Raw genomic sequence first — 72089 nt, 5'->3', positions numbered from 1 at the left:
TATAATAATGTCTGTTTACTCATTAGGATTGCAAAATCTCACCCACCTCATTTTCAAATATTTCAGGCCTGTGGTAGCTTGTAGATACCCGATTTTGTCGAGGATTCTAGTTGACCCCTCTATTTCACAGACAGTAGGTTACTATCACCAACACTTGGTGTATTTATGGGCCACTTGTCATTGTAATTATTATTGTACATTATAACTTTATAAATTATTGTATGTATGAATTTATTTTAATTCCACGTTACAAAAGATTACTTACACGTGTTTCTATAAATATTGTTTTATATAAAAATGCTATATTTTAATCAATATTTTGAATAGTAATATTTGTCTATAAATTATTTTAATAAAAAAATAAAATAAAATAATTTTTGTCTTTTGATTTACTTGAGCCATAAACAACTGGTAATTGTTTAAAACGGAATGTTTAACAACGATTGCTCATAGGAAAGGTAAAAAACTGATACGTAAGCCTTGCGGGGTTTCGATTAGCATTCCGGGTAATGAGTGTCAATCGGGACGTCGCGGCGGTTGTCATGGGCCTGAGGGAGGATCCGGGTCGTGACAATTCGGTTGGTATCAGAGCTTTCGATTTAAAAGCTTATGGTTTTGAAAGAAGTTTTTGATTTTTAAAGTTTTTAGATTTAAAGTTATTTTAAAATAATTTACAGGGTTAGTGTGGCCTAGTTAAGATTAGTTAGTTGCATGTAGTTGCATATAAAGTCTTAAGTCGTCTAAACTAATTCCGTTCTTTTTGTAGATCATTATGCCTCCTCAACGTGAGCTACCACCTATCACTAGATCTATAGGTAGGGAAAAGGTTACCCCAGACAGAGTCGGTCAGATTCCATAAAAGAGGAGTTGACTGCGTCTTCTTTTAGAGCAGCTCCTATTACTGAGTCTACTGACATTCCTGTACCTCCTCCACCACCTGTTGCTGCTCTTGACGTACCTGCCATGTCACCCGAGGCAGCTCAGGCATTAGCGGCTTTTCTCGCTGCTCTTATGGGCCAAGCTCAGGCTAGTCCAGTTCCACCTGCTGTTTCCCCTGTAACAGCCCCAATACCACCACCTCCTATTTCACCCTAGACACCGGACGTCTCCATTTCTAAGAAATTGAAAGAAGCTAGACAATTAGGTTACGTCTCGTTTACTGGTGAGGTAGATGCGATCGTAGCTAGGGATTGGGTTATTCAGGTATCGGAGACACTAACAGATATGAGATTAGATGATGAGATGAAATTGAAGGTGGCTACACGGTTATTTGAGAAGAGAGCCCGTACCTGATGGAGTTCAGTAAAGTCTCACTCTCCTATACCGCTGACTTGGACAGATTTCCTCAAAGAGTTCGATGGTCAATACTACACCTATTTCCATCAGAAAGAGAAAAAGAGAGAATTTCTGAGCTTGAAACAAGAGAACATGACCATTGAGGATTATGAAATTCATTTTAACGAGCTGATGTTTTATGTACCTGAGTTGGTGAGATTAAAGTAAGACCAGGTAAACTACTTTGAGGAGGGACTCCATAATGAGATACAGGAGCGTATGATAGTGACTGGCAAGGAGTCGTATAAGGAAGTTGTGCAGATGGTCTTACGGGCTGAGAAGCTCGCCACTGAGAATAGACGGATCCGAGCTGAGTTTGCAAAAAGAAGGAATCCACCTACGTTCCTGAGTCAGTCTTCAAAGAGAGGCAAAGATTCGACATCTACTGCAGGAAGTACTACCTCAACGTCTATGGCATCCACTAGACCTCCATCTCAGTAGTCACAGTCGAGATCTTCTAGATTTGATCGGCCAGTGATGAGTAGTTAGGGGGGGGACTTCAAGAGGATTGGATAGATGTCGTAATTGCGGAGGATTTCATGTTGGGTCATGTAGAAAGCTTGTAAAGTGTTTTCAATGATGCCAATAGGGGCATATCAAGAGAGATTGTCCTCAGTTGAGACTGGGCACAGTAGCTACTTCTGCTCCTCCGACTCGTCCTAGTATACCACAGAGAGACACTTTAGGATCACAGTTCAGACAGGGCCCAGTGATACAGTCAAGCATGGGAAATAATACCCTAGAGCAGCCATCTTCTAAACTGTAGCCCCAGATTTCTACTAGAGTTTTTGTAGTGACTGAGGATGAAGCTCGAGTTTGACCTAGCACAGTAACAGGTACTATGATTGTGTTTGATAAAGATGCACATGTTTTGATAATTTCGGGCTCTGATAGATCATATGTGAGTATATCATTTGCATCATTCTCAGATAGGAACCTGTCACCATTAGAGGAAAAGATTGTAGTGCATACTCCTCTGGGTGAGCGTTAGTAAGAAATACATATTATAGAGCCTATGGTATTAAAGTTAGGGAAGAAGAATTTATGGGTGATTTAATCCCTTTGGAGATTCGGGACTTTGATTTGATCTTGGGTATGGATTGGTTGTCCACTCATCGAGTAAAGGTGGATTGTTTTAAGAAAGAAGTGATTCTCCAAAGTTCAGAGGGAGCAAAAGTTATATTTACGGGGGAGCGTCGAGTATTACCGTTTTGTGTAATCTCAACCCTCAAAGCTTTGAAATTGGTGTGAAAGGGATATCCGGCATACTTGGCTCACATGATTGATATATCGAGGAAGGAACCTAAGTTAGAGAATGTCCCCGAAGTAAGTGAGTTCCCTGATGTATTTCCTGATGAATTATCAGGACTTCCTTTCGGTCGTGAGTTCGAATTCACCATTGACTTACTTTCAGGTACTACCCCTATCTGTATTCCTCCATATAGAATGGCTCCGGCAGAGTTGAAAGTACAATTGAAAGAGTTAGTGGACAAGGGTTTTATACGCCCTAGTACATCTTTGTGGGGAGCACCAGTTTTATTTGTGAAAAAGAAAGACGGTACACTTCGATTATGTATAGATTACTGACAGCTTAATAGAATGACCATTAAGAACAAGTATCCGTTGCTGAGGATTGATGATCTTTTCGATCAATTACAGGGAGCTACAGTGTTTTCTAAGGTTGATCTGAGGTCTGGGTATCATTAGTTAAGGATTAAAGAACAGGATGTACCCAAGACAACGTTCAAGACTCGGTACGGTCATTATGAGTTCTTGGTCATGCCTTTCGGGTTAACTAACGCACCGACAGTTTTTATGGATCTCATGGATAGGGTGTTCCACCCTTACTTGGACAAGTTTGTTATTATATTCATTAATGACATCTTGGTTTGCTCGAGAGATAATGATGAGCACGATACCCACTTGCGTATAGAATTACAGACTTTGCGGGAAAGACAGTTGTATACAAAGTTTTCAAACTGTGAGTTTTGGTTATAGGAAGTGGTATTCTTGGGACACGTAGTATCGGGAGCTGGAATATATGTTGATCCCAAGAAGATAGAGGCAATTTTACAATGGGAGCAACCTAAGACAGTGACGGAGATTCGTAGTTTCCTAGGATTAACCAGTTATTATTGGAGGTTTGGTCAGGGGTTTTCCTTAATAGCAGCTCCTTTGACCCATCTAACTCGTAAGGGAGTTAAGTTTAAGTGGGACGATGTGTGTGAAAGTCGATTTTAGGAGCTGAAGAACCAATTAACATCTACTCCAGTATTGACACTTCCTATGAGTGGTAAGGGATTTGTAGTATGTAATGATGCCTCAAAGTTGGGGTTGGGGTGCGTACTGATGCAGGATGAAAAAGTTGTGGCTTATGCTTCTAGACAGCTAAAGAGGCATGAAGCAAATTACCCTACCCATGATTTAGAGTTAGCAGCAGTGGTGTTTGCTTTAAAAATCTGGAGGCATTACTTGTATGGCGAGCATTGTCGGATATTTACGAATCACAAGAGTTTAAAATATTTGCTCACTCAGAAGGAGCTTAATTTGAGGCAAAGGCGATGGTTGGAGTTGATAAAAGATTATGACTTGGTGATAGACTATCATCCGGGAAAGGCGAACGTTGTAGCTGATGCCTTAAGTCGTAAGTCTTCATCGTCTTTAGCCACACTTCAGAGTTGTTATTTTCCAGCATTATTAGAGATGAAATCTCTTGGGATCCAGTTGAGAAATGGTGAGGATGGATCCTTATTGGCAAGCTTCATTGTACGACCTTCGTTACTTAATCAGATTAAGGACATTCAGAGGTCTAATGATGAGTTAAGAAAAAAAATTAAAAAATTGGCCGATGAAGGAGTCAGTGAGTTCAGATTTAGAGAGGATAACGTCTTGATGTTTAGAGACCAAGTTTGTGTTCCTGAGGGAAACCAACTGAGATAGGCGATCATGGAAGAAGCCCAGTCATCTGCCTATGCATTACATCCCGGAAGCACCAAGATGTATAGGACTATCAGGGAGAATTATTAGTGGCCAGGTATAAAGCGAGACGTAGCAGAATTCGTAGCAAAGTGTCTCGTATGTCAGCAAGTTAAGGCAGAGCATCAGAGGCCAGCAGGTACACTTCAGTCTTTACCTATTCCCGAGTGAAAATGGGAGCATGTAACTATGGATTTTGTTTTAGGACTGCCGTGGACATAGAGGGGAAAGGATGCGATCTGGGTGATCGTAGATCGGTTGACTAAGTCCGCTCATTTTTTAGTTGTCCATAGTACATACTCTATTGAGAAGCTGGCTCAGCTCTATATAGATGAGATTGTGAGGCTACATGGAGTTCCTGTTTCTATAGTGTCAGACTAAGATCCTCGATTCACTTCTCAACTCTGGCCAAAATTTCAAGAAGCTATTAGAACCAAATTGAAATTTAGCACTGCTTTTCACCCACAGACGGATGGTTAGTCAGAGAGGACTATCCAAACTATGGAGGATATGTTGAGGGCTTGTGTCATGGATTTTCTTGGGAGTTAGGATAGACACTTGCCATTAGCGGAATTTGCTTACAACAACAGCTTTCAGTCTAGCATTGGTATGGCACCGTACGAAGCTTTATATAGAAGAAAATGTCGTACTCCTCTTTGTTGGGATAAAGTGGGTGAAAGAAAGTTAGATAGTGTGGAATTGATCAATCTAACTAATGACAAGATCAAGGTTATACGAGAGAGGCTAAAGGTAGCTTAGGATAGACAGAAGAGCTATGCAGATAAACGGAGAAAAGACTTGGAGTTTGAGATCGATGATAGAGTTTTTCTTAAGGTTTCTCCGTGGAAAGGTGTGATTCGATTTGCGAAGCGGGGAAAGCTTAACTCGAGGTATATTGGACCATTCCGAATCATTGAGAGAATTGGACCAGTGGCTTATCAGTTAGAACTACCTCCGGAGTTAGATCGGATCCACAACGTTTTCCATGTCTCCATGCTTAAGAAATATGTACCCGATCCCTCTCACATCCTCAAAGCACCTCCGATCGAGTTGCATGACGATTTGAAGTTTGAGGTGCAACCTGTGAGTATCTTGGATCGAAAGGATCAAGTATTGAGGAACAAGAGTATTTCAATGGTCAAAGTGTTGTGGAAAAGTGCTCGAATGGAGGAAATGACATGGAAAGTAGAGCATCAGATGAGGAACCAATACCCGTATCTATTTGTAGAATCTGGTAAGTGAAATTTTGAGGTCAAAATTTTATTTTAAGGGGGGTAGAATTGTAAAACCCGACCCTATAAACACATGTCATGACATACATGCACTAAGTAGCATGTTATTACGTTAGGAAAGCTCCTAAGAATAGACGAAACTCAGTATTGTACCTAACGGTACACTTGAGTTGATTTAACTTCAAACTAGTTCAAATAGGAATCGTAGGATGAAATTTAATATTTTACAGTCCAGGAATGACTAAAAATGATTGTTCAGAGTTTGAGGGTTCATTTGGGGAAAAATTGAAAATTTTGATGTTCAAGGGTAAAATCGTCATTTTGCCACCTAAGATAATAATTTGATCATGGAGTGAAATTTTTGACCAAGATTAACTATTTGGAGTATAATTTAATGATAGGAAGTTAAAAATTTCAATTTCGGCAATTTTTGGAACATTGGGGCAAAACGGTAATTTTCTCACCTCGGGGTAAAACCGTAATTTTCACCACCCAAAACTTGTCAAAATCATAGGATTTATTTATTTATGGTATGAATAACTATGGTATTTTAAGTGGTGAAAAAATTGAAGTTTAAAGGACGAAATTTTAAAAACGGGCCAATAGAAAAGTGACACATGGCACTTTTAATGATTTAATATTATTTTAAAGGAAAATCAGCCCATTTAAACCCCACATCAGGTGATGGTCAGCCATAAGGAGAAAATAAGAGAGAAAATAGAGAGGAAAGGAAGAAAAGAGAAAAACCAAAGGAAAACTAGAAAATTCAAAGGGGAATTCACGTTTTTCATCATTTTATGCGTCTAACGGTAAGATTTTTTTACTTTAGCTTGATTTCTACCTTTTCTATGCCTTTGTTTCCATTTAGTATGCTTGAGGAGAGAGATCAAAAAGTGATACCAAGGGCTGGCCGAATTTCAAGGGGAAGGATTTTGAAAATTTTATGTTTTGATTCTTAGTTAAATTGGTAGTTTTAGTTAGTTAAATGTGTATAGAAATCAAATAGGGCAAGAAAGCATGAAATTCTCACAATACCCAACCTTGGCCGAATATTCAATGATGTACAATGATGATGAACTGATTTTTATTCTAAGAGAAATGAAGAGAAAATGATGAAAAATGGTTAAATGTGATAGAAAAACAGAGTGAAAAATTAACCAAGTTAATGTCCCATTTTTGACCGAATTTTCCAATGAGGAAAGTGAGCTAATTTTGGTGATTTTAGAGGGTTATTGGCTGATATTTAATGGTTAGAAATGTTGGAGAGAAAATGGGATAATTTAGAGTTAAAATAGAGCGCGTTAGCAATTTATCGGGTAAAGTGCCAAAAATAAGTTAATATCGCATTTAAGCCGTTTTAGGCTATTGCATTTCATACCATGCATTAGTATAGGATTTAAGTCAATTATATAGTGATTTAGCATCAATGTGGTGAATTGTGTAATTTTTGCAATGTGTCTAAGAGGAGAGCCTTCCGGTAAAGGCAAGGAAGTCGTACCCAACGAACAGTGATCAGGGTACCTAGAAAGCATTTAATTTGTACAAACTGTGAGTAAACCTATTATTATTGTAAATTATCTAGAGTTTATTTTTAAATGCTTTTTATGTATTTTATGAAACGAAAATGAGATTAAAATGGGACTTTTGATGTTTTAGAAATAAATGTGACAAATAAATATATTGTGTTGATTATCTGAAATAAGAAACCTTTGATCATGAAATTGAGTAATTGGAGGCTACCAATTGTCTTGAAAAATATATTTTCCTATGAATGGCTTATGATATTGAGTATATGTTGCTATATTTTATAATTGTATTGAAAATTTATGTAAGCTGTCTTTTACTATGCAGACTGGATAAATAAATAAAAGCCACGTTATACTGTCGAAATTTTATTAAAATTGGTGGGTTTAGTCACTGTAGTGACGGGTTTTCATGGACTGCCTATTAGAGGGGTACGGTAAACCCGGTTGCATAGTTACTCCGATTGTAGAGGCGATGAGGGTAACTCCCGGGGTAGTGTTAGAGCTCACTTCACGTCGAACCCCCACGTGAATGTGTAACTCGGCCAACGCCAAGGAACGGCTTGTTTTCAAAACTAACATGTGTTTAACATGTAAATATCTTAACAACCTTGGTGGACTCGGTTAGATGCCTCGGCCAAGGTATCCCCGAGGACTAGTTTTTGGCTTGAGCCCTGTTTCTAATAAAAGTCATAAGCCTTAACAACTGTTTTGGTAAATTACAAATATTTTATGGTTCAAGAAATAAATTGAAAACCTTATGAAATGGTTTGTGATTTGTTGTTTAATTTTGCCTCCATTTTACTCGCCTTTAGATATTTATAATAATGTCTGTTTACTCATTGGGATTGCAAAATCTCACCCACCTCCTTTCCAAATATTTCAGGCTTGTGGTAGCTTGTAGATACCCGATTTTGTCGAGAATTCCAGTTGACCCCTCTATTTCATAGACAATAGGTTACTATCACCAACACTTAGTGTATTTATGGGCCACTTGTCATTGTAATTATTATTGTACATTATAACTTTGTAAATTATTGTATGTATGAATTTATTTTACTTCCACTTTACAAAAGATTACTTACACGTGTTTCTATAAATATTGTTTTATATAAAAATGCTATATTTTAATCAATATTTTGAATAGTAAATTTGTCTATAAATCTTTTTAATAAAAGAATAAAATAAAATAATTTTTTTGTCTTTTGATTTACTTGAGCTAGAAACGACTGGTAATTGTTTAAAACGGAATGTTTAACAACGATTGCTCACAGGAAAGGCAAGAAATTTATACGTAAGCCTTGCAGGGTTCTGATTGGTATTTCGGGTAATGAGTGTCAATCGGGACGTCGCGACGGTTGTCATAGGCCCAAGGGAGGTTCCGAATCGTGACATGATACTCTAAAGGTTGAATGACCTTTTCCTTGGAATTGATCAGAATGGCTTGTCGACCATGTATTCTTCCTTAATTGTTGACAGATGCAAATGGATTTTGAGGAATCATGGGTCTTTTTTATGTATAATTTTCATCTCTATATTATTCTAGTTTGATTTGTAAATATAAATGCACCTTCTGGATGCAAAATTCGGTCCATCTCCCATAAAATGTCCTCTAGATTACATTTGTCCAACCTTAATCATCCAACACCAACCCAAAGGCTTGTGTGGCTATTTTTTTTCTTTTTCCCTTTTAATTCTACGTACCTAAAGAAAACAATGGCTTTTTAGTATTCCAAGTCTCAAATGTATGTTTCAGCAAAAAAACAAATGGTAATCAAGAAAGTAAATTATGACAATATACCCTTAAAACCCAAAAAAAATCTCCCCAAATTTCCATCTCCACAAAGAGGAGAGAAAATCACATGTGTATTTATATGTACGTATAACTATATTCTAATCTAGATACGCAGAATTGATGTCAATGTATAAAGAGCGAAGGGGTGATTGACATGTTTTTATGAGAGTTGAAAGAAGAGAACATGTACGAGTGTCGGGTGTGAACAAATCCACTAGGGAAAAGTCTCAATCTAGAGTTATCTCAAAGTTGGAGCCAATGCCTCTACTTAAAATAGATGTTTAGGGATGGGAATATTATGTATTGAAAGTGTTAGGAATTTTGAGAATATGGTGCCTTGGAAAACAAGTATATTTTCATCCTTAATTTCATTAAATTTATTTGTAATGAAAGTACATTTTGATAATAAGACAAAGAGTTATTTTAAGTAACATTCTTGAAGAATAAGTGGTAAACTTGTTTGGTCAAGAAATCATTCATTGGTGTGGTGGTGTCCAAAAATAAAAATCTCAAAATAAAATGTATGTTTTTCTTTACTTAATAGATTCTTAGTTTTTTAGGATGTGATTATGTTACTTGAAATAAGAATGATGTGTGTTTCCGCTTGTGTAATTGGATTGTTTGTTTCCTTTATTAAAAAATTTTTTTGAAATCCATGCTTAACAAAATCACATCAATCCACTAAGATCCTACTCCAACAAAAAGTAGCCAAAAAGTTATTACCCAAGAAAAAAAGGTGAAGGCCCATATCTAATTAATAAGGAAGATGAATGACTGTTGCAAGCAAGTGCCCATCCTATGCCATATAAGCAAAAGCCATGTCATCATTTTTCATCATGTCAGTTAGTAGCACATAAGTTTAGAAGTTGTTATCAGTCTAATTAAGGCCACGTCAATGTGAAACCTCGACCTTCATAGATGTGTAACGGAGGTAGACAATGACGTAGATTAGGGGTAATTTTATCATTTTCCTTGGTGAACTCCTAGAAGTGGGTTTTCTAATATTATTAAGGCCTAAGGAATAAATGAATGATATACATAATAATGAAATAATCGAAGAAAATAGAAATAATGATAATTTTCACGATTGGGGCAAAATGGTCATTTTGGGTCTTGGATCTAAGTTTTTAAGTTTTCATGAACCCGAGTACCTCTAATCTATTGTGGACCTTTTCTCAGTGTCAAAAGAGTAAAAAGTTTGAGCCAAAGGGAAGAAAAGGCAAAGTCAACTATGCAACGACATTTTTGTAAATAAGTGGAACTTTAGTCAACTATAGGATAAATATCAAAATTTTCTAGCATTTTCTCCTCACTTCCAGCAGCTTTATCTTCTTCCCATTTCTCCTCCCCATTTCACATTTTCCATCTTCCATGGAAGCTTCCCTTGAAACCTCAATGACTTTCTCATGGTAACCCCAAATCTTATGTTTTATGTACCTCATCATAGGGTTTTTCATACTCTTTCACTTCTACACCTCAAGAACCATCAAAAGTCTTTCCTCAATACTTTCTCTCACTAGCTGGACATTTTAGAGAGAGAGGTTTTCCAAATAGCTTGAAGAAAACTCTTGAAAAGAAATTCAACTACAAATTCACCAAGGTGAGTATTGAGTTAGGGTTGATTTTTAGGTTGTTAATGATGGTCAATAATTAAATTGTAGACTGTTTTATTTCTGAAGGCTATTTATTTATTTCTAGTGTGACTAGAGTAGTGTGAATAAATAGCTAATCAAATGGTAATTAGGAGCTAGTAAGGAATAACTAGCAAAACTTGATTTAGGAAAATAGCTTTTAGAATAATATTCATGTCAATTGAGTTGCTGTGATGCTATTGTGTGTGATAGGTTCCAACGAGACCCTACATCTCCACTTGGAGCATTAGTGGAAGTTGGAGTTGATTAAAGAACCAACGAAGACAAGTGAGTGAACTTGCATTAAAATGTTTTGAAATAAATGATTATATGCTTGATTAAACCACTTGAAATATTTTATTGGTTTTTCTTTAAAATTTGCATGGGAACAAGCCTTTGATGAAACGTTTTTATGTTGTGAAATATGAATGTGATGAATTCATGTGTTTCTACATTATGTTGATGTGTATGTTATGCATTAAATGGCATTATTGGGTGACAATTATAACCATGCATGTGTGGTGTGGGAGTGCACATGATGGCTATAGTTGTGTGCTATGTGAGTGCACACACTGATGATATCTGCCATGTGTGGTGTGGGAGTGCACATGACGGTGATAATGGTGTGTTGTGTGAGTGCACACACTGATGATATTGATTTGTACGGTGTGGGAGTGCACAAGATGATTCTGGCTATGTGCGGTGTGGGAGTGCACATGAACTGGTGAGATGGGAGTTGTATACATGTATACACATACATAGAGAGGTTAGGGAAAGTATTATGCGTTTGCATTGAATATTGAATGTTAAAATTTGACAAATGCTTTCCAATTGATTTTCACTGTAGCAAAAATAGATTTTTGTTGTGACGAGAATTCTTTTAATTTAATTGCCCTGTTTCTCACTATAGCAAAATTCATTCTCGCTGTAGAGAGAAACTCTCGGGTGCTGGAAGCTTGACTAGCCCAGATTTTCACTACAACGAAAATGCATTCTCGCTACAGCGAGGAACTCTCAGCTGGCTGGGTAAAAAGCTTGCTCGGGTTTTAGCTGCAACGAAATTCATTCTCAATGCGGCGATAAACTCTCGGGTGGTTGGTTCAAAATTTTGCCCTGAATTTCGCTGCAACGAAAATTCATTCTCAATGCCTTTTCGTTGCAACGAGATTCGCTTTGCTATGCTTGCCTTGCTTGAACTCTACTGTAGTTTTCACTCTTTAACTTCATTATTGATCATGGATCTTTCAATACTAAGGCGCTAAATAATCAAGAGTTGAATTAAGGGGTTTTAACAAGAAATTGAGCTAAATTGCATTGTTTTCAACATAAGTGCATGATGTTTTCTAAAACTTCCCATATTGATTCTTGTTCCCTTCCTATGTTCACTCATTGGGTTTATACTCACCCTTTTCAACTTCATGTTTTCAAATTCAGAGGCAGTTGGGGCCTAAGTTGAGGTGTCCACGTATATCCGTCTTTTTGGTAGATACCATGGCATTCAGTAGCTGGACCTTCACCCAAGGTCACTCCGCTAGAAGTCAATGAGCCTTTTTACCTGTGTATACATACATGTGATGTAAATCACTAAGATACATGCCATAAACAATATATGTTTATTTTGATTAATGTTGCCACTATGAGTTGGCAATGGGTGACATTATTTTGGATAATATAAATGTAAGTTGTTGGCTACCATGTTATATTGTTGAAATAGTCATGCTTGAGAATTACGAAATATGGCATTTAAAGTGATGGATAGAATGATGAACAAGATCATGTAAAAAGGCTTGCTTGGGCTTAATGGGCTATGCTTATTGGGCCCATGCATCGATTATGGCTCGAAAATTTGGGTTGTGATAGTCAACATGTTCAATGCAATGTTAGCTTGATCAAACACCACATAAGTACATTTAATAGTTGAATTTTCACCGTCTTAAGGTTTAGATTGACATTAACAATTTTTAAAAGTATAAGGATTGAATTTATACGTTTTATTGTACAAAGGTTAAATCCACATTTTTTATATGGAGTACAAAGACTAAAAGCATAATTTAACTTACCTCAAAACCTATTTAGTTATACCTAAACATCTTGAACTACTAGATACTCCTAGATTGTGGGTTAAGGGTTGACCTACATCGGGGTCAAGTCAACTATGACCGACTTCTCCTCTTCTTTTTTCCTTCACCTAAATGATGTCATTTTAGGGCCTTCCTTAAGCCATGTAAAACCTTTACTATAAAAGCCACATATTTTCAATTTTCGCTTCTAGTTTTCATCTCTATGTCTCTTTTTCTCTACCTACCTTCTTCTCTATTCAGAAACCATTGCCACGTAATCTAGATTCCAATTGTTATCCATTGTTTCCCGTTGTCAAGGCGAAGGTATAACCTCTTTATCTTTTTAAGGCTTATATAGGACCTCTTTATCTTTTCAAGGCTTAGATAAAATCTCTTTATCTTTTAAAGGCTTAAACAAAACTCTTTATCTTTTCAAGGTTTAGATCGAACCTTTCTTTCTTTTCAAGGTTAAGATAAAACCTTTAACCACTACTTTTTAAAGGTTAATGTAGAACCTCTCCTATCTTTCAAGGTTCGAGTGTTTGTGAAAAGTATACAAGCATGTATACCTTTAGTAAGTGGACATGCTTGATAAATACAAATTTGGAAGAGATAAAGTCATTTCAAAATTAGGATCAATTTAAAGCTAATAAATGAGCAAGACATCTGAATGCTTGTCTAGTATAGTTTACAAGAGAAAAGGGTTCAATTATAATGGTAGTGTTTTGCTAGCTCATACGGAGGTTATCACCTCATGAGAGCATAGGTACTTTACTCCCTCCTAAAAGGGACGAAAGCTATGTATAGAGCTCATGCATGAAAATGAATGTGCCATGTGTGTTTGAAGGAACATACAAACCTTTGATCACTAATCTTACAACCTTTATGTATAATTAATTTATAATAATCCAAGATACCATAGCAAAATTTAGAACACAAAAACATATTTGATTCTCGATACATGATTTAATAGTAGAAATAATACTGACTAGATTAACTGTTAGCGTCAAGCCCGACTTTATAAATATTGGCCATGTCATTCATGTGATTAACAAAATGCTTGCATACTTGGAAAGCCCCGAAAAATCGTCAAAAGTCAGTAGTGTACCTAGTGGTGCAACTAAGTTGAATTAAGCCTCGAACTAGTCCAAATAGAGATTTTAAGATGAAATTGAAAATTATAAAACCCTAGATTGACTTAAAATGGTGATTCAGAGTTCGAGGACCAATTTGGAGTCAAATTGAAATTTTCATGACCTAGGGGCAAAATGGTCATTTTACCACCCAAGGTTAAGATGTGAGTGTTGGATGAAATTTTTTACTAAGATTGATCACTTGGAGTATAATTTGAGTTTGAGAAGTGAAGAATTTTAATTCTGACATTTTTTCGAGCATAAAGGTAAAATAGTCATTTTGCCATCCTAGGGGCAAAATTGTAATTTTTCACCACCCAACACTTGTCCAGCACATGGATTTTACCTAATATTATCATGGATAATTGAGAAAATTTAAGTGGTGGAGAGAGATTGCTTAATTGTCAAGTTTGAAAATGGCCAATGGAATGGTGACAAGTGGCAAGCTTAGATTTGTTTATAATTTACATTAAAAACCAGCACAAACCTCTCTTATTTCACTCTTTATGTTCGGCCACACCAAGAACAAAGGGAAAAAGGAAGAGAACAAACCCTAGGTGGAAAAATTCAAGGGAAAATTGGTGAAAATTCAAAGAAACAAGTGAAAAAGGTAAGATTTTTTCAATAAAGCTTGAGATCTACCTTTCCCATGCATCATTTTTCATTTTCCATGGTTGAATCACATGATTTCATGATGGGTCTCTTGCTGGCCGGACAGGGGGGGAGGGGTTTTGATGCTTGATTTGGTTAGATTTCAATGAATTTTAGTGGTTTTAGTTAGTTAGTAATGCGTAGCATGAAAAGCCAACAAGAAAAATTCACTTCCTCCCATCACCCATCATTGGCCGAATTTTCCATGTAAAGTGTGGATGGTGGATTTGATTTTTTTTTCAAGTGAATTGGTTAGGAAATGATGAATTATGGTGAGAAAATCAAGTAGGAAAAATCATAATGTTGATGCACCCATCATGGCTGAAATTCCCATGAGAAAATGTGAAGATGATTCTGCTAAATTTTATGCTATTTGACTTGTGTTTGATGGTTTAGAGAATTGGAAGAAAAATGGAGTTAATGGGAGTTGAATTGGACATATTGGCCAATTAAGCAAGTGATAGATCCAATTAGGCCAATGCCGTTTTATTTAGGTACACAATTGAATTTGTGTAGAACACCGTGTTTAGACGATAATCCGAACAATTTGCATTCCATTTCATGCATCCATATAGTTTGATAACGGTTTCGCACCAATGTGGTAAATTGCTTGATTGTGCATTATGTCTAGGTGGTGAATCCTCCGATAAAGGCAAATAAATTGTACCCGAGGATCGATAGTCAGAGTACTCTAAAAATTCGACTCCCAAAATAGTGAGTAACTTTATCATCATTTTAATTATCTAAAGTAGTCTTTGTATTCGATTTTGTGAATTTTATGGAAAATGAGTTTAAATGGTTAATGTTTAGGTTTTATGAACAAAATATGTTTAAATGAAATGATTTTATAAATTGTCTTGAAATTGAATGATGGCTTTGAAAATATGAGTAATTGGAGACCATTTGATGTATTGTGAATTTATGGTTCTAATTGATTGGCTTATGGCAATATTGGCATGAATGGTTGAATTGGTAAATGTGCTAAAAATGTATGAACTGTTGATTTGCCTTGAGAGGCTGCAAAATAAAATAATTGCCATGTCATGCTATCGCAAATTTTATTATATGGTGGGTTTAGCTTGCTGCAGTGGGCGGGTTTTGTGGACCAGCCTATTAGAGGGGCACGAAATTCGGTTATATATATGTACCTTAGTTGGAGAGGCGCGTAAGGTATCTCCTGAGGTATGGTTAGAGTTCACGTCACGCTGAACCACCTCGTGATGATGAACTCCGCTAACGTCAAGGAACGACTGTGTTTTTCAAACTAAAAATATGTTTACATGTATACGAAAATTTTAACAGCGTTGGCGGACTCGGTTAGATGCCTCGGCCAAGGTATCACCGAGAATGATTTTGGCAGGAGCCAAGCTTTTAAGATACTCATAAGCCATGTTGATTATTTAAATGAAATGAATATTTATGTTATGAAATACATATTGAGATGGAATATTTTAATCGTCTCCATTTACTCTACTGTAGATATTTTGGATGATGTTTGTTTACTCACTGGGATTATATAATCTCACCACCCTCCTTTCCACCCATTTCAAGATCAGAATAGGCTGTAGATAGCTAGTTTCATCGAGGCTATCATTGGATTTGCATCCTCCAAACTGTAGGTTCATAGTCTTCCTTACTTTTGGTTATTCGAGGGCCCACTGGTTATTGTAAATTAAATTAAATACTCTGGCTTACTGTATTACAGTATGTATGAATTTATTTTGCTTTTACGCTGCAAAAATTATTTACATATAACTCTAAAAATATTGTTTTATAAGAAAATAGAATATTTTATTGAATATTTCTTTTATATTTTTTTATTATATCCAAATAATCATAATTTCATTTTAAATTAAGGTTTTAGATGTTTAAACTTATTTTTGATTATGAATTATGTGTATTGTACTCGCATACTACATTTTTAGCTGGTTTCAAAATTTTTAGGAAAAAATGACCAAAATGCCCCTGTGAGACAGAAATCATTTTTTTATTGTTTTAAGTTGGAAATAGCTTAAAATCTATTAGTACATGATATATGGCAACGGTTACTCACAAGAGAAATGAGAAACTGATATTAAAGCCTTGCGGGGTTCCGATTGGCATTTTGGGTAATGAGTGTCTATCGAGACACCGCGACGGTTGTCACGGGCTCAAGGGGAGTACCGGGTCGTGACTGTTAGGATTCAGTGCATTAGGATTTTTCACATCCTTTTCAACATAACTTCTTAATGGGTGAGATATTAATGTTGTTGTGTAGATATGAGAGGGGACCTAATCTTACCATTGTATAGTGAATTCGTAGTCCCACCCATGATAGGATTTAGGGTTTCCTACATAAGTCTACATTTTTAAGCTGTCATTTTATATTGGAGTTTAGTCCATTTTATTAGATCATATTATGGATTATAATATTATCTATTTATTAAGACCAAATTAACTTAGCCTGATTTTGATAAAATACAAAAAGTAAATAATGTAAGTCTATACTTTGATTTTGCAGGAAAATTTAACAGCATGCGGTTCATAAATTTCATGGCGTGTATTCTCAAAATAAAAGGTTATGTCACATAATGAAAAGCTATCTTAGTGCAAAGGTTATGCCACAAAAAGTGACATAGTGTGACTATTAGATTGCAGGTGAATTTTTCATGTGAATAGGTATGTCCTTTGGTAAAGTGACATTGGAAAAACACCTTTGAATATAAAGGATATGAAATAATTGGAAAAATATCATAGCTCAAAAGTTTGGATACGAAAAAGTTATCTTTCCATATTATAGCTTAAAGATTATGTCTTATGGAACGAATGGTTGTCATTTCATAAGGTGATTATTGAAACAATACCTTAATCCAAGGATTATGTCTTACAAAATGCAAAGGTATCTCTAAGATAAAGAGATGCCTTGATGAAAAGGTTGTGTCCTTGAAAAAGAGACACTTGCAAACCTATATAAAGGACTTGTTGCCAACCGTTTTAATACATAAAAACAAATAAGATATTAACAGAAAAATCAAGAGCAATACAAGTGTTATGTTCTGAAATTAGACATAAACACTTGAGTTCTCATCATCTATCAAATGAATCCAAATTCCTTATAATTTACTTGCTATAGAAAGTAGACTCTTAGGTCGAACAACTTTGCAAACCCTCAAGTGTATCTAGCATCTACTCTCATAAAGTGCCAGACGAAGTTAGATGTTGACTTAATTGTATCCCTAAGGCTATTCACATTACTCCCCTTTATGTACCGAGTGGTGGGGCAAAATAAGTCTTAAAGAGAGTGTCTATTGAAAGGCTCGCCTTGAAGTCAATTTTACTGGTTCCTTCAATTCCATCTAAACCTCATTTGCACCAATAATTTTAAGACTTATTTTCATGGTGTTGGAATTCAAAATGACTTCACTTAAAGAGATGGCTACCAACATTGTCAAGTGAGATCGCTTTGAAGGAGGAAACTTTACTCGTTGGTAGAAAAAGATACGCTTCCTTCTTACAACTCTTAGTGTTGCTTATGTTCTAGATACACCAAGACCAGATGAAGAAGGTGATGAAGAATCTGTGAATCGAACTCATTTGAGGCAAAAATGGGATAATGATGACTATATATGCATGGGACACATTCTTAATGGAATGGATGCGTTGTTCGAAGCGTACCAGAATAAAGCTAGTGCGAAACAACTTTAGGACAACTTGGAAGCAAGATACATGGCCAAAGATGCAAGTAGCAAGAAATTTTTGGTTAGTCATTTCAATAATGGTTGATAATCATTTTATTATGGAGTAATTACATGAGCTTGAACGTATTCTAAATAACTTAAGCAATATGGTCTTAAAATGGATAAAGCTATTGTGGTATTTTTTATAATTGATAAGGTTCCCCCCCTCATGGAGAGATAATAAGAAAACTGTAAAACATAAAAAAAAAAAAGTAAATGTCTTTTGAGGACCTTGGTAATCATCTTCAAATAGAAAAAGATTATAGCAAACAAGAAGAAGTCATGCAAGATGAAAAAGAAAAGGATTCTAATGAAAAAGAATCTTAAAACTTTAAAAGTCCACGTGATGGAATACAAACCATCAAACAAGCTGGTCTCATGCAACAAAAGAAAACATTTTGATGGTATGAATGATAAAAATCATAAGATCAAAAAGAACAAAAAAAAAAAGCCATATTTCCATTGTAACAAACTTGGACACTGCAAGACTAAATACAAACTTTTGAACAACAAAACACAAGGTGTGAACAACAACAAGTTTGTGGCTATGGTTTTTGAGATCAATCTTCTCCAAGATGATGGAGCATGGTGGATTGACATTGGTGTAACTAATCATGTATGTAAGAACAAGAGTTTAGTCAAGACTTTGGAAGTGGTTAATGATGAACAATGTTGCATATGGGAAATTCCTCCACTACACAATTGAAAGGAAAGGCACCATGGAACTCATGTTTACTTCTAGAAAAATACTTGTATTAAATGATGTCTATTATGTACCAAAGTTAGAAAGAATCTTGTGCTTGGTGGTTTATTAAATAAGTATTGCTTCAAATTAGTATTTGAAGCAGATAAGTTCGTCTTTACAAAAAGTGGACAATATATGAGAAGTGGATACTTATGTGAAAATATGTTTAAGCTTAATTTTAATAAAAATGCTACTAGTTCTACTTATATTGATACCTCATTTAATGTTCATGATACTAAAGCAACATTGTTTAATTTATGGCATAATAGTTTAGGTCATGTTCATTATAAAAGAATGCATGTATGGCTAATTAGAGTTGATACCTAATATTGATGGAAATAATGATATATGCAAACATGCATGGTTACTAAAATCACAAGAAACTCATTTCTTAAGGTAGAAAGATACTCCGAATTGCTTGCATTAATACATTTCAATGTTTGGGATATGCATAGTACTTCATCTATTGGTAGAAAGAAATACTTCATAACATTTATAGATGACTTTTCTTAATATTTTTATGTTTACTTATTGCATGCTAAAGATGAAGTAATGGAGAAATTTGAAATCTACACAAATGAAATTGAATTACATTGTGAATTGCTTGCCAAATGTTTACGAAGTGATCGAGGAGGTGAATATTATGATCCCAAGTATTTCAAGTCCACTGGTATTATTCATGAGATTATCGCTCCATTTGCACTAAAAGAAAATGGTGTAGTGGAATGTAAGAATTGAGTTCTTACGAAAATGGTCAAATCATTGCTTTCTAATTCAAGTTTGGGAAAACGATTTTAAGGTGAAGCCTTATTAACAGCTTGCCATATACTAAATAGAATCCAAAACAAAAAGAGTAAAACTACTTATTATGAGCTATGGAAAGGAAGAAAGCCAAACCTTAATTATTTAAGAGTTTGGGGATGTTGAGCCATAATAAGAGTTTTAGAACCAAAGAAAAGGAAATTAGGTGAAAGAGGAATTGAATCTATATTTATAGGATATGCTAAACACAATAAAGCATATTATTTCAAGGTCATAAAGCCCAATGATTCATATTTCGTTAATACAATCATAAAATCAAGAGATGCTATTTTTGACGAAACAAGGTTCAATTCAATTCCAAGGCTCAAAGAATTAGTAATGGAAAGTGAAAAACTTTCAAAAAATGGTGAGGAAACTACTGAGCTTCAAAGAAGTAAAGGAATTAGGAAAGCAAAGACATATGGGTCCGATTTCCTCATGTACTTAGTAGAACGTACAAGAGAAGAAACATGTGAATACTTACCTTACCGGTTTCATGTAAAAGGTGAAGGTGATCCTCAAACTTATGAGGAGGCAATGAAGTCTCGAGATCCTTTATTTTGGAGACAAGAATACAAGATGAAATGGACTCAACAATGGGAAACAAAACTTGGAAGTTGGTAGACCTTCCACCAAGTTCTAAGCCAATAGGCTGTAAATGGATTTTCAAAAAGAAAACGAAAGTTGATGGGATTGTAGATAAGTTTAAAGCAAGGTTAGTGGCAAAGGGCTTTAAACAAAAGGAAGGTGTTGATTATTTTGATACATATGCATAAGTAGCAAGAATAGCTACAATTAGAGTGTTTATGGCATTTGCATTTATACATAAGATGGTAGTTCACCAAATGGATGTTAAAACATCATTCCTAAATGGTGAATTAGATGAAAATGTGTACATGGAACGACTTAAAGGGTTTAACTTTCCTGGTTAAGAAAGGAAAGTGTGTAAGCTTGTAAAGTCCTTGTATGGATTAAAACAAGAACCTAAACAATGACATCAAAAGTTTGATGAAGTTGTGCTAACTAACAGTTACAAGATCAATCAATCTGACAAATATGTCTATTGTAAGTTCCATAATGATAAAGGTGTCATCATTTGTCTATATGTGGATGACATGTTAATCTTCGGTATTGATTTGGAACAAGTGGAGGACATACAAAAGATTCTTGTCAAAGAATTTTGAAATGAAATATATGGGTGTAGTGGATATTATTCTTGGTATAAGAACAATGAGAGACAATAATAGCCTAACGTTGTCTCAATCTCATTACATTGAAAAGATTATAATGAAGTATGTTAAGTTTGATTATATGCCAATATCTACTCCTTATGATTGTAATCTAAGACTAGTACCTAATAAAGACAAGCCGATAGCATAAAATGAATATGCAAGGGTGATTAGATGTCTAATGTATGTTATGGTGTGTACAAGGCTGAACATTGCTTTTGCAGTTAGGATGCTAAGTTGATACACAAGTAATCCAAGTAAAGAACATTGGTATGATATTCATAAAGTTTTAAGATACTTAAAGAGTACAATGAAATATCACATTTTTTATTCAAGTTTTCGTTTGGTTTTAGAAAGGTATACAGATATTAGTTGAAACTCAAATAGAATAGATGATACTTCTACAACTAGTTGGATTTTTACAATTGGTGGGGGTGCTGTTTCTTGGGATTCTAAGAAACAATCTTGTTGAACGGACTCCACCATGGCAATTGAATTTATAGCTTTAGCATCTACCACCCAAGAAGTAGAATGGTTGAAAGATTTACTCTATAAAATTTCGTCACGGTCTAAACTAATGGCACCAATCTTGATACATTGTGACAAAGAAGCAATGGTATCAAAGCCATATAATCAAGCATACAATGGAAAGTGTTGATACACTAGACTTTGACATAACATTGTAAAACAAAGAATTAGTGATGGTATAGTCATTATAAGTTATGTGAGGACTTGTGAAAATTTAGCGAATCCATTTACCAAAGGTCTGAAAATGGACTTGGTGATAAATACCTCAAAAGGGATGGATCTCAACCCTATCAACTAAATCTCTAATGGTGGGACTTTACCTCGACGCTTGTAGCCAACCTGCAAGTTTTGGGTACGGACCATTCTATCACATGGATGATTGTAAGCATTAATTTATATTTTTCATCCCAAGGTGTATAGTGCTTGGTTCTCGTAATGTGTAAGGTAAGGTTGAGCAAAAGTTCTTAATAGACCCATAACATGTATATGTTGAAGTCTTATAATTATGGGTACTTCCGATAAGGCCTACCTATGTGAGTGGAAGTGTGGCCTCTTCTAAGAGCTAAAGGCTTAACTTTTACAGCACTCATGAATGGATGCAAAACACAAGGCCATAAAAAATGTGTTGGCAAAACTAGATACAAAATGAGCGAAGAAGCTTGTGTGTGTTTAGTGGCCTAACTAGTTAAATAAAAAATCGATGGTTCAATGCTTGGTTAACCACTCAATTTAGTCTAGAACCAACCACACTCACTAAGTGAAGGTTCAAATCTGCAAGATATCTTTATTTATGCACAAGATTCCCAAAGTTGTTACTATTTGGAAATTTTGAAAATGATAGGGGATTGTTGGTTTATTTTCAAAATGAAAGGTTATGTCACATAATGAAAAGCTATCTTAGCTCAAAGGTTATACCACAAAGAGTGACATAGTGTGACTATTGGATTGTAGATAGGTTTTATATATGAATAGCTACATCTTTTGGTAAAGTGACATATTGGAAAATACCTTTGAATCCAAAGGATATGAAATAATTGGAAAAACACCATACCTCAAAAGTTTGGATACAAAAAGTTATCTTTTCATATTATAGTATAAAGATTATATCTTATGGAATGAATTGTTGTCCTTTCATAAGGTGATTATTGAAATAATACCTTTATCCAAGGATTATGTCTTACAAAATGCAAAGGTATCTTTAAGATAAATGCGTGCCTTGATGAAAAGGTTGTGTCCTTGAAAAAGAGACACTTGCAAGCCTATATAAAGGACTTATTGCCAACCATTTTAATACACCAAAAACAAGTAAGATATTAACAGAAAAATCAAGAGCAATACAAGTGTTATGTTCTAAAATTAAACATACACACTTGAGTTCCCATCATCTATCAAAGGAATCCAAATTACTTATAATCTACTTCTTACAAAAAGTAGGCTCCAAGGCTGAACAACTTTGCAAACCCATGGGTATATCTAGTAGTCTACTCTCATAAAGTGCAAGATAAAGTTAGACGTTGGCTTCGTTGTATCCCTAAAGTTATTCACATTATTTTCTTTTGCATACCGAGTGGTGGGAATGAAATAAGTTTTAAAAATAACATCTATTGAAAGACTCACATTGAAGTCAATTTTCATCTAAACCCCATTTGCACCAACGATTTGTTGATCCAATATTGAGTCTAATTCAACTACTTTTTCCTTTCCAATTAGTTTTCAGAAAACCTTCCAAAGTGAATTTAATAGCAAACTCTTAAAGATTTGTGATAAAAGAGCCTTCACTTCTTTATTCCAAGGTAGTTTTTATTTGCCTATTTTACTAGAAATTACATTGTTTAACTATTTAATGACTTGTAATTGAACGTGAGAGAGTAATTGTATGCAAAAATAATTAAGAAAGTTCTCCCAAGTCATTGCAAGAATGTGGAAGTGCTATTACTTTGTAGAAGTATTCACAAGTCAAGACCTGTAAGGGAATTAAAAAGCACAAAGAGCTATTAAAATTTGTTAAAATTGTTTGATAATTTTTCTTACCTCTCCATGATTTTCTTATAGTTTTACACTTTTCTTCGTTTTTCTTCTCTTTTATTAACATTTTTTATTTAAATATTTATATTAAATCATAGCAACCTTTTTTAATAATATTTAGAAAGAAGAAAGAAAGAACAAAAAAGCATATAAACTTTTCTTAAAAATGTTTTTCTACGTAAATTTTATTTATTTTTTGCCTCTCCATTCTTTTTATGAATTTATCAATTGTGAGATTTTCAATATTTATTTTTATTTAAAAGTTTTATACCTTGTGTAATGACGGCTCCTCAATCGCTACCGGCGTTCAAGTTTTGTGGAGGAAACCATCAAGTCCCGAACAAGCCTTGATTGAAACTTGAGTTAATATGCCATCAATCCATGAAATTACTTTGAACCATATACCTCTTTGTAATAAGAATTGAACATAAATCATATTAAACCATCTTATCCTTTATTCACCATAATCGTAAGAATACATTAAAGTCTATAGTATCTAACTGCAGATTTACATTGACACTATTTACAAATACATCAAGCTATAAATGACTTGACCTCTAGTAGTGGAGCGACTCAGAATAAAGTGTTATGAGATGCCTTTACCTATCCGTGGTAAACCATAAGCGTCGATGATTGAACGCATGGCTGATCACTATCTGCAAAAGGGGAAATAAAGGGGTGAGCTCACAAACTCAGTGATCATCGGCTCCGTGAGCAGGGCGTAGATGGGAAACAAGCATAAAGCAGATAAGTTGAATAATAAAACCGGAATAAAATGTAATAATCTTAAGAACCCAAATCACATGTAGGGAATTTTGTGCCTTATAGAAATGATGCTGTAAAATCACAATGCAATATTTCACTTGGCAAAACGATGCCGAAAACAAGTGTAGCAAAAAAAAGTTCAATCATCGAAAACATCACATGCCATCAACATAAGAATAATAGTATAAAAGTATGCACATTCCCAAAATATGTGGCATGTAAAGAAATCAATGTGTTCAACCACATAAGCCAACTCATGTTCGTCAAGTAAGCACTGAACACTTTTATTTAAACAAGGGAAGCTGCACAAAAGCCTTAACTCTCCACCATGCAAAAGAGTACGTGTCAAAAAACTCACAAGGCTCTCGAGTAGGTAAGCATAGTAATCACCCGTGGACCCACTTTCGTGTAATAACAATCTAGGAGCCTCGCTCTACCGGATTCCCATAGCCATGGCAGTCTCAACGATGTTGGCTGACATCGGAGAAATCAATCAGTTGCAACCTCATATATCACTTGTGGGCTAGCCACATATAACAACCTGTGGCCTTGCCACGTATAATCACAGACCATGGCCCCAGCCACGTCTAGCAACTCGTTGGCAACCCAAAGGTTCTCTAGCTAGAGCTCACTTGTGCACAAGGGTCACACTATCTTGATGTGACATTCGACATACTCTCGACGTTCTCAATTTGTCAAAACCACTTTCAAAACCAAATCAAGTTTTCCAAGGCTTTTTCTTCAAAAAATTTGAAATCAAGGTTCAATAACCCTTCAAATTGCTTTTCACATTAAATGGCATGGTGTAAACACTTGGTACAAAGATCAGAATAAAACCGATGCTCAAAATTTGCATTTTAAATCATTTAACAGATGCATTTAGCTATGCATATCACATAAAAATGCAAGGCACGAATTTTGATGCAAACATCGCAAAAAGGCTAGTTTCCCGATTTCTAAAACTCTTTTCATATATGCTCGTATACATATAGTATACACAAACAATTTTTCAAATCACCTTACATCCACAATCTCCTATGAGTTCTACCAGCTCATGCTTTTCACAATAACAGTGTATAAATCATTGTAAATCTATTTAGAAATCGCCTATCGAGGCTAACAGCTCATACTTTCCATAATTGCATTTAATGAAATCCGACAACGTTTATAAAATGTATAACATTATATAGCTATGAAAATTTTGAAATAAGCACCCCCTGCTCACCTTACAATGGTGGGATATTACGTCGCTATTGATTCAAGTGCGTATCTAACTAATTTTACTTGCCGATCACCCTTCACTTCCTCCGGCACGCGACCACTGCACACTTTCCTCATTTACACACTTCCTAGCAACAATGCAAACCCAATATACTTATTTATTCATATGCATGGTAGCATATCAACGAATAAATCCTCAACCAATTTCATAGTTTTCATCAACCTTATTCACAATCATATAACACACAACCCACATACTTCCAACCAACCAAAGCCAACACAATATACTATACTCACATTGCATGCTCACCTTTCAGTTTTAGCTTGAGTTCCATACACATAGTTCACAATTTATTCACACTCTCGGCCACCATTGCTACCACAAGTTTAAACAATCAATGCATATCTCATTTCTCTTGTTTACTTGTGATTTTAAGACTAAAACACTTACCCATTGTCAATTTAGCTCCAAAATCACCATGTATTCCAAGATCTATCTACATGCATGCCTCGGGTTCCTTGAATCCTTGAAGGTTCTTGCTACCACAAGCAAAATCTCACATTATAATTGGTTCAAAGACATGCATTTCAAACAAAATGATAGTTTCTAGCTTCCTTTCCTTGGAATTTCTAAACCGAACCACCAAATCTCTCTAAACTTCAACAATGGCATGTGGGTGGGGAAGAAAACCTCTCGATTTTTTCTAGTCCCTCCAAAGCTGAGCCTTTTGCAAGCCTTTCCTCCTTTCTCCTTTTTTCCTTTTGTCACGACCTGGTACTCTCCTCGAGCCCGTTACAACCGTCGCGATGTCTCGATAGACATTCATTACCCTGAATGCCAACCGAAACCCCGCAAGACTTTAATATCAGTTTTCTCACCTCCCTTGCGAGCAATAGTTGCTAATATCATATTTTAAAAGATTATAAGCTATTTCCAAACCAAAACAATAAAAAGATAATTTTCGTCTCATAGGGGTGTTTTGGTCATTTTTTCTCAAAAATTTCGAAACCCTCTAAAAATGTAGTATATGAGTGAAAGATACATATTTCATAACCAAAAATAAGTTTAAATGTCTAAACATTTATTTAAAGTGAAATGATAGCTACTAGAATAAAATAAAAATATTAAATAAAATATTTCATTTTCTTATGAAACAATATTTATAGAGATATCCGTAAATAAGTTTTGTAACGTAAAAGCAAAACAAATCCGTACATACAGTAACACAGTGAGCTAGAGTGTGTAATTTAATTTACAATGACATGTGGGCCCCCGAATGACCGAAGGTAACAAAGGCTGTGGACTTACAATTTTTGAGGATGCAAATCTAACTGTAGCCCTCAATGAAATTAGCTATCTATAAACTATCCTGAGCTTGAAATGGGTGGAAAGAAGGGTGGTGAGTTTATATAAACTTAGTGAGTAAACAAATATCATCTAAAATATCTAAAGCCGAGTAAATGGAGACAACTTAAAATAGTTCATCGTACTATGATTCATAACGTTTCAAACTCATTTCAACTAAACAAAATAAATTAATTTCACTCAAATAATCAACATGGCTTATGAATTTCTTAAAAATTTGGCTCGTGCCAAAACTCATTCTCGAGGATACCTTGGCCGAGGCATCTAACAGAGTCCACCAAGGCTGTTAAAGAAAAGTTCATATACGCATAAAACAAATTTTTACGTTCAAAAGCATAGTCGTTCCTTGGCATTGGCTGAGTTCACTCTCACGAGGTGGTTTAGCGTGTAGTGAACTCTAAAGCTTTACCTCAAGAGATACCCTCTGCGCCCCTCGTACCGAGGTAAAATATAACCGGGTTTACCGTGCCCTTCTCTAATAGGCTGGTCCACCAAAACCCGCCACTGCAGTAAGCTAATCAATATCCCACCAAATCAATAAAAGTTTCGACAACATGACATGGAAATTATATTACTACCCAACCTATCAAGGAAAAACAAATAGTTCATACAATTTCAACACAATTTCCAATTCAGCCATTCATGCCAATATCATCATAAGCTATTCAATTCAAACCATAAATTTACAACACAAACAAACAGTTTTCAATTACTCCATTTCTAAAATCATCATTCAATTTCAAAATGATTTATAAAACTCATTTCATTTAATCACATTTTACTTCTAAAACATAAGGATTTACCATTTAAACTCAATTTTCTATAAAATCACAAAAACGAATAAAAACTACTTTAGATAATTAAGACGATAATAAGGTTACTCACAATATCAAGAGTCGAAGTACTCCTAGTCCTGGTCTTCGGGTACAATCTCCTTATCCTTATCGAAAGTTTCACCACCTATACACAATACACGACAAATAATTCAATATATTGTGTCATGTCATTATAAATCTATTTCAGGCTCTATATGAATGCATGAGGTTGTTTGGATAGTCACTTAAAGACGGTGTTACACATTGGTTCAATTGTGATTAGAATGGATCGATTTTTGACCTAATTCAAACTTTCCACCTTTGATTTAACCAAAACATCCAAATTGACTCCAATTATATTCATCACACTTCCAATGTCCCAAAATACACCAAAGCGCCTTAATGAGCTTGACTTTCTCATTGTTATTCAACTTATTTACTAAAAGAACTTTACTTTAAAATTACCATTTTCAATTTCCATGACCACCATTCATTAAATTCTAACTAAATAACACAAGATATCACAAAAATCATCATCACTAAGTTCCTTATGAAATTCGGCCATGGTGGGTACATAAACACTATGGTTTTTCATACTTGATTTTTTTACACCATAAATCATTAGTTCCTAACCAAATCACTTGAAATAAAATCAAATCCACCATCAACATACCATAAGGAAGATTCGGCCAATGAGGGTGATGGAAGAACATGAATTTTTCTTGTTTGCTTTTCAGCTACACCTCACCAACCAACTAAAAACACTAGAATAACATGTTTTCCAACTAAATTCATCATCAAATCTTCTCCCCCTAGGTTCGGCCAACAAGGGATCCATCATGAAATCATGAATTTCAACCATGAAAAATGAGAAAGAATGCTTAGGAAAGATAAATCTCAAGCTAAAATTGAAAAATCTTACCTTTTGTCACTTGATTCCTTGAAATTCCACAATTTTCCCTTGAATTTTCTAACTAGGGTTTTGTTCTTTCTTTCTTTCCTCTTTTCCTTGGTGAGGCCGAACATATGGGAGTGAAATGGGAAAGTCATGTGCTGATTTTTAATGTAAATTATAAAGAAATGAAAGCTTGCCACTTGTCACCCTTCCATTGGTTCATGTTTAACACTTAACAACTAAGCTTTCTTTCACCACCACATAAAATATCTCAATTATCCATAATATAAAATGTTAATGGATGAAATCCTTAGGCATAACAAGTGTTGGGTGGTGTAAAATTCTAATTTTGCCCTTGGGTGGCAAAATGACCATTTTGCCCCTACGTCATAAAAATTCCAATTTGACTCCAAATCAATCCTTGAACTCTGAATCACCATATTAAGTCATTCTGGGTTTTTAAAATTCTCAATTTCATCTCAAAATCTCTATTTGGACTAGTTCGAGGCTTAATTCATCTTAGTTGTACCACTAGGTTCACTACTGACTTTTAACGATTTTTCAGGGCTTTCCAAGTATGCAAACATATTATCAAGCACATGAATGACATGGCAAATATTTTATAGAGTTGGGCTTGACACCTTTCTTCTTTCTCCTTTTTTTCTTATTCTCTTTGCTTCTAAGCCGATTCTCCCTTTTTTGTCTCAATGGTGCAGTTTTCTCAAAGTAAAGTCAAATTGTTTGTTTTCTTTTCATTTCTTTGGTGTGGGCAGACTTCACAAGAAAATGACCTTGAAATGGTCTTGTGAAGCCTTCTTTTTCTTTCTTTTTCTTCTCTTGTGGGCGGATTGCCCAAAGTCACTCCTTTTTCTATTATTTTCTTTTTTTTCTCTTTAACTCAATCAGATTGTCATGCCCTTCAACTCAAATTTCCTTATTTTATTTATTTGCATTTCATTTCACTTGTATTTCTATGCATTTCATTTTCATTTCCTTTTTAATGCCACCTTATCACCCAATAACATTTCATTCACATTTCCTTTGCCAATAACCTTTACCCTCCCATGAACCAATAAGACTTCATGCATTTTTCCACTCTTGAATCCTATTTGACCTCCCTCAAAACCAATAAAATTTCATTCAACTAAAGTATTTTTTCTTTTTCTTATTAAATCACATTAGCAACCTTACTTGCTTTACCATGGGCTATCTTTGCCAAACCATGGTTTTCCTTCACCTAAATACTCTTTATTCTTTTTCTCTTTATCAACTTTCACATGGTGGTGTCTCACATGTTTCTCACTAACTTCCTCCTTTTTGCATGCAATAATTTGCATCTAATAGTTCATTTCACATGTATATCTCATATTCCGCATAATCTAACCTTCCTTGGTTAGTAAATTCCCATTTGACTTCAAATGTTGAAATTTACGCATAAGTCCTCAAACTTTTCCTTATATACCATGTGACCCTTCAAACTTTTATCCTTCACAATTGGTCCTTCCCACATTTATTCAATTCCAATTTCCTTCTATTTTCCTTCCTGTACATGTGTGCAAACAAATATAAAATTTACACTTCACCAAAGTATCATCGTAATATTTAAATATATACGAACCCGTTCTAGCCCTATTTAATAAAGACATGCGGGCCCCACAATCGTCATTTTTCTTTCAAATTCTTTCTTATTTCTTCTTCCCCACTTAGATTAGTTATAAAATCCTCCTTCATGATTAATTTTGACTATAGATAAAATATTAATATGTTAATATTATTTTATTAATAAAATATTATTTTATTTAAAAATTTTTCTCTAGCCTTCTAGGGTTCCAAAACATCTTACTTTACCTCGGTTTACTTCCAAATCACCTTTTAACTTGCTAATTCATCCTCAATAAAAATATTATTATTATTTAATTACTATTTTCACACGTGCAGATTATTTATTTCAAAATACTCATTTCACTTGTCACCGCTCTTTGGCACTTAAATTTACACCGATTGACCCTTTGTCTTGTTGATAAGGTCATATTGGCTTCTATACGAGGATATGGGGTGTTACACCTGGAGATGTTGGGAGCTTTGGAAATGCACATGACATCTAATGTATGATTTTCTCCTCCTTTTCTCTTTAACTAATATTGTGAACTAAGAAAGACACCATCCAATTATTTGGGTAACACTTGCACGGCTTGTTTTACAATGATACTAGCATAAACCAAATCTCTTTACTTTGGATTAGTCAATAAAAGGAGATTAAAAAATAAAATCTCTTCATAAGGAGGATAAAGTATTGGATTAATTTATTCTAAAGAAAAGGACATTGAGGTTAGTAAGCAAAAATTGTCTCCAATATTGTTATGTGGGGGTGACTTTGACCTAACAATGAAATTGAAAACATGACTTTGACCTAGCAAAATTGTATTCAACGGTGTTTGTACATTCTTTCAAATTTCTACTTTTGTTTTATTTGGGTCAGTAATAATGAACCAATAGATTGCCTGAGAATGTTAAACTTTAGATTTGGGCTTAGATGAAATCCAAAGGCGATTTTAAGATTCCATTGTAGGATTTTAAATTGATTTTTTGATGTAATTAGTATTTGTCAAATTTATCTCAATTATAAATCTCTCCCTTCTTGAAATATATGATTTTGAATCCGAAATCTAAAATTCATCCAAACAAAAAATTAAGATTAATCGGGTTTAAATAAAAAGCGTTAAAATCTAAATTCATATCTAAGTTCAAAGTTGTGTTTCCAAAGGCAACATATATATTATCCGTTGTCCTGACATTTATTTTTGTTACACAAAAAATGAATAAATAGAAATAATAAAATTAATAGAATGAAAATAATTAATCATATAGCCTTGACAATGTCCCAAAGAGACTTTAGCTTAAATCATATAGCCTTCGCACAAGGAGATTCAAACAATCCAAGGAAAAATGGAAATAACTCAGAAAGTCAGAATTGATATAGAGAAAGGGAAAAATTATTTAGGTTAGTATTTTATGTGTCGACTTGATTCCATATTTTATTATATTTCTGTATATGAACTCCGTAGTGTAATGGTTGTAATTGAGATAGCATTAATATAACGTTTTAATTAATATAATTTTATTCTCTTGTCAAAAATATAATAAACAACTCTATTAAAATTTCCAAGATTACAAATTTATAATTATGCCACTATATATTAATTTGACTGAAATACATACTAGAATAAGTAAAGGATTGGTGCAATGAATAGCTCAATTGTTAGGACGTGAACTTTTTATTTGGAAAGTCTTAGATTCTAATCTTAGGGAGCTAAAAGATCAATGCATCATTTTCCGTAACATATAAATTCAATGGGCTTACACATGTACCAAAAATAATAACAATAATACAACACATGAATTCGAACAACAAAAGTAAGTTCTCTAATAAAATATTATTATTTTTTAAAATAAATTTTCAATAAAGAACTCCCATAAAAAATAATCAATTTTTTATGAAATTTTTCACCGAAAAAGATAAAACCATATGCAAATTTATTTTTTTTTTGTGATGAATTTATAATAGAATTGTTTCCGTTGGAATTCATTGAAAATATAAAAAAATAAATAAATCTGACGAAATTAATCCCATTGGAAAATTAATGATGTTTCTTGGTAGTGTTTTCATTGTCTAGTCAATCTGTTGGGTATGAACTCAATGTGAATTACTTCAGAACTTGATTTTTTATCTTCAGTATTCGTTACAGTTGCAGTCAACGTAAGGGAGATATTGAATTCAAAATCTAGAAGAGTTTGATATCAGAGAAGCGGTCACAGCAAAGTAATGAGGTAACACCTGGTGAAATAGAAATAGAAGATCCATAGAATTTCCAAGTCCAAGGTGGACAATGGAAAAGGTAGATTATATATGTCTGTCATCCTTGATCTGTATTTAACTTCAACTTCCAGAATGAATAAATTAAACGATAAGTTAATAGTTAGCCCCCCATTTTAGACGATACACTGACTAGCTATATTCAAATGTGAAGTGTGTTACATGCTATGTCCAAACAAAAATGCAACGTGAAGTCACCTGACTCTTTGTTTTGTCTTCCACTCTTGTCTCATCTTTACTTACCTATCCGATAGAATAAAGAAAGACCCCTTGAGGAATTAATTTTTTTCTAAGTAAACTCCTTGGAAGAAAGCAACAATCTACAAATTTATTACTCCTGTGTCGTCTTTGACTAGTTGTTCAGGTGATTAGAATCTTTGAAACATTTACGGTAGAAATAGAATTGAAGTTTGATATTGTGGAAGAATTCATTTGGATGCTTTGAGGTGCCTTCTTGCAGAACTTGTAGAGTAGTCTCAAAGATGGTGAGGCAACCAATATCCTGGAACAGAGCATTTCTAAAGAAAGGAACATGGAGCCCTGAAGAAGATCAGAAGTTGATTGCTTATATCATGAGATATGGCATTTGGAATTGGAATGAAATGCCCAAATATGCTGGTATGAGACATCTCTAGTTCATTTAAGTTCGATGAACGAGAACGAGCTATACGGATTTACTAAAACTTAAATTTCATCAGGATTTTGTAGTTATAAATAGTAGTTGCTTGCACTTCTTTTTGATTGCTAGGCTTGTCAAGACCAGGGAAGAGTTGCAGACGTCGTTGGATGAATTACTTGAGGCCTAACATAAAGCGTGGAAACTTCACCAAGGCAGAAGAAGAAACCATAGTCCACCTGCAAAAGATGCTAGGAAATCGGTTAGTAATAACACAACAACAGCAATATTTACAAAACATAAAATTATTGTTGGGGTTTTGTTTTATCTGATTTACTAAAGCTTTAATTTTCAGATGGTCAGCAATTGCAGCAATGCTACAAAGAACTGACAGTGATATAAAAAACTATTGGAACACTCGCTTGAAGAAAAGAGTGGGGAACAATTTAGCATCAGCAACTGCATCACCTACAGCAAATAATTCAGGTATCGAAACTGAGCAGGAGAATTCCTCTGATGCTGATTCCTCATCCCTCAATACTTTGTTGGAGCTGGACCCAGCTTTGAAGGACTTCCCAGAACCAGCCACTTATGAAATTTCTCCATCAGAGAACACTTACACAGTAGAGGACAATTTTGTTTCATCTCAAGAGTCTTGGGAAATACAGAGTTTATTGGAGCAGCCACTGACGGAAGTGGCTTTTGATTCTGAAGATTGCCAAGCCTTGTCACCAAATTCTCAGCTATGGCTCCATGAACCCCTATATTTGTATGAATCCTTCTATAAACCTGTGGATGATTTCTGGGTCAGTCCATTTATTTAGTGCATGAAGAGTGAGCTGTGTCAGCATAATCAAATCGTTAGAGAGGATGGATGTCAATAAACGTTAGATATTGGATGCTTAAAGTGATATTAATCCTATTTGAACGAACTAATTATGCTGGTTTGTGCACTCATGTAAACATAGAGGCTGGAAAGTATTTTAAATAGGGGAACTAGAAACCAAAAACATATATATGTATCTGTCATATCTTAGTGATCATCTCTATATGTTTACAAGTAGCAAGTATTGTACGTTGTAAAGAAAAAAAAAACAAAAGAAGAAAACAGAAACTTTACTCAATCTAATACTCTAAGCCAAGAATAGTGATACAGCCGCACCACACTGGTCGTATTCTAGCATTATAAGGGTTATTGCTATCTGCATTATTCTTGAGCTTGTTTGTTTGATGGTGTCCTAGAATCTTGAAATACTTAAAGACTTCTCGAAAGAGATGACCAAGGCATTCATTCAATGTTTTAATTAATCAGCTTAGCAATGATTAATTATCTCAGCCATGTTTCCAGCAGCTCATGTTATTTAGTGAGGTTGAGGAAGAAATTCAAGCTATTAGAGCAAGACAATGAAATAAAGAAAACTAGATCACTAATTGAAGCCTGTTTGGCCTCAGCTTTTGTAGTAGCTAATTTAGTCCAGAAAGCAATAATTAGGCCGAACAAGGTTTTGCAAAACCAGCTTTTAGCTTGTTCGGTACGTCAAGCTTAGGATCATTGAATTTCAGCAAGCAGATGAAAAACTATATATATATGGTCAAAATATAATTTTAAATCATATTACATATGGTCAAAACTATGGTGGGAGGACATGTTTGTGCCATCTACATAGCCTTGACAATACCCCAGGCAGACTTTAGCTTAAATCTATGTTTGCTCAACTTAGGGACATTTTGGAAAAGAAAAAAAATAACTATCAAATTCACAATGAAAATTTCTAATTTAATTATCTTTTAAAAAAAAAATTCTGCCCTGGATCTCTTGAAGAAGAACAGCTATATGTGAATTGGCTCTTTTTGCTTTTATAGATTTCGGCTGTCAAAATTTGAGCAAATAGCTTTTCGGTTAATCTTACATGGAAACTTCAATTAAAGGAATTGATATCATGTGTGAAAGAATAGAATAATAGTTCTATTGGATTCACACAAAGGAGATTCAAACGATCAAAGGAAAATGGAAATAACTCAGAAAGTCAGAATTGATATAGAGAAAGGTAAAAATTATGTAGGCAAGTATTATATGTATCGACTTCATTCTATATTTTATTATATTTCTGTATATGAACTTTATAGCGTATAGAGATTAATTTTTTTCTCGTAATTACTAATTTTGTTGAAAAAATTTTTCCCAAAATTTATTCTTTGATACTAGGGTTTAAGCTGACATAAAAAGATTTTGACTTAATTACTATATATAAAAAGTTTTAAGTTTTTACTTCTCTGTCAAATATTGAATTTTATTAAGTATCAAAATGAGACAAATTACTACATTCACAAATCTCGTTATGGAATTATATTAAGTTTTAAGTGTTTTTTTCTTTGTCAGATATTGAAATTTATTAAATATTAAAGTGAATTTTATGAAGTTTTGGAAGAGAAAATGACCAAATATTTTCTTAAAAGGACATTTGTATCCTAAAATATTTATGTAGAACTGGGCATAATTTTTTTTAAATGTTGACTAACAGTGTTAATAGTTAAAGGATAAAAAACATTATTTTGAAATAAGAGGGATCAAAACATCCCTTTAAAGTATTTTAAAATAGCTTTTTAAATTTTACCTTAGTTATAGTTAGCACTCAAAGTAATTGATATATAGACATTGAAAGTCAAAATCTAGAAAGAGTTTGATATTAGACAAGCAGTGACGTGTATACGGAGCCGTGCAATAGTACAGACCCTTTTACTAAAGAGGGCAGACGTCGTGAAATAGATATAGAAGATCAATAGAATTTCCAAGTCCAAGGAAGGTAGAAAAATAAAAAATTTAGAGCATGTCATCCTTGATCTTATTAATTTCCTCTGTAGAATTAACTCCCAGAATTAATAAATTAATACCTAGCCCCCCATTTTAGACGATGCACTCACTACATTCACATGTGAAGTGTGTTTACATGCAATGTACAACAAGAAATGCAACTTAAAGTCCCCCGACTCTTTGTTTCGTCTTTTACTGTTGTCTCATCTTTACTTACCAATCCAATACAATAAAAAAAAGACCCACTGAGGAATTTTTTCCTAGTAAACTCCTTTTTGCCCTAAATTGTATTAAAAGAAAGCAAAAATCTAGGAAGGAACGTACAAATTACTTCCTCCGTGTCTTTGACAAGTTGTTGGGATGATTAGAATCTTTGAAACATTCATGGTATAAATATATAGAAGCGAGAGATTCAAGTTCGATATTGTGGAAGAACTCGTTCCGATGCTTTGAGGTGCCTGCTTGCAGAACTTGTAGAGTAGTCTTAAAGATGGTGAGGCAACCAATATCCTGGAGCAGAACATTTCTAAAGAAAGGAACATGGAGCCCTGAAGAGGATCAGAAGCTGATTACTTATATCACGAGATATGGCATTTGGAATTGGAATGAAATGCCCAAATATGCTGGTATGAAAAATCTATAGTTCATCAGGATTTGTAGTTATATATAGTATTTACATGCACTTCTTTTTTATTGCTAGGCTTGTCAAGATCAGGGAAGAGTTGCAGACTTCGTTGGATGAATTACTTGAGGCCTAACATAAAGCGTGGAATCTTCACCAGGGAAGAAGAAGAAGCATTTTTTTCAGATGCTAGGAAATCGGTTAGTAACAACACAACATAAGATTATAGTATGCATTTTTTTTTTCTTTTCTGATTTACTCAAGTTTTAATTATCAGATGGTCGGCAATTGCAGCAATGCTGCCACAAAGGACTGACAATGATATAAAAAACTACTGGAACACTCGCTTGAAGGGAAGAGTGGAGAACAATTTAACATCAGCAACTGCATCACCTACAGGAAATAATTCATGTATGGAAATCGAGCAGGAGAATTCCTTTGATGCTGATTCCTCATTCCTCAATACTTTGTTGGAGTTGGACTCAGCAATTCCTACGTTGGAGGACTTCCCAGAGCCAGCCACTTATGAATTTTATCCATCAGAGAACACATGCACCGTAGAGGACAATTTTGTTTCATCTCAAGAGTCTTGGGAAATACAGAGTTTACTGGAGCAGCCACTGACGGTTGAAGCATTTGACTCCGAGGATTGTCAAGCTATGCCACCAAATTCTCAGCCGTGGCTCCATGAACCCATATATTTGTATGAATCCTACTCTAATCCTGTGGATGATTTCTGGGTCAATCCATTTATTTAGTGCATAAAGAGTGAGCTGATCGTCCTCTCCCCCATTTCCTTCTTCTCTTAAAAAAAAAGTTTGGGGGATTTTTAGCTGTATCAGTTAGAGAGTTTGGATGTCAATAAGAGTTAGATATTGGATGCTTAAGGTGATATTAAACCTATTTGTACATACTAATTGTGCTGGTGTGTGCAATTAGTAATCATAGAGGCCGCCATGGTATTTTAATTAGTAGAACTAGAAACCAAAAACACATATATGTATCTGTCATATCTTGGTGTGATCTCTATGTGTTTACAAGTAGCAAGTCTTGTACGTTAAATTTACCCAATCTAATACTCTTAAGGCAAACATATTGATGCAGCCGCACCATACTGGTTGCATTCTAGCATTATAAGGGTTATTGCTACCTGCACTATCCTCGAGCTTGTTTCGATTGATGGTGTCTTATAACCATGAGATGCTTAAAGAATTCTCGAAAGAGATGACCAAAACATTCATTGATTCTTTTAATTAATCAGTTTAACAATGATTAATTATCTCATGTTATTTGTTTGGCTATGTGTGGCCAAACAAAATGGAAACTGGAGAAACGGGCATCGGTTTTTGAATCAGAAAATTGAATATTACAACAAATTAAGCTGTTCACCAAATGGATTGGAAATGCAGAAGGCAAGAGCTGGAATATAGGATTGCTTTGCAGAAGGAAGAAAAACACCAATTTCTGCACAGAGTAAATTGAAAAGCCCATCTCTTCAGCGAAAGGTTCTTATTCAAATATCTTGTCCCCATCTTATTAACTCATGGAGCCATGTATTTCAATACTAGTAGGCGTATTCAATGACTAGGCGGCCCGCCCAAGCTTCAGGTCAATCTCACTAATGGGATTTGAACATTATTTTAATGTTCAATTACAAGGTTGAACCTATTAAGAGGGCAGGTTTACAGGTATGATTACATGTTTTACAAGATTGGTTTTAGATTGAAATTAGGATAGGTCACAAAGATCACAATATGAGATTTCAACTTTGGCTTTTCATGAATTTTGTTCTATTTCAACATTTATCTTTTTTTTTTTGGTTTAAAGGTCATGTTATAATTAAGATAAATTAACAAAAAAATGTATAACTAAGTATGTTTAGCCATTAGTAATTCGTAGATTGCTTATATTCTTTATTTGTTTAATTAGAAGAAAATAAAAACAGTAAATTTATATCAAAATAACACGTGATAACGAAATTTTCATAACATGGCTTCATTAAATTGATACAGCGTCTCTAAGAGGATCTTTCAAAAACATTATACCGACAAGATATTCACGAAAAAATCTACCAAACAATTGGTTTTGTGATACATATAAATAACAATGACTAGTCATTCCTTCCTCGAGAGATCTTTAATATTCAAAGTTAAATCAAAATTAACATTGGTCCCATCTGTTTTCATTTGAATCACCTGTGCAACATTTTTATTGTTCATAGTTAAGATCACCTTGCAATATCCCTCATCTTAAAAAGTGAGTAAAATTGGACTGAACGAATGACTTAACCGAATCGAATGCATTTTGAATAAAACTATTCGTCCAATGGATCCATTGGGTGTATTGGTCAAAAAAATTTGGTTCAACTAGCTTATTTAGTTAGTTCCCGATTTTAAATTTTTTGAACCAAGCTGACTAGAAGACCAAACTAATATTATATATAAATATATATAATATTATATATATTATTTTTATATTTATGTAACATATATATTTTCATTACTAATTTTCATTTCATATTTTAAAATTATGGATGAAATTTATTAGATTGAATATTGTAATTTGCAAAAAAAGATAAAGTTTAAGTCTTTTTGATCCAAATCGAACCGATCTAACAAATTCGATATTTAATCAGTTCGATCCTCTTTTATGTTTGTTCAATTTTAATCGATTTTTTAAAAATATTTGATTCATTTAATTTTTAAATATGACTGGTCGAGTCATCCAATTACACAACCTTACCTCATCATATGTCAGCGACAAACCCCAATAACCATTCCACAATTTTGTTCGATACGTAGAACAGATTTAATTAAGTTTTACCAAGAAATACATTTCCAATTAACATTTATTTGATTTAATCATTCCATTTATCTAATTCATATTCAATTGAAATTATTTTAGTTTAATAATGATAATTCTATTAAAATGGTAGATTGCATGTCATTTTAACAAGTATGATTCATCAAAATTCCTTGGACGTCGATTTTCCTATTGACCTATCGGATCAAAACAGTTTCTCACCGCGTCCACTGCGTCGATGGTTCAGAAGCAAAACCGGCTTGGGTGATTGTCACGAGTGACCAGTAAAGCGGTCCGACCGTCGAGCCGATGTTGCCATAGTTATGAAAAAGTTGAAGGAAGACAGCTGCCATCTAAAATGAGACTTGCTAAGGTGTGGTAAAGTGTATACTAAAGTGGTGTATATGTTTTGATTCTTTTAATTTTAAAACGATCAATCAAACCGGTTGGACCAATATTTTAACCTCTACGGATTTGATCAACTGCACGATTCTAAAAGCATTGGTATGCTTCAGACATAGCTTTATTAGCCTCTTAAGGTTTCTTTTCGACATGCTTGTACAGGTTTCTTGTAACCTTGCTGTCGTCAAATGCAACTTTAACTTTTTAATATGGTTGCAATACAGGTTGAGAGGTGAAAGGGACCTTCCTCGATTTAGATAGGGATAGGAGTAGTTCAGAGTAGCAATAGATTTTTAGATTTCGACAAAAGATGGCTCCCCAAGAAAGAATGAAATGGTGGTGGGTTTGGTCTGATTCAACATTTTGGAGAACTCCATGTGACAAGGAGGCTAAATTCAATGGAATTTGAAAAGGGATTAATGGATTTAATCAACTAGTTTAATGTCATTAGGAAAGAGATTGGAAGATGATTGAGAGAGCGTGACCCATGACAAGTGACATTTTATATAGAATCCGGACAATGGAAAACAAGTAGACATCAACTTGGAATGTCGTGGGGAGTCAAAATCCTTGTTCTCATCCTCATAATTACATTGCCAATAGTTTTTGTTACTGTAAAACATAGCCTCCCACGCTTGCTTCACCTCAAATTTGTATCTGTTCCATCTTTCCCTTCCATATCTGCTTTAGGAATTGCCTCAGGATGAAGTTTGGCAAGGAATTTGCCTCTCAAATGGTGCCTGAATGGCAGGCAGCTTACATGAATTACAATTCTTTGAAGATCCTGTTGAAGCAAATCCAGCATTTGAGGCAAAAGAACAAGCAACCAGATACCCCGGCTCGTCTTCAGCGAGACTTAAAGCTTTATAGAACCTTTAGTGGTTTAATGCAGAGACAAAACCAACGTGCGAACTCCTTGAATGATCAAGACATTGAAAACGAAGCCATTCTTGTGAATCATGTGAAAGGAAATGGATCTGCAAAGTATGAGACAGCCTTTCTGATGACTGCAGAGGAAGGTGGGGAATGCGAGCAGCTGTTCTTTAGAAGGCTTGATAATGAGTTGAATAAAGTTGACAAGTTTTTCAAGTCTAAAGTGAAAGAAGTGGTTGAAGAAGCTCAAACATTGAGCAAGCAAATGGATGCTTTCATTGCTTTCCAAATAAAAGTTCTGAAAGTACCACCGAGATTTGATCATGTTCATCCACCTTCAACAGAGACAGGATCAAGCCCTAGTAAGCAGTTGAAAGAGGCACTTTGGATAATGCTTCAGATTGTTCATAATTCATTTGGAGATCTATAAGAAAGACCTGAAATCCTTGGTTCTTTTGTTTCGGATAATTGAAAGAAATCTTTACCCTACGTGCAGGAATGGTTGCTATGAATGAATATAAAGGCAAACCGCAATCGGATGACTCAATTGAAGATAATGACAAGCATACCAATTATATCAGCCAAGACATTCAAGAAGAAAATCCCAAGAATCTTACCAGTATTAGATCTGCTTCAATGAACATACTGAACCATGTGAAGTTGAATGAAGCTATTCAGACTCATTTTTCAAGTAGTAAACAGACACAGCTAAACTTCAGTAAGGAAAACCTGAAGAAAATTGAAAAGCAACTGAAGCAGGCGTTTATTGAATTTTATCAGAAACTTACGCTTCTCAAGAACTACAGGTAACCGAGGCCACTAAGCCCATAGATTTGGTTGCTTTTATATCTTTTATCTTTAAATCATAGAATTTAATCTTTTTTTTTTTTTTTTGCCTTTGAGAACAGGTTCATGAATATATTATCATTCTCTAAAATCATGAAGAAATATGATAAGGTATTAAGATATAATTTTATCATGTACTTCTTTTTATAAACCTTTATAGTTGGCAATCAGCTATGGGTCTGTTGCCTGTTGGTCTGTATGCTCAAACTTTTTCTGCTGTTGTCACAGATCACTTCAAGAAGGGCATCAAGAAATTATATGAGAATAGTGGATAATTCCTATCTTGGCAGCTTTGATGAAGTAAGTGCCTCATTGATAATGTGCAGGAGTGGCAACCTCATATTCAAAGTTCATTACTGCTAATATAATGTTGTAAACTTCCTATTAGTAAATACATTTGTTTCTAGACAGAAATTTCTCTTTAAATAGTTGTGGTAACTTTTTTTGAGTCCCTGATCTCTTTTCTAAACTTCTCTACCAATTTGGAATTGAAGGTAACCAAGCTAATGGAGAGGGTTGAAGCTACATTCATCAAACATTTTTCGAATTCAAACCACAGCAAAGGAATGAACAAGCTAAGACCAAAACCGAAGAAAGAAAGGCATATAATATCGTTTTGTACTGGTAAGATGCTCAGTTCAGTATGAAATAAGGTCTTCCAAGTAGAGAATGCTTCAAGGGTGTTTCCTAAATTTGACTCGAGTTTAAATGCATTGATTGAAAATTTCCAGGTCTCTTTGTTGGCTGCACAGCAGCTCTGATACTAGCTCTTATATTGATCATACATGCACGCAATCTCCTCGATAAGGGAGGAAAGGCTCAGTACATGGAAACCATGTTTCCGCTTTATAGGTAATTGCTATGCCATCAACTTACCCCAAACCAGAAAATTTTTAATTACATTACTAAATCTGTTATACAATGCATATGCACTCGGGCTGAGTACCTAAGGATTTAGGGTTTCTAGTTAAATAATAGCCTCATTATGATCAGTGCACAAGATTCTTTGCTTTTGATGTATAGCCTTATGCCTTTTTACTGAATCCATAATCCTTGTGAGGACTTTCAGTTTTAGAACTCTGTTCTTCCAATGATATTGGACTCCTATGTGCTTGACAAAGGATACTTCAACTATCCTGCAGCTTGTTCGCATTTATTGTTCTACATATGCTTATGTATGGAGCCAACGTCTACTTTTGGAGGCGCTATAGAATCAACTACACCTTCATATTTGGCTTCAAGCAAGGGACCGAGCTGGGTTACCGAGAAGTTCTGCTCTTGAGTTTTGGTTTTGCAGCGCTAGCACTGGCCAGTGTGATCTCAAATCTTGACATGGAGATGGACCCTAAAACAGGAGATTACAAAGCACTCACAGAACTAATTCCCCTAATCTTGGTCACGGTAAGATTACTGAACAAAATTGTTGTACATTCCTTGACCCATCCACTTTCCTTTTAACCATCTTGAACTCCAATATATTTCCTTTCGTCTGTGCAGCTTGTAATTGTTATATTAATCTGCCCATTCAACATCCTATATCGCTCAAGTCGCTTATTTTTCCTCACAAGTCTGTTTCACTGTATTTGTGCTCCTCTCTTCAAGGTAAAGCATCAAAGGAAACATCATTGAAGCTAAAATGGATGACTCGTAATTAAGAACTCAACAAAGATTTTTATTTTTCTTTCCATCTCTCGTTGTTGCAGGTCAAATTCCAGGACTTCTTCTTGGCAGATCAGTTAACTAGCCAGGTATAAGAATGGCATGCTCTATGCATGAATCTTTTGTATTTACTGCTTTCCTTCTTTAGATGGAAAAAGGGACATCAAAGGTTTAATTCTTGTTTTTAGGTGCAAGCCATAAGAAGCCTGCAATTCTACATTTGCTATTATGGTTGGGGAGACTATAAAATTAGACAGAACACCTGCAAAATGAGCATTGTTTTCAACACTTTCTACTTCGTAGTTGCAGTAGTTCCATACTTGTCCCGTTTACTTCAGGTATTCCACTTTCATCTCTGACTCAAATCACTTAAAGCAACTGTTAATTGCGAAATAAGGGTTACGGGACAAATGTTAAGCATCTTATCAGCCTCGGAGAATTCAAGCTTATGTTCCTTTTGCCCTCTCAGTGTCTCAGACGCCTACATGAAGAAAAAGATCCAATGCAAGGATACAATGGATTGAAGTACCTTTTAACAATTGTTGCTGTTTGCACGAGGACTGCTTATGGCCTGGATAAGGGAATCGGCTGGAAAATGCTAGCATGGATTTGTTCGGCAATGGCAGCTATCTATGGTTACTATTGGGACCTTGTTGTCGACTGGGGACTTCTGCAACGCCACTCTAGAAACCGGTGGTTGAGAGATAAACTGCTTATACCTTACAAAGGTGTATATTTAGGGGCAATGGTGAGAAGAGAAATAGATGTTAATTCCTTACATCGGAGCTTGGAAGCAACATATTTCTAACCAAGCTGGAAAATGCAGGTCTTGAATTTCATGCTGAGATTTGCCTGGTTGCAAACTGTGCTGAATTTTAAGGTGTCTTTGCACAGAAAAACTTTAATTGCTATTGTTGCCAGTCTAGAGATCATTCGTCGTGGCATCTGGAATTTCTTCAGGTAATCAGGCGTCTGTTTGTTCAACTAGAAATACAAAAGTTTCTATATGTGTAAAGTCTTGAAACTTTTCTGATTTCCATTTCCATTGAATACGACCAGGTTGGAGAATGAACATCTGAACAATGTTGGCAAGTTCCGCGCTTTTAAGTCAGTACCATTACCTTTCTACTATGATGAGGATGAAGAACGGGATGATTAGGCTGCTCCCAACGTTAGAAACATTGGAGAGAGAGATCCTTTTATTATGGTTTAGCTGTCGGTTTCCATAAACGGAGAGAGATAGCAAAGGGGAAAAAGAAACAGCCAAAACAAACTTCTTTCACTGGCAAGTAACAAGTTTTTATATCTTTAACTCTTAAGTTAAATTCTTAGTACGTGTAGATTTAATCCAACATTATGTTGGATTTTATCCGGTTAAATATGGTTAATGATAAGCTCATTTGATTTGTTCATTTGTTATTTTTGTAAAATGTAATATATTTATAGATGTATATGAGAGTATTATTGAAATGTGATCGTAATTTCATGACATAACACCTAAAAAGGCTTCACGAATAGCAAGAATTTCTACAAAATTTGAGTCACCCAATCTAAATGGATTTTGAGAATTTTGCTGGAACTTCACCATTATCATTTCTAAGAATTCTGCCTATACCAGCCTCCCCCCAGTTGCCTTTGGAGGCACCATCAATGTTGAATTTAACCACACCCTTCAGAGGACTTTTCCATACAATTTTTGATCTACTCTTAGTTACTTTCAAAGAAGATATAGGACAATTGGGATGTCTATAAATATCAAGAATTGAACTATGAAGCTAGCCACCTAGAATTTGCCCTAACTGCAACTCGAATTTTGATATTGTCCCAAACGTTGTTGGAGTCCGAAACTTTACGTTGGAAAACAACCTCATTTCTTTCAAGCAAAATCGACCAGTAGATAGCAAAAATAGTAAGCCTCCAAATATTGTTGCCACCATTAGTCAAATAGTAATGAGTTTAAACCTTGAGATTGATTAGCTTGACGTAAAGACTACTTTTTTGCATGGTGAATTGCATGAGGAGGTCTATATGAAATAGCCAAAAGGTTTTGAAATGAAAGAGAAAGAGCATTTGGGGTGCAAGTTAAAATACCAATACAATGAACACAACGAAGCAAAATGCATTCAAATACTTTGACTTGTTGATTTCATGCAAACATTAGTAACTTAACACTTCTCCTTAATGTTTGCATCCTGGGCATTCAGCTCACTTATGAGATATTCAATTCTCGGCTTTGGCAATATCTTGGTCATTATATTTAGCTAATTGCTAATCTGAAGTGCAGTGTTGAACTGATACTTCACCATTCTTTTTTGCATCTCTAAAAGCATGATACTTAACATGTATATGTTTTGTTTTACCGTGGAAAACTAGATTCTTGGTCAATGCAATGGTTGACTTGTTGTCCACCACAAAAACAGTGGGCTTGCTTTGAATAAGATATAGATTAGGAAGGATTTTTCTTAGCCATATGGCTTGATTGGAAGCTTCAACTGCTAAAATGTATTTTGCTTTAGTATTGAATTGAGCAATAACAGATTGCTTGTGAGAGTTCTAAGAGAAAACTCCATTTCCAAGTGAGGAAACAAACCTGGATGTGCTTTTAGAGTCATCAACAATGCCTGCCCAATCACTATTAAAATATCGAATGAGATTCATATCTAATTTGCCAATGAAATGTATTGCAAGGCTTTGAGTACTCTTCAAGTATTTAAGGATATGTTAACACCAGCAAAATGAAGATTGGAAGGCTCTTACATAAATCTCAACATCAGACTAACAAAAAACATAACATCTAGTTGAGAAGCGCAGATATAAAGTAAGTACCCAATCATGCTTGTGTAAATTGAAGGGTCTCTAAGCTTACTTCCTTTGCTATTGGAGTATTTTTCATTGACAGGGAGAAGAGTCAATGAAGGTTTGCATTGATCCATGTGAAATCTCCTTAGAACTTCAACTATACCGCTTTTTTCTGCGAGTTTAATTTCATCATAAGATTGATTAATCTCAAGCCCCTAAAAATAACTCATAAGTCCAAGGTTTGTCATGTCAAACTCAGATTGCAATTTCATTTCAAAATTCTATACCAATGCACCATTTCCACTTGTTATCAGCAAGTCATCCATATAAAGGGATACAATCAAATGTGAGTGATCTTTGAAGCTAAAAGTATTCAAGGTAGCTTCATTATAGCTCTTGGCAAAGTTTTGATTGATTAAATACTCATCAATTCCACTATACCATGCTTGAGGAGCCTACTTTAATCATACAATGCCTTGTGTAGCTTGTCGACTTAATTCTGACCAGGCAATAACTCAAAACTATTAGGCTGCTTAACATATATCTCTTCATCTAAGACCTTATTTAAGAAGGATTATTTAATATCCAAGTGATAAACTGTCCAACCAAATGATGTAGACAAGGCAAGCAACAATTGAACTATGTCAAAATGAGCAACAAGGGCATATGTCTCTACATAATCTATGCCTGGTAATTGACTAAAACCTTTAGCGACCAGACGTGCTTTGTGCTGGTTGACATTGCCATCAGGTTTAAGCTTCATTTTGAATACCCATTTGACTCTAATCACATGATGATTGCAAGATCTATCTACCAAACTCCATGTCTTGTTCTTGTTTATCATTGCCAATTCTGCTCGCATTGCTTCATACCACTCAGGGAATTGAGAAGCTTCAGTAAAGTCACAAGGTTCATTAATGGCAATAAGACTTCTATGGTAAACATCATAGATAGATCATGTGCCTTTCACAGGCTCATTATCAATGTTATTAGCAACATCTACATCATCAGTGTTTAACTCATATGTTGGCAAATTAACATCTGGAATAATGGGGGCTAAGGCATTTTTTGTGACAATACATTGCATATTCCAATTCCAACTAGAATTTTCATCAAAGATAACATGTCTACTGACAATAATTTTATCAATTACAGAAAAGTAAATGCGATAAGCCTTAGACTGATTACTATACCTAATAAAAATACCTCTGATAGCTTTCTCTTGGAGCTTATCACGTTGAGCTTTAGGCACGTGTAAGTAACATAGGTAATCAAATATTTTGAGATGATCCACATTTGGCCTATTACTATGCCAAGCTTCAAAGGGTGTTTTGTTCATCAAAGCACGAGTGGGAAGTAGATTAAGCAAATACACAGTTGTGTTTGCAATTTCTACCTAGAATTTCTTGGCAAAATTGTCTCGAATAGTGAACACTTGGGCATCTCAATTGTAGTCCTTATTAGTGCAATTAGCTCAATATGAGTAATTCCAAGAAGGGGGAGGGTGAATTGGAATCTTTTGAAAATTCTAGCTATTTTTAGAAAAATTAAAGTTTTTCTTGAATGAAAAGCCATAATTTAACTTGATCAAGATAATGAGAAATTTTAATCAAATTTAGAAGAAATTAAAAAATAAAGACAACACAAAAATTTTATAGAGGTTCGGCCTCCTTGCCTACATCTTATCCCTTAGCTTCACTGAGGAATTTTAGAATCCACTATAAAAATAGAATTCAGTACAATGTATTTTATGTAGCAAGCATAACCTTAACAATAGTTTTTTCAAGGATAAGACTATAACCCCTTTACTTTTTACTTGAGTTAAGGTACAACCACACAAACTACCTTTTAATGGTTAAGGTATAACCTTCAAGTGTTTACAATAAATGAAGAGAAATAAGCTAATATGCCTCTTAAAGCCTGAAATAGCAAATGAGTACAAATGTTTAGTAATAGAAGAGATGACGAATTTAAGCACAATAAACGATACAATTTGAAGAATTGTACAAATGTGAGAAATGAAAATGCTAATAAATGTTAAGAGCAGAAATCTTCTCTTTTTGCCTATGTTTTTGAGTCTTTTAACCTTCATAAATGTGGTGGGAGCTTGTATTTATAGTTACTAAAGCTTCAGAGGTGGTTGGAGGTGCATTAAATGTGGAAATAATAGTTTTGCACTTTGTTCCAAACTCCAACGGTCACCATCTATCAATAAATTTCTTGATCTATCGATAGATTCCCTTGAAAAATTTCAAAATCTCGCCAATCTAAGTATCTATCAATAGATGCAAGTTACCCTTGAAAGTGCTCTTTGTTGGGATGAGCCTTGCAACCAATTGGGATTGGTTGAGGCTTGAATCCAATCATGCAACAGTATCATTCATGTTGAATGATTAGAGGTTTTCCTTCATCAATAAGAAATTAATTATAATGAGTTACAAGTCTAATTGAATGAAGTCCATGAGATTAATATGCCTTGCAAGGAAATTGTAATAGGTTTCAGTTATGAGATTCCTATGCATCATAGCATAATCTCAAAATGTTCTTGGTTGTCAAGCCCAGCTCCATAATATACTTTCCATGTCATTCATGTTCTTGATAGCATGTCTGCATACTTGGATGCCTTGAAAAATCGTTAAAAGTTGATATTGTACTTAGTGGTACAATTAAGTCGATTAAAGCCTCGAACTAGTCCAAATAGAGATTTTGGGATGTATTTGAGAGTTATTGAACCTTAGAATGTCTTAAAATGGTGATTTGGAGTTCGAGGATTAATTTGAAATTCAATCGGGAATTTTCATAACGTAGGGGCAAAATGGTCATTTTTCCACCCAAGGGAAAAAGTTGGAATGTTGGACGAGATTTTTGACCAAGTTTGACTAGTTGGAACATAATTTGAATTTGAGGAGTGAAAAATTTCAATTTCGAGCATAAGGGCAAAACGGTCATTTCACGTGTCCACGAGAATGTAATTGGAATTTTTAAAATTTTACACCACCATGACACTTGTCAAGCCCATGAATTTCACCTATTATCATTTTATACTTTGGATAATTATGGGATTATATGTGGTGGAAAGGTAAAGCCTTATTAGTTAAGTTTTAAATGTGAACCAATTATATGTTGCCATGTGTCAAGTTTTTATTATTTTATAATTTCCTTTATAAACTCAACATAAACTCTCGCATTCACTCTCTCATTGCCGTTCAAGCCAAAGAACAAAGGGGGAAAGAATAGAAAAACCCTAATGAGGAAAAATTCAAGAGAAATTCATTGGATTTTCGTAAAATGAAGCGATCGGATGTAAGATTTCGCGATTTAACTTAAGATCTACCTTACCCATGCTTTCTTTTTCATTTTCTATGGTTGAAACTCAAGTTTTCATGATGGAAGCATGCTGGCCGAATCAAGGGGGGAAGGTTTTGATGATGGTTTTTGGTAGATTTCAGGCTATCTAGGTGTTTTTAGTGTTTTGTGATATTCGGTATAAAAAACAAGCAAAAAAATAACATGTTCTTCATCAAACCCTAATTGGCCGAATTCTATAAGGAATATTTTGAAGATGAATTTTGTCATATTTTATGTTATCTAGCTCGTATTTGTTGATTCGTGATGTCGGATATCGAAAACGGTTATCGAAAAGTATAGTTCCTTTAGTAAACGACTTGAACGATAATGAGAAAATTATAGTAAATGGACTTAGAATTGATTTTTAATGAGGTATACGGACTTATTGGAGTACCGAAAGTGCAGTGAATCTATTTGGAGTTGAATTGGATGTTTTAGCTAATTAAACAATGTATAGTGCAAGTTAGGTCGAATACCATTTCAGTCCAACAACAATTGAACCTACGTAGAACACCATCTTTAAGTGATTATTCGAACACTTCTCATTCAATTTCATTCATTCATAAAGAGTCTGAAATAGTTTTATAACAATTTGGCACAAATGTATTGAATTACTTGTTATGTATTAGGTATAGGTGGTGAGCCCTTTGGTAAGGGTAAGGATATCGTACCTGAGGACCAGGAGTAGGAGTACTCCCGTTATAGTGAGTAAATAGACAATCATCTTAACTATCTAAAGTAGTTTATACTCGTTTTAATGATTTTAAAGAATAATAAATTTAAATTGTAAACTATTATGTTTTATAACTGAAGTGTTGGTTAAATGAAATGAGATTCATAATTTGGTTTGAAATTGAATCCTGGTTTTGGAAATTGAGTAAGTGGAGACTATATACTTGTGTTATATATATGTTTTGACATATAGTTTGAATTGATGGCTTATGACAATGTGATGGAATGAATGGCTGGATTTGTGTTTGTGTGGAATATATGAATTGTTTTGTTTTACCTTGACAAGCTGGGGAATATCATATTAGCCATGTCATGCTGCTGAAGTTTTTATTGATTTGGAGGGGTAACTGATTAGCTTACTGCAGTGGTCGGGTTTCCGTGAACCAGCCTATTAGAGGGGCATGGTAAACTCCGTTATATTTTACCTTAGTATGAGAGGTGCGGAGGGTATCTCCTAAGGTAGTTTAAAGTTTACTTCATGCCGAACCACCACGTGACGGTGAAACTCAGCCAACGCCAAGGAATGACTACGTTTTTAAACGTAAAAACATGTTTTATGTGTATATGTTAATTTAACAGCTTTGGCGGACTCGGTTGGATGCCCGGCGTAAGGTGTCACCGAGTACGAGTTTTGGTATGAGCCAAGTTTTAAGAGAGTCATAAGCCTTACTGATTATTTTTGATGAAATGTAATTGTTTTATATGGTTGAAATGAGTTTTAATGTTATGAATCATATTATGAAGAGATGTTTTAATTGTCTCCATTTACTCGACTTTAGATATTATAGATAAACTTTGCTTACTCACTAGGTTTATAAAAACTCACCTCCTTCTTTTCACCCATTTCAGGTTTAGAGTAGTCTGTAGACAGTCGATTTTGTCGAGGGTTTGCTTTTGGATTTGCACCCTTAGAAATCGTAGGTCTACAATCCTGTTTATTTTTGTCATTTTGGGGCTCACATGTCATTGTAAAACATTTTTGTATACCCTGGCGCTGTGTGCTATTATGTATATGAATTTATTTTGTTATTACGCTATAATAATTGTTTACATAGAATTTTATAAATATTGTTTTATATGAAAATGGAATATTTTATCCAATATTTTTATTTTGTTCTATTAGATAAAAATTCACTTTAAATGGATGATTTAGATACCTAAATTTATTTTTAGATATGAAATCTATATTTTTCATTTATATATTATATTTTTAGCAAGTTTCAAAATTTTTAGGTAAAAATGACCAAAATACCCCTGTGCGGTAGAAATTACTTTTTGATTGTTTTTGATTTGAAAATAGTCTATATTCTTTTAAAACATGATATTTAGTAACTGTTGCGCACGGGGGAGGCGAAAAACTGATGCTAGAGCCTTGCGAGGTTTCGATTGACATTCCGAGTAAGGTATGTCTATTGGGACATCGCGACGGTTGTCATGGGCTCGAAGAGAGTACTGGGTCCTGACACTAGTCAATGTATCATTGAGACTAGATATCAATGATGCTTAGAGACTGGTATATTTTATGTTCTTGACTTTGAAAGTTTGCAATTGATCTCATAAATTGAAGTACAGAGATACTTGGAATTAGAATATAGGTGCTTGCTTAAGAAAGCAAGTTCACTGAACATGACCCGCCATGAGAAGTGCATTTAGTAATACACTCTAGTGTCTATGCAACACTTCTCATGTGTCAGTGGTGTAAATACTCCCTAGACTTGGGACACCAGGTTGTCTTATGTGTGGAGTGCTATGCTTTGATTTCATCCCTACGGGTGCCTAATCAAGGATGCCAAAACAGGATGCTTTTGGGTATATTATGAAGCATGTGAAGGCAAATGAGTGGTTAAGATAGGAATCATCACCTCAAGTGTTTTAGAGGACATATCATATTAGTTCTTGGCTAACATTAGCTTATTGAAGTCTTTGGCCAAGGCGACATGGAGATTATGAAAAAGATTTCATAACTCTCTATAAAGCTAATGCTATAATTGCATGAACAACTATAGAGGTCAATAAGAGTAGACACTGTACCAAGCTCTTATCATCTTTGGGATATATGATAAGGGAATGAATTACACTGATAGACTGTACACTGAAAGGTTGTCAAAGAACCCTTTGACTCTTCCAACAATTGGATGGCCATGATGCATTGTTGGATGCCAATCTTGGTCTATGGAATTGATTATAAATTAATTGATTGAAATTTATATTAATCAATTAAGTCATTAATCAATTCCATTGCCAACATGTTAGGAACCTAATGGGTCACACACAATGATTGCATTTGAATTAAATTGGGAGAGTGACGATTTAAGTTAGACTTAAATCACATGCTAGGTAATTAACTTTTAAAAACTTAATTAAAAGAGTTTAATTAAGTTTTTGGCATAATTATAAATAAATTTAATTATAAGGCCTTGATTGCAAAAATATTAAGGAAATTAATTTTGATTTTAATTCCCTAGGACTTAATTAAAAGAGTTTAATTAAGTAATGGGCCTAATATTATAATATATTATAATATTGAGGGCTTAATTGCAAAATTGAAGTTATTTTAACCTGACTAAATAAGTCACCTTTTAACTATTTTCCATATGAGAGTTTTTCACAATTGAAAAAAAGTAGTTTTTGTCAGAAAAAAAAACTTTTTCTTTCATTGCGACCACTCCTTTTGTGTGAAAGAGAAAATTGCTTATGAAGCAATTTTCAAGAGAGCTTCATCTAAGATTGTGAAAGAGAAGAAAAAGACAAGTGTTGTCTTCTTTGCTAGCACAAAGTATAGTTAAAAACTTTCTCCTTTGTTGAAGGTTCAAGTGCAATCATGTGTACTACCATTGAAGGCCAAACACTTGATTGGCTAGGGTTTTTACTCCTTGTGGTGTTCGTGGGATTACTTCGAAAAGTGCCATTGTGATTACGAAATTACTTGGCAAGGTAAATTTCTAAACAATAATTTATTTTGTGATTTTGTGTTAAATATCACCAAGGTGATCCATGGGTGGAGGCATGTTTTTGTTGTTTAGTTATAAAGTTTTAATTTTCTTTTTGCTGCGTATTTTGAGCATGCCATCCATAGCCAAACCCATCACTCTTAAGTGGCCATCTTTTGATAGATGCGTGACATCTATCGATAGATGCAAGTTAGGGTTTCTTTGAATTGTTCTTGGGTGACTATCTATCGATAGATGTTCATTGTCTTTGAGGTCTAGATGCTAGAATAACCAATTATCGATAGATCTTCTTAATCTATCGATAGATGAGCCTATGTATCAATAGAAAAAGAACATGAATCGATAGGTTGAAGGTAGTTTTTTAATTTGAAAAGCCTTCTTTCATGTTTTCAATTTAAAGTACTTAGCTCTTTCATTAAAACTTTTTCAAGGATTGTATAGACTCGTTTGAACATCTAAAAAACAATTTTGATCACTTGTTTTTTTTTATTTTTTTTGTTTTGATAAATTGATCAAATTGATCAATTTTGATCACTTGTTTGTCAAATCAAAACTTAGAATCAAATGAAGTGTTAAATTTAACAATCTTGCCCTTTTTGATGTGATATAATAATTGAGCAAAGTTTGTTTTTGTTTCTTTAAAAAACTCCCCTTGATTTGATGTGTTAAGTTTTGGAAAATTTCTCCCCCTCAAAACCTTGCATTTAAAAACTTATTTTTGTGAAAAACAAATACAAATTTTTACTCATTCTCCCTTTTTTTGTCATATCAAATTTTAAGCTTTGTGACCTTCAATTCCACTGAAGCAAAACCATAATTTGGATAGTAGACCAATAGTAATGAGAGAAATTGAAAAGTAGTAAAGCATTAACCATGTAAATATATCCAAAGTAACATTCATGTGAACATCCACCATCTAAATTGTGAGACCTTGACCCTTATAGACTCGTAGATAGAAGTACATGCGATATCCCTAATTAGGGGTAATTTCATCATTTCCTCAGTGAGCCCATAAAAGTAAGATTTTAAACAATATTATTCCCTAAGTAGGCCTAAGGCATAAATGAATGATGAAAATATGGATAAAATGACAAGGAAACAAAAATTTTGATGATTTTCACGGTAGGGGCAAAATGGTCATTTTTCACCTCGGGTTAGAATTTTTAAGTTTTCATGAACCCGAGCATTTCTAGACCATTATGGACCTTGTCTCAGTATCAAAAGAGTACACAGATTGCATAAAAGATTAGAGGAGAATAAGCTAATTTGTTGAGAGGCATTTTGGTAATTTAAGTGGAGTGGATAAGCTTGGGCTATAAATATCTCTTTCTTCCAGCAGCTGCTACATTCTCCAGCAGCTTTTCTTCTTCTTCTTCTTCTCTTTCACATTGCTTCCCAACCTCCATGAAAGCTTGATAAGAAAGCTCCGTAACCTTCCTCAAATAGCTCTAAATTTCATGCTTTTAGTGCACCCTTTCCATAAACCCTTGTGCTCTTCCATTCTCTCACTTTAAAACCCTTGAAAAATCTTGTTTCCATACTCTCTCTCACTAGTTAGGTGTTTTAGAGAGAGAAAGAGGAAGCTTTACAATAGTTTGGAGAATTGTTGGAAAGAATTTCAAAGTTTTAAAGCTATTAAGGTGAGTAGTAAATTTGAGTTAAAATTTTAGTGTTTAGAATGATTAGAGATTTGATTTGTGAATATTTTGTAGTTGAGATTGTTAATTCACTTTGGAATGATAGGATAGTGAAAATGGATAGCCATTTAATGGCCATTTGAAGTAAGCTAAGAGAAAGCTTTTGGACTCTATAAGTATGTGAATTAACATAATTGTGATATTAATGTGATGATAGGTTCCAACGAAGCCACGTCGTCCCAATTGGACCATTAGGGAAGTTAGAGTCGGTTAAAGGCTCGATAAATACCGGTGAGTGCACTTGCATTTCAAACTTGTTTTGGGGAATGTGAATGATTTTATCCAACTTGTCTTTGAAAATGTACCTTGTGAACAAGCCTTTAGTGAAGTGATTTTTATATTGTGAAAATGTGCTATACAATGGGTTATGTGTTATCACAATATGATAATATGCATGATATGCATTGGGTGCTTCTTTGTATGTTGATGCGGACCCGGTTATGTGTGAGTAGGAGTGCACATAAGCCGTTGCTAACCAGACTATGTGCGAGTGGGAGTGCGCATAAGCCGTTGCATATGAGATGACAATGATGGGAGGGTGTACATGATGATTGATATATATATATATATATATATATACAAATATGGTATATGGTTGTAAATGCAAAAATGTGAGCATTTGATTTGTTGAAATTTTGGAGTTTGTATGTGTTACATGTTGCTTGTGTTATTTTAGCAAGATGGCTTTGTTTTAAGGGAAAAGGAAACTTTTTTCTTGATGTTTTGATTCTCGCTGTAGCGAGAAACTCTAGGGTTTGGAAGGGTGGTGCTGGTTGGGAATCTCGCTGTAGCAAGAAACTTTCTGTTTTGAAACCCAAAATTTGAAAACTTTCTGTTTGAAACCCAAAATTTCAAAACTTCCTGTTTTTCTCCTTATTTGGTTCGATTGCTACCTTATTTTCCATTTCTTTGGTACCATAGTTGAGCATGGACTTCCAACATTACGGAATAAATGAATTAAGTTTAAAATGAGGAGGTTTGGTGAGAAACCCTCGGCTAGATGATAATTTAAGTCAAGTGTCACTGTAGCAAAAATTCATTTTCGCTGCAGTGAGGACCCGTCATTTATTTGACTTGATTCGCATGAATGCTATTAAAGTTTTCACTCTCCAAATCCTTTGTTGAGCATGGACTCTTTTCAATAAGTGATTTTTCTCATGTGGGGTTTACATGAGCGGTTTAATAAGAACTCAAACAAATTGCATTCTTTTGAAAAATGGATGCATTATGATTTCGTTAAACATTCCTTATGGTATGCTTGTTCCCTTCTTGTTCACCCATTAGGTTTATACTCACCGTTTTCAACTTCATGTTTTCATATCAAGAGGCAGCCTATAACTAGGATGAGGTGTCCTTGTAGACTTGTATCCATCTTTTGGTAGGTGTCTCGACATTCAGTAGCTGTACATTCGTCCGAGTCTCTTCGCTGGAAGTCGAGTATTCTTTTGTTGTGTATAGACAATGTATATACACTTGTTTGGTATGCCAGTATGAGGTAGCAATGTTTAATATTATTTTGATTCTAAGTTATGAAATGTGACTTAGCAGTTTATGATGGAATGATGAACACGTCAGATTAATAGGCTTGCTTGGGCTTAGTGGACTACGTCCTTTGAGCCCATGCGCTGGTCATGGCCCAGAATTTGGGTCGTGACATAAATATAATCGAAATACCAAAAACAATAAGCATGTAGCCAAATATACATATGAAAAAAACATATTACTACATTCAAAATTACATGATGCATGAAGATGAGATGCACATGTAGCCATCCAATCGAAGAGCCCAAAGTTAAGTAGAAGCAATGTCTCCTATGAGAACTCACGATGGTGGTGCAAATTGAGAAAGGAACTCATCCTATAAGTTATGATGGCACTGCAAGATCTCATGATTTTGTGCCTTCAAGACATCTATACGAGGGGTCATCCTAGAGTCCATTATTTCCATATAGGAGAAAAGTCTAGTGAAGGCTTGTTCAATATCGAATGTGGTGGACATAGGTGCACTAGGTTGGGCACTAAACATACCACTATGATATGCACTCGGCTCACCCTCATTCCCCTCATTACCCTAGTCATCAAAGATCAAAACATCGATTGACCCCTTCTTCCCCCAAAAATTAATTTTGAACTCAAAACTCAACTTTTTAATGGTATGCTCATCAATAGGATTGAATAAGGTAGGGTTTTTAGGTGGATCATAACAGGTGTCAACATTAAAGTAGTTGATCATTTCATTGATCAACATGCCATAAAGGAGGTTTTCAATGCCCTTATGGATGGTGCAAAGCATGTCATCCATGATAAATTTGGCGAGGTCAATACGATGGTTGTATTTGATGTGAAAGATGAACTAAAGGTCCTATTGGGTAAAAGTGGAGTAATTTGAGCTATGAGGGCGGATGGTATGGGTAATGATGAAGTGCAAGACTCAATCAAAGAAGCACAACCTCATACAACTAGAATCGCTTTTTTCATTTGGTAGAGGATAATTAAACGCAGAACAGAGGTTACCATCATCAAAGACATAGCAAAAATCATCTTATCGAATATGAACTTGGAAGGCTCAATCTATGAGGGCACGAGTGACAAGGATACATTTTTGCATGACATGAGTGACAAACTTATCGTCATGGTTCACTAGTTCACCAAATTTTGAGTAAGAGAATTTTTGTGTGGCATTGATGTAAAAGACTTTAACTAAATTCTCATAGATATTCCTATTCAATTTAAGGTAATGTGTCCGTCCTAAATATTCAAAATTTGCAAGGTATGGGAAATCAATAGACCCTAAGTAATCAAAATCAATGATACGCTTGTTAGAATACGCCCTACAGCTAATTGAGATTGGTCAAGGCTTAGTTCCAATCATGCAATGATATCATTCACATTGAATGATTAGAGGTTTTCATTCATCAATAAGACATCAATTTTAAAGGTTATAAGTTTGTTGGATGAAGTCCATGAGATTAATATACCTTGCAAGGGAATTGTAATGGGTTACAATTATGAGATCCTTATGTATCCAAGCATAATCTCTAAATGTTCTTAGTCGATATATCATTGAGATTGGACATCAATGATGCTTAAGACTAGTGCATTCTATGTTCCTTATTTGGGATGTAAGGAACATATCTCATAGGTTGAAATATAGAGATACTTAGAACTAGAATGCAAGTGCTTGTTCCATGAACAAGTACACTAAACATGACCCGACATGGCAAATGCATTTAGTGTCTCACTTTAGTGTCTATGCAAATATTTCTCATGTGTCAATCGTGTAAATACTCTTTAGACTTAAGAAACCAAATTCTCTTATATGAGGAGTGTTGTATATTTTATCATATCCTTATAAGTCCTACTAAGGATGCCAAAATAGGATATGGTTGGTTGTAGCATAAATCATATGAAGGCAAATGAGTGGTTAAGAAAAGAATCATCACCCTAAGTGATTTAGGGGACATATCCTAACAGTTCTTTGTTGATATTAGCTTGTTGAAGTCTTTGGCCAAAGCAACTAAGAAATTATGAAAAAAAGTTTCATAAGTCTTTATAAAGCTAATTATCTGACATCAAGAATGAATATGGAGATCAATAAGAGTAGACGCTGCACCATGCTCTTATCATTTCTGAGATATATTGTGAAATCCTACCTTGAGTAAGAGGATAAGTTAGGAAATCCTTAGGTGAGCATATAGATTACATATTTTGACTATGAAAATTAGTTTTACCCTTCAAAAGAATTCATTGACACTTTTGGTTGTCTGTCACTTTTGAAGTAGAAAATTTTCTAAGTCTGGAATAGGTCAAAATATGTGATTTTTATAAAACAGTCTTTTGAAAATAAACAATGGCATTAATGATTCCCTTGATTTTTAGATGACCAAAAATGATTTTTCCATAATTTTTGGTGTACATTTGCTATGGTAAATGGGAGCTGTAATTTTAATTTTAGTCAATCTTTTTTCAATATTGTTCTTAAAACTAAAATTTAGATTTTGATCATTTTTTATTTTGATTTTTTTGATATTTTTAGAGAATCTAAGTGGGGGGTTATTTGCTTATTTACATTAAATATCTTAAGTAAATGTGGAGTAAAAAGTAAAAAAGACATTTACTTAAATAGCATTTAATGTAAATAAGCTAGGCAGGTTTTATAGACAATCTGTCTTAGAAATTGCATTCTATCTCAAATGTATCAATACATGCTCATGATGCATTGATACATTTAGCCCAGAAAGGGTTTCTAATGAATATGTATCGATACATGTTCATAATGTATTGATACATTTATTCCAAAACCAAATGCATCAATACATGGGCCAATGTATCTATACATTTCGTCAATTTTATAAAAAAAAGGATAAAAACATATTTTCACATCCTAGCTTATAAATATACCACATTTTCTAAGGGTTGGCAACCCTCAGCTGCATTTTGAAGGCAAAATCTTAACTCTTAAGCTTTTCCAACCCACTTTTCTTAAAATCACCATTTTTGAAATATTTGAGCTTGGTTTTGGGTTTTAGATGAAAAATGAGACTTTTCCCACCCTTGAATCTTTAAACCTTGGATTTTTATTATGCAAATATGGTTTATTGTTCTAGAATTATTGATGTATGTGAACTAGAGGATTTGAGGGGATTTTCTCACTTGCTATATCTCACTTAAGGTAAGAATAATGATTTTATGATTTTGTACAAATGGGTATTTTGATGAGTAGTAGATTTAGTCTAGAAAATTAGTTTAGGTGAGCCCAAATAGTTCAAAGTAGCATAGAATGATTATTATGCATTTCCTAGACTAAGTATTAAAGGAATATATTTGTTTGGGTATTTAAGATATGTTGAAACTTCATAAATTTTGTCGGGGTAGACTTTTGCGTACTTGGTAGAAATCAACTTTTGAGGTGAATAGGTACACCACTTTCAAAACTATTTAAGTATGTAAAGTAAAGTATGATTGCATGATTTAATGGATTTGTTTTGAGTATTGTTGTCATAAATATTTGACTAAGGAAAAATATGTTTGTGGATGAGAAAACATTTTGAAATGGTTTTTAAAACTATTATGTATAATTATATATTCTACTATGTAGTAGTTTTCAACAAAGGGAGACAAGCCCTTTCGATGTTTTGAACAATTCCCTCGATTACTCCAACCTTTGGGTTAGTTTGGGTATGAGATATTAGTTGAGATAATGATTGTTGTTGATTGAATTGTTCTTACATATAAGTATTGTGAATGTGGATTAAGAAGGTCTCCACATTCCCATGATGGGTGTTGTGATGTGGATTGAGAAAATCTCCACATTCCCATAATTTTATTGTTAAGTGGATTGAGTATGTCTCCACTTCCCATGATTTATGGTAGAGTGGGTTGAGTAGGTGATAAGACTATTATATAGAGTAATTTTGACATATTTTAGGGACTTAAGTAGCTAGATCTTTGAGATTTTAAGTTTGAATTTTAGTATTTTGGGTATTTTTCTAGTTTAAGTTTAATTACATGTTGAGTAGTTAATTTAATTTATTTTAGTTAATTTTATGTTATTTTATTTTAAATTACTTTAAGAGTAGTTATTGCTGCTTTCTTTTATTTTTTTTGTAGGAAATTTGATGAAAAAAGCTCATTTGATGAAAATCCCTGCAAGTATGGTGATTGCTTCATTTGTATATGTTGTGGTATTTTGATCATATCTCTATTTATAGAATTCCAAATGAAGTGATTCTTAAACCAATGGAACGATAAGAGGAAAGACTATAACTTTTATGTTCACTATATCGCCCACTCCTAGCTAGATCATGGTCAAAATATTTGTCTAATTGGGAGCATTGTAGTGGCATGCATGGACTGAACATGATACAGTTTCTGGAGCATATCTTTCAATCCAGAAGTCTAATTGACATGATTCTTAACCCATTGGAAAGTTAAGATATTGGTCTACAACTTTTATGTTCATCACTTTTCCCAATATGAAACAAATTAGGGTGAAAATCATATTGGAATTTGATAGGCTGCCACAGCAATGGGAGAACAAGGCTGCAGCACTGGTGAAATGAAGCTCACCATACAATTTTCCTGACAGTTTAGTGCTGCAGTGCTACTGTAGCAAAAAAAAAAAAAAACCAGCACCGTGGCATCAAGAAACCAAGGTCATGGTGCTAGGCGATTTTCCAAAAATAAAAATTTGACTAGATTTTGAAAATTAGGTTACTTGAAGCCTATTTAAAGTACCTTTTTCAAAGGTTTTAAGTAAGAGGCAGCAACCAACTATTTTGGAGATTTGAAGCCAAGAACAAACAAGTAAACAAGAGAATTTGAGAGAGAATTGAGATTGCAAGGCTTCAACACTTAGTTTCTTTCTCTACTTTTCTATTTCTTTTATTTTTTTTCACTTGGATTCATGGCTAAATTTCTTTGGATGTTGTTTCTATTAGTTATTATAAGCTAAATTATCTTTCTAGGATTGTGGTGGATTTCAACATGTAGTTTGAATATTAGTTTCTTTTTAATTTATCATGAATGGGTGTAGTTTTGCTTATTCAAATCTGTTCTTAATGCTTTTGATTGCTTGGCCAACAATTAACTAATTTGTGAATCTAATTGAGACTTGACAGAGAGATTTTAGATTGGACTAAAATTTGAATAGTATATGTTCACATCACCTAGGTGATCTGATTCACGATTCGGGTAGACATACGCCAATTGCCATACATAGCCACATTAAGACACTTGTTTAATGAACTTAATTTAATTGATTCCTATAGACATATAGTGAACTAATTAAATTAGGTATTTGTACAAGCAACTCGACAGAGACTTGTTGTCACAGCCCAAATTCCCGGGCCATGATCGATGCATGGGCCCAATGGGCATAGCTCACTAAGCCCAAGCAAGCCTCCTTATGCAATTTCGATTATCATTCCCATCCATCATCTTTAAAATGAAGTGTTGTAACTCTCAAAAGTAAATGTTCTAGTAATATTTTATAACAACTGAATATTCATTTTCATATTATATCAAAGTACTGTCATCATCAATCCAACATATATATACTTCATTTATAATATGACTCTTAGTAGTTTACATTACATATACATGTTCACAAGTAATAGACTCGATACCGTCAGCGAAGTGACCGTGGGTGAAGGTACAGCTACTGAGATGCCATAGTACCTACCAAGAAGGCGAGCATATGTGGGCGACTCAATCTAGGTCCCAACTGCCTTCGAATATGAAAACATGAAGTTTAAAAACGTGAGTATAAAACTCAGTGAGTGAACATAAGAAGGGAACAAGCAATCAATAGGAAGAATTTGAAAATAATGATGCACTTATTTCAAAAACAATGCACTTGATTTAATTTCTTACTAAAAATCCCTCATTTCAAACTTTGATTAATACCCTCATAGTGTTTCACAAACCCATGATCAATCCATGAACTTAAATGGGTGAAAAGTAGGTCAAAGTCAAGCAAGGTAACAAGCATGGCAGCAAGTTTCTTGCTGCAGCGAAGTTCATTCTTGCTGCAGCGAGATTCGGGCGGCCAAAAGAGAAAGTTTCTCGCTGTAGCGAGACATAGTGTCAGTTTGCATATGTTTGAGTTTTTCTAGCATATCTCCCACTACAGGAGTCCAATTGACCTGATTTTAGATCATTAGAAAGCTGATAGGCAGGGCTACAACTTTGATGTTTACCACTTTTCCCAGTTCGGAAGGGAAGATGGTCAAAATCTTTATTAAAGTGAAGGTACTATATCAGAACCTGAGAGTTTCTCGCTACAGTGAGATTTATTTTCGCTGCAGCTAGTTTTTTACTGCCAAAACAGAATGTTTCTCGATGCAGCAAGAAGCAGGGCACCTAAGTGAAAAAGGTGCCTTCATTGCACAAAAATCCATTTGTGCAATCTTTTTATTCTTTTGACACTAGGACAAGGTCCACAATGATCTAAACTACTCGGGTTTACGAAAACTTAAAATTTTGACTCAGGGTGCAAAACGACCATTTTGCCTCTATTGTGAAAATTATCGAAACTTCTAGTTTTCTTCGTGTTTTCGGCATTACACATCATTTATTTGGTCTTTATGCTTATTTAGACCTTAAATATCATAAAACTTTCTTCTGAGAACTTATTAGAGAAAATGACGAAACTACCCCTAGCTTTGGTTATTACGCCTATGCCTCGTTATGAGCCTATAGGGGTTGAAGTCTCACCCTTGTCCATAGCTTTGGATTTTAGGTTAGTAAAATCACTTAGGAAAGATAACTAACAAGAAAAGCTGGTCTCAGATGAAATGTTGAATGAACCCATAATCCTAGGTGTTTAATATACTGCTTTTCTTAACTTATTTAGTTTGTTAGTTAATTTAGTGTTGATTTTTAATTGTTTTTAATTAGTTCTTTTTTTCAATTTTTAGATTACTTAAATAAGATTAATTTGTTTTATAATTTTAGTAATTAGTTTTATAATTTTAGTAATTAGTGAAACTTTAGGAACAAATCTCCGTGGGAATGATACTCTACTTCATCACTATACTACTTGTTCGATACGTATACTTGTGTGTGCAAAATCGACAACAATAGGTCTCCGCTTACCATGATTTTGGTTTAAAGTGGATTGAGTAGGTCTCCACTTTTTGTCATGTTCTTGTGATTGGCTCTAGTGCTGCTGTGGGGGTAAGAATACCACAGGGTTAAGTTGGATACTGTACCACTTTTCCCTTCTTTATGAATCTTAGTGTGGGGGTGAGAATACCATAAGGATAAGTTAGGCGAAAGTTCCCATTCTATAATGCTTGCTTCTCGATCATTATTGACATTCGAGACTTGTGGGAGAACCCTCCAAATCCTGAACAAGCTTTAGTTGAGATTCTTGTTAACTAAACCAGACATTTTAATGCTTATATTAAACGATTCGAATTTCCTTATAACATTCCACTTTGTGATGACTATTAAAAATTCTACTGACTTCTTTAAATATGATCTTTTACTTAAACTAAATAAGAAACTTTAATTAAAATCGGCAATTAGATATCAATATCTAATTCGAGCAAATTTCAAAATACATTCAAACATGACACTTAGAATTCATCACACAACATCAAAGTTGTTCAGTGACACAATTCCTATAAACTAATTTTAATACATTTGACCATCCTACACAAACATGACCTTTATGCAACAGAGCGACTCAGGGTGGTAGTCTAAGAGATGCCATTACCTACGTCGCAATGAGTCAAAATGTGCTGAGGCAACACACATGAGCTGATCACTTATTTGCGAAAAGAGGAAGATAAGGGGGGGTGAGTCTCACAGACTCAATGATCATCGGCTCCTTGAGTAGGACATAGATAGGAAACAAGTCAAGGATAGAAAATTTGAATATTTAAAACATATGAATATATAAACCATTTAAAATCAAATGGAACATTGGTGTCTTACATATATACCAAAGAATTGTGATGCAAAGTAACCATTTCAAGTAATATAGTAAAACTGGTGCAATTAAAAGATTTCTACCGTCGAAATCATTTGATGTCTTTTACTAAAAATTGGACTAACATAAGTGTGCATGCTCTCATAAAATCAAGCAATGTTGATGCTTATACACAAGCATATAAACAAACTCATACTCGAGGTATTAAACACAAAACCATCGTATAAATAAGGGAGTTGCAAGAAAAATTGATATTTCTTACCATGCAAAAGAATACATTTTTGAAAACCCAAAGAGATATCACTCTTGAGTAGGTAATCAACTTGTGGACCCACTTCCACGTAATAACATCCGAGAGGCCCCCCTCTAACGGATTGCCACAACCATGGCAGTCTTGATGATGTTGGCCGATATCAGAGAAATTATGTGGTCGCAACCATGCATATCAACTCATGGCCTAGCCACATATATCAACCCGTGGCCTTGCCACGTATATATCACAGACTGTGGCCTAGCCATGTCTAACAACCCTTTGGTGACCCAATGGTTCTCTAGCTAGAACTCACTTGGGCACAAAGGTCACACTATTCTGATGTGACATTCGACCTACTCTCGAATCTCCCGGTTTGACAAAACCATTTATAACCAAATTAGGTTTTCAAAAGCTTATTTTAAATCTATTTCGAAACAATTCACGGCAACGTTTTAAATCTGTTTGTAAGAATTCATGATGTAAAACCTTTGCATGAGGTTTAAATATTAAATCAAAGCATGGTGAACTTAAATTTTATTCATGAATGCACATCACAAAAACAAGTAAGGCACGTTTTGACATAAATCGTGGTAAAGAGCTTGTTCCTCGATTTCTAAAACCCATTACATATATAGCTTATATATAAATAAAACATTTCTAAAAAACATGGCATGCACAAGTGACTAGCATTCTACCAGTATATGCTATCCACAATTGCAAGTGCAATCTGATTGTGAATCAATTTAAAAATCACCTACCGGAGCTAACAACTCATGCTATCAACAATTGCATTTAAAGAAAACTGACAACATTTATTATACGTATATCATTATATAATTTACGAAACTTTTAAAATAGACACCCCTTACTCACCTCATAATGGCGGGATGCTACTTCGCCATTGATTTGGGTGCGTCTCTAGCTAAATTTTGCTTGCCGGTCACCCGTCACCTCCTATAGTGCATCGCCACGGCAATCTTTCCTTACTTATACACTTCCTAATAGCAAATTAAACTTAATATATTTAATAAACATCATCACAATTTAGCTCATATTTGCTACTCTATTTACCATATTCTTAGTTCTCTTTATTTTCAAGAATTCCTCACTATAGCTAACCTCTCTCATTATCTTTACTTCCGTGTATATATTCAATTGTACACACAAGGGGCAGCGCCCTATCTAATGAGTCTTTAATCTAAATTCACATTATTCATCCTTATTATTCACAATAATCTGATATGCAATCCATAAACTTTCAACCAACCAAATTCAATAAAACATAGCATACCCACGTTGCATGCTTACCTTCCGATTTTACCTTGAATTCCACGTGCAACTCAATAACTCTTTACATCCTTAGACACCATTGCCGTCATAAGCATAAATCATCAATAAACATTTTATTTTTCCTTTCCACTAATGATCTCAAGGTTAAAAACACTTACCTATCATTTGTCTTGCTTTAAACCACCATACTTCTAAGATTAACTATCACGACCCGGAACCTTCCTCGGGCCCATGACAACCGTCGCGACATTCCAATTGACACTCATTACCCGAAATGCCAATCAGAATCCTGCAAGGCTTGCATATCAGTTTCTTGCCTTTTCTGTGAGCAATCGTTTTTAAACATTCTATTTTAAACAATTTTCAGTAGTTTCTTGCTCAAGTAAATCAAAAGAAAAAAATATTTTAAAAGGATTTATAGATAAATATCACAATTCAAAATATTGATTAAAATATAGCATTTTTTTATATAAAACAATGTTTATAGAAACACGTGTAAGAAATCTTTTGTAACGTGTAAGTAAAATAAATTCACACATACAAAAATTTACAAAGTTATAATGTACAATAATGGTTAAAATGACAAGTGGCCAAAAATACACCCAGTGTTAGTGCTAGAAACCTACTGTCTGTGTGGTAGAGATGTCAACTGGAATCCTCGACAAAATAGGGTATCTACAAGCTACCACAGACCTGAAATGTTTGGAAAGGAGGTAGGTGAGATTTTGCAATCCTAATAGGTAAACAGACATTATCATAAATATCTAAAAGTGAGTAACAGGGAGGCAAGTTTAAACAACAAATCACAAACCATTTCATAATGTTTTCAATTTATTTCTTAAACCATAAAATATTTGTAATTTACCAAAATAGTTGTTAAGGCTTATGTCTTTTATAAAAGAAAACAAGGCTCAAGCCAAAACTAATCCTCGAGGATACCTTGGCCGAGGTATCTAACCGAGTCCGCCAAGGTTGTTGTAACATTTATATGTGAAACACATTTTTATTTTTAAAACAAGCCATTCCTTGGCATTGGTCGAGTTACACATTCACGTGGGGGTTCGACGTGAAGTGAGCTCTAATACTACCCTAGGAGTTACCCTCATCGCCTCTACAACCGGAGTAACTATATAACCGGGTTTACCGTGCCCCTCTAATAGGCAGTCCACGGAAACCCGTCACTGCAGTGACTAACCCATCAATTTTAATAAAATTTCGACAGTAACGTGACTTTTATTTATTTATCCAGCCTGCATAGTAAAAACAGCTTACATAAATTTCCCAATGCACTTACAAAATATAGCCACATATACTTATATCTCATAAGCCATTCATAGGAAAATATATAATTTTCAAGACAATTAACAGCCTCCAATTACTCAATTTCATAATCAACACAATATATTTTTTTTTGTCACATTTATTTCTAAAACATCAAAAATCCCGTTTTAATCTCATTTTCGTTTCATAAAATACATAAAGAGCATTTTTAAAGTAAACTCTAGATAATTCACAATAATAATAGGTTTACTCACCATTTGTACAAACTAAAAGCTTTCTAGGTGCCCCGATAACTACTCATCGGGGTACGATTTGCTTGCCTTTACCGAAAGGCTCTCTTCCTAGACACATTACAAAAATTTACTCAATTCATCACATTAATGCTAAATAACTATATATTTGACTTAAATCCTATACTAATGCATGGTATGAAATGCAATAGCCAAAAATGGCTTAAACGCGGTATTAACCTATTTTTGGCACTTTACCCGATAAATTGCTAACGCGCTCCATTTTAGCTCTAAATCGTCCCATTCTCTCTCCAACATTTCTAACCATTAAATATCAGCCAATAACCTTCTAAAATCACCAAAATCAGTTCACTTTCCTCCTTGGAAAATTCAGCCAAAAATGGGACATTAACTCGGTAAATTTTCTACTTTGTTTTTCTATCACATTTAACCATTTTTCATCATTTTCTCTTCATTTATCTTAGAATAAAAATCAGATCATCATCATTGTACCTCATTGTAGATTCGGCCAAGGGTGGGTATTGTGAAAATTTAATGCTTTCTTGCCCAATTTAATTTCTAAACACATTTAACTAACTAAAACTACCAATTTAACTAAAAATCAAAACCTAAAAATTTCAAAATCTCTCCCCTAGAATTTCGTCCAGCCCTTGATGTCACTTTTAGATCTCTCTCCTCAAGCATGCTAAATGGAAACAAAGGCATAGGAGAGGTAGAAATCAAGCTAAAGTCAAAAAATCTTACCGTTAGACACGTAAACGGGCGAAAAACGCGAATTCCCCTTTGAATTTTCTTGTTTCTCTTTGGTTTTTCTTTTTTTCTTCCTTTCCTCTTTATTTTCTCTTTTGTTCTCCCTTATGGCCGGCCAGCACTTAAATGGGGTTTAAATGGGCTGACTTTTCATTAAAATAATATTATATCGTTAAAAAATACCACGTGTCACTTTCCCATTGGCCCATTTTTAAAATTTCATCAATTTGTTTCCAAATTTTCACCATACACTTGTCCCACATATCCATAGCTGAAATAAAATTCTCAGACTTATCCAAAGTCTCAGTGGAGTAATTTTTGAAATTTACACTTTTGCCCTCGTAAAAGTGAAAAATTACATTTTTGCCCAAAAAACTGAAAAATTGCCCATAGACATATTTTTCATCCCTTATACTCATACCATTCTTCAATTTTTCAAATTTGATCTAAATTCTCTCAAAATCTCAAATTTTGTGCCCGAGTGGCAAAATTACGATTTTTGCCCTTACACTCTAAAAATCACCAGAATTAAACTTTTTCACTTCCTATCATTAAATTATACTCCAAATAGTTAATCTTGGTCAAAAATTTCACTCCATTATCAAATTATTATCTTAGGTGGCAAAATAACGATTTTGCCCCTAAACATCAAAATTTTTAATTTTACCCCTAATGAACCCTTGAACTCTGAACAATCATTTTTAGTCATTCCTGGACTATAAAATCTTAAATTTCATCCTACAATTCCTATTTGAACTAGTTCGAGGTTAAATCAACTCAAGTGTACCGTTAGGTACAATACCGAATTTCGTCTATTCTTAGGTGCTTTCCTAGCATAATAACATGCTACTTAATGCATGTATGTCATGACATGTGTTTATAGGATCGGGTTTTACATTAACCTACACGCATGCACCCGGTTCTTTTAATCCTTGAAGATCCTTGCTACCACAAGCATAATCTCACATCACAACAGGTTCACAAGGCATGCATTCTAGCAAAATGACAGCTTTGACTTTCCTCACCCTTGAATCACTAAGCCGAACCACTTATTTTTATTCAAGCTTCAACAATGGCGTATGGAAGAAAACCCCTTGGTTTTCTCCAACTTCTCCAAGGTCGAACCTCTTCCTAGCTTTTCTTCTTTCTTCTCTCTTCTTTCTCTTTTCTTTCCTCTTGAGTGGAGCTCTCAAGGCCAATACCTTCTCTTTTTTTCCTCTCAAAGGCACGGGTTTCCCGAGCCTTTCCTTACTTTCTTTCTTCTTTTATTCTTTATCTCTCATTGGACCAATTTGTCGCCCACTCATCTTTCATGCACCAATTTTCTCCTTTATTCATTGGTCCAATATCCACCTCCATTCATTCATTCTATTCACCCTCATTGCCTCATTTTTTCTCTCTTTATTCTGTATTTCGCCCACCACCTTGTCATCCAATCACATTTCATGCATAACCTTTACTTAATGTTTTACTTGGTCATTCATTAAACTATTTAAGACACATGCATCCCACATCTTTCTTTCCTCATTTGGCCACCCAATACACCAATCTTATTACATGCAATAGGATTTGTTTCTATTCTTCTCTTTATGTCACATGGTCCCACATGTTCTCCACTAACTTTCTCCTTTCTGCATGCAATAATTTGCATATTTCATTATTCCACATATCCTTATTTTCTCAATTAATTCTCCATGTCTCCATTATTCCAAACTCACATATACTTTTACTAATACTTATATCACTAAATTTCACTTATTAAAATAATATTCTAAAATGAATAAAATAGTATTTTATTCATCAAATCAACAGAATTTTATTAGATCTCCCCCACTTAAGCTTAATGCATAAATTATGTGAGTTTGTCCGTCACTCACGGTAGAAATATTTTAATACTATTTTAATAATATTTTATTAATAAAATATTATTTAATTTCAAAATTTTCCATTTCACTTTCAAGGTTCCAAAATGTTTTAATTTGTCCCGATTTAGCTCCATCGCTCTTTTTCACTCCATAACTACGACCTTGATAAAATATTTTTATTTTATTATTATTGTATTACACATGGAATATTTTATTTCAAAATATTCCTTTCTTCCTTCAGCACTCCTAAACTCCTTAATTGACTGCAATCGGTCTTAATCTTGTCCTTAAAGTCTATTAACTATCATTTCAGGACACAAGGTGTTACAATCTCCCCCACTTAAAACAAATTCATCCTCAAAATTAAATGGAGTGGGTCGGTAACGCATACCTTAATCTTGAAAGAGGTGTGGGTATTCCTTCTTCATTTCCTCTTGTTGCCTCCTCTACCGATCTGTTTTGCCATAAGACCTTCATTAAGGCAACTTTTTTAAAGTGTAATTGCTTCACTTGTCGATCCAGTATTGCTACTGGTTGCTCTTCGAAAGTTAATCCTTCATTTAGAGGAACCAAATCATAACGTATCACATGTGTCGGGTCTCTAACATACTTCCTCAACATAAACATATGAAAAGTGGGATTCACATGAGCTAGCTCTGGCTTTAAAGCTAGTCGATATGCTGTTAACCCAACTAGTTCCAAAATCTCAAAAGGTCCAATATATCTTGGACTCAACTTCCTTTTCTTCCTGAATCTCTTACTCTATTTCAATGAAGATACCTTCAAAAACACAAAATCTCCTACTTGGTACTCCAAAGGATAGTGTCTATTATCTACATAAGACTTTTACCTACTCTGTGCTGATTTTAGACGTTCCCTCACCAAGCTCACCACTTCAATCGCTCGTTGCACTAAATCAAGACCTAATAATTTCCTTTCTCCCACTTCAAACCATCCAATGTGTGATCTACACTTCCGCCCATATAAAGCTTCAAAATGAGCATGGGTTGAGCTATTCATAAAATTCTGGGTAAAATAACCTCACTTTTTTAACTTTTAATCATAATTCCAAATAGGTCCATTAGTTTTCGAAATGAATACTCCGTCCCAAAAGTGTAAACACCATTAACAGAAACAATGAAATAACTAAAATGCCCTTTTTTTCTTTTTCACTTTTTTTTTTCAAACAATGTGACTAGATGGCGACGCTCCTATTCGCTGTTCGACCACCCCATTATAGGTGCTCCTACGATTAATAAAGATTGAGATAGTGCTACAATATCTTCTTATCCTTGTTTTCCTTTATTGAAGAACATTAACATCCTCCTAGATCATGATTGGAAATTGTCAATTACTTATGTTCATTGAGATGAGAGGTAAATTTTTGTGTAAATTACTGGCTGACTCATCTTTAATTCACGTGTTTAGATCTTTATGAGTTTGTAATCCACCCTAGGCAACCCAGAGTTTACTTTATAATGATTCAGTTGGTTTCTTGGCCAAGGCTTTTGAAACCCCAACCCCAACCCCAACACAAACACACCCACCCTCCCAAAAGAAATACCTAGAAAGAATAGTAAATAATGAATAAGAAGATTGAGGGATCTAAAGTTCTTTATTTCTCCCACTTTTTCTTGAGCTTTAGAGTAGTAGTCAACCGATTATTGGTTCTTTGTGTTATTTGCTTCATACAATGGCCAGTTCGAGTTGAGATCTACTGCCTTTATTGTCACTTATAGCTAGACAACGTCTTATTTCTCAACGTAAGTTAATCTCAACATGATGACTTGACTAGAAAACCTGAATAGGTTGATCTGAACTCATCATTCATCATGTCTACAAATTCTTGTTAGTCAGTTTGAATGATAAGATTTTGTATGAATTGAGTTTTGGGTTGGTAATTCCTTTCTCTTGCTGATTTTAGACCAGCCATCTCTCACATATTGTTTCCATATTTTTTATATCATATATTTGTCCTAGGCTGCAATCTCCGGAGTTGGGACCATGCACCTAAGAACATCCATAAGGCACTCATCCATGAGGAACATCATGGGTAATTTTATGTGAATCCAGGAATATGGATGGAGCAAAGGAATTTATCTTGTTGTTATAAGTAAAGGCTCAAGTGACAGATTCTATGCTTGTACTGGATACACATTTTACTTCATTTATTATGTGCTTTTATATATATATATTCTTTTGTTCCATCAATTTCAGCTATGCCTTTGTTGCTTGTTCATGTCTTTCCTTTTGTGAATTTCACTGGGCGGGAAAGCTATCTATAATATTTTGTGTGAAGTTATCTACAATATTAGGTTTGCTTTAGCTATCAAAGTTTCAATTTTAATATCAAAATTAATGATTACTCTATTATCAAGTTGTAAGGGCCTCTAGGTGCTATCATTACACAATCTTAATCAAGATTAGCTCCCTTTTGACTATGTTTCCACCATAGGAATAAAAAATTTAGTTTTATTTAACTATT

At 34.4% G+C, this 72089-nt stretch overlaps 2 protein-coding genes and 1 pseudogene across 3 annotated transcripts; all 3 read left to right on the top strand.

The window, feature by feature from the left end:
• The first annotated feature begins 32798 nt into the window (after positions 1–32798).
• LOC18594781 (myb-related protein 330-like) lies at positions 32799–33920 on the top strand. Its single transcript, XM_007022418.3, has 3 exons — positions 32799–32934; positions 33065–33194; positions 33288–33920. The coding sequence occupies exons 1-3, from the start codon at positions 32799–32801 to the stop codon at positions 33754–33756; spliced, it is 735 nt and encodes a 244-aa protein (XP_007022480.3). The 3' UTR covers positions 33757–33920.
• A 2289-nt stretch (positions 33921–36209) lies between these two features.
• Positions 36210–37208, top strand: LOC18594780 (myb-related protein 330-like; annotated as a pseudogene). The gene is made up of 3 exons (XR_016027533.1): positions 36210–36370; positions 36445–36566; positions 36644–37208. The product of XR_016027533.1 is annotated as a myb-related protein 330-like (transcript).
• A 3065-nt stretch (positions 37209–40273) lies between these two features.
• LOC18594779 (phosphate transporter PHO1 homolog 3-like) lies at positions 40274–44320 on the top strand. The gene is made up of 13 exons (XM_018124604.2): positions 40274–40805; positions 40919–41249; positions 41352–41400; positions 41518–41589; positions 41784–41913; positions 42021–42141; positions 42432–42690; positions 42787–42891; positions 42993–43037; positions 43137–43286; positions 43418–43696; positions 43775–43908; positions 44008–44320. Exons 1-13 carry the CDS (start codon positions 40274–40276, stop codon positions 44105–44107), a joined length of 2307 nt encoding a protein of 768 aa, XP_017980093.2. The 3' UTR covers positions 44108–44320.
• The last annotated feature ends 27769 nt before the right edge of the window (positions 44321–72089 follow it).

This window comes from Theobroma cacao, chromosome 7, assembly GCF_053813885.1.
Source record: "Theobroma cacao isolate CCN51 chromosome 7, ASM5381388v1, whole genome shotgun sequence".
In the NCBI taxonomy this organism is placed as follows: domain Eukaryota; kingdom Viridiplantae; phylum Streptophyta; class Magnoliopsida; order Malvales; family Malvaceae; genus Theobroma; species Theobroma cacao.
This window is presented reverse-complemented; position numbering and strand designations above follow the sequence as displayed.

Excerpts from the sequence above, each read along its gene's own strand:
- LOC18594781 (XM_007022418.3), top strand. The coding sequence starts at position 32,799 with ATGGTGAGGCAACCAATATCCTGGAACAGAGCATTTCTAAAGAAAGGA. Across the intron at positions 32,935-33,064 it reads TGAAATGCCCAAATATGCTG|GCTTGTCAAGACCAGGGAAG; the intron begins GTATGAGACATC and ends TTTGATTGCTAG. Across the intron at positions 33,195-33,287 it reads CAAAAGATGCTAGGAAATCG|ATGGTCAGCAATTGCAGCAA; the intron begins GTTAGTAATAAC and ends TTTAATTTTCAG.
- LOC18594779 (XM_018124604.2), top strand. The coding sequence starts at position 40,274 with ATGAAGTTTGGCAAGGAATTTGCCTCTCAAATGGTGCCTGAATGGCAG. Across the intron at positions 41,590-41,783 it reads ATCTTGGCAGCTTTGATGAA|GTAACCAAGCTAATGGAGAG; the intron begins GTAAGTGCCTCA and ends TTGGAATTGAAG. Across the intron at positions 43,038-43,136 it reads CAGATCAGTTAACTAGCCAG|GTGCAAGCCATAAGAAGCCT; the intron begins GTATAAGAATGG and ends TCTTGTTTTTAG.